The 72089-nt window shown below is 41.3% G+C and overlaps 2 protein-coding genes across 3 annotated transcripts; both read right to left on the reverse strand.

The window, feature by feature from the left end:
* Positions 1 to 3468: 3468 nt before the first annotated feature.
* TBPL1 (TATA-box binding protein like 1) lies at positions 3469 to 16039 on the reverse strand. Of its 2 annotated transcripts, none has more exons than XM_080617008.1 (7): positions 15752 to 16039; positions 8399 to 8585; positions 7677 to 7759; positions 6996 to 7059; positions 5417 to 5520; positions 5222 to 5316; positions 3469 to 3992 (listed from the first exon to the last, which is right to left on the reverse strand). In XM_080617008.1, exons 2-7 carry the CDS (start codon positions 8531 to 8533, stop codon positions 3922 to 3924), a joined length of 552 nt encoding a protein of 183 aa, XP_080473134.1. In that variant the 5' UTR covers positions 8534 to 8585; positions 15752 to 16039; the 3' UTR covers positions 3469 to 3921. The 2 variants fall into 2 exon arrangements, with proteins under 2 accessions (XP_080473134.1, XP_080473135.1); XM_080617009.1 differs by lacking the exon at positions 15752 to 16039 and adding an exon at positions 15109 to 15721.
* Positions 16040 to 25922: 9883 nt separating this feature from the next.
* Positions 25923 to 27973, reverse strand: TCF21 (transcription factor 21; the record flags this gene model as incomplete). Its single annotated transcript, XM_080616700.1, has 2 exons — positions 25923 to 26012; positions 27524 to 27973. The coding sequence occupies 2 exons, from the start codon at positions 27971 to 27973 to the stop codon at positions 25923 to 25925; spliced, it is 540 nt and encodes a 179-aa protein (XP_080472826.1).
* Between the last annotated feature and the right edge of the window lie 44116 nt (positions 27974 to 72089).

Below are 72089 nucleotides of genomic sequence, written 5' to 3' on the forward strand. Positions count from 1 at the left end.
ATCAGTTCTGAACACACGTAAAATGATCATGTACGTAGTTTTTATACTGACAAGTGCCTAAGATTAAATCAAGTAACATAATGCATTTTTAGTAAGACTGTATTGCAGAAAATGAATCCAATTCCTGATCTGTGACTTTACCAGGTAGTGGATTACCTGTGTTTCCAGTAGTATCCCCATTTGCTCTGTCTGGCAGTGTTTTCTGATAACTGGCTCTAGGTAGCAGACCTGCACATGTGATCTAAGCCCATACCAGTTTACAATTTCTATTACACCACATTTAGTGAAAAGGGCTTCTATAATATCTTTCTCACCGTTACAGCTTCCCAAACCAACCTCTGCTGTAATACATTTTGTGAGTGTTCTTACAAAAGTAAATTTACCTCAGAAAATATCATAGAAATCGCCTCCCTACCTTACAGGTTTGGGGATAATTGTGAGCTCTTCTAAGCTTCCCACATGCACACTGATTAAGTGCAGACACAAATAAGTAAACACATCATTTTCTGAAGAAGGCATTCTATGATTCTATAATAGTTACAACACTGGTTTAAATGCAGTGACCCTAATAGCTTCAGGTATCTCCAACAGATGATGACACTGTAGCCAAGGGCCTTTAAAATCATTATAAACTATAGTCTTAATTGTAATCCTATATAGCCCTATAAACGCAGTCCTAACTGCACTTGTCTTTTATAACAAAGCCTGCACATCTGAGGACATGGCAGTCACAACCTCATCACCTATGAAAATACAAGGGAAAAAAGGGACGTGTCTTGAAAATCACATCCCCAGATTTCTGAAGCACTCAAAAAAAAATGTCTCAGATCTAAAATTACTCAGTATCTTCATTAGCAGACTATATTACAGAACAGAATATGCTGATTAAATTTGCAGGCAATGTTAAACTAGGAGAGACTGGGTTGGAAGTCAGAGCTTTGCAAATCTGTGAGAAGGATCTGAATAAAGCTGACAGCCTAAGTGCAAATTTCTCTGATAATGCTAATTGCAAGTCAGAGAATGATAAAATGGTGCTAGAAAGCGCAGGGAAAGATTTAGTGGCTATGACAACTCACAAGCTAGCAATGAGTCAGTTATCATTCCACTCCAAAAAGGAGCCCTCAATTGGTTGTATAAATAGAACCAACCCTTCTCTCTAAGGAATACGAAACAAAGTTTTTATGGTGCTGCTAGCGCTATAGCTGAGCACCATGCAGAGTTTTGCATGGAATCCACCTGAAGATTCCAGGGAGAGATGAGCAGTGCTCTAGAAAACCTGGCCATTGAGGAAGAGCTGATTGAATGACAGGTACGTTTAATCCAAAGCACAGCTCCACACATGGAAGGTGAGAACCTAGCCTGCTGGGGCATGCTGTCCCATCAGGGGTCCACACCATGGCTGCAGGAGTTGGTAGCAACAGCCTAGGTGGAAGCACCGCAACAGAGTGAAGGAAACAAAGAGTAACTTATGAAGATGGGGAAGGGGTGGGTGTGTATTCACATGCGTGTAGAAACATGCAGCAGCAAGGGTTATTCCAGACTGAGGCAGGGACCTACTGCTTTAGAGCATGAATGGGAAATAAAACAATATCCCCAAGTGTAAGCATATGCTGCCTGCTTGTAACAAATGGTTTGAGGCTCCCTTGGAGCTAGGATAGGTAAGCACACATTCCAAGGAATCTTTTATTTGATATTATTCTCTTTCTCAATACTACCCTGCAAGTTTAGTAGTGTGCTTTCTGGCCCCCTTACGGATTGCTACAAAGGCCTCAAACTGCTAGCATAGATCTGAGCAGCATTTCAAAAGAAACAGTTCCCATTTTAATACATAGCAGCTTGTTATTATCTCTCATTTTTGTTCTAGCAGGCAGATTTCATACTACATGATGGTGTTAACAAAAAAACCACTTTCTCCACAGATAAATTTAGGAGACACATACGCTTCATAAAAGCTCCAGAATGTCACTGGTGGCACTCAAGTGCTTTGTAATTTGACCCAAAAGAAAAAAAGAGGCAAGCCTAATCTAAACCAGCTATTGTTGTTATAATGGCCAATTCCTCATTTATCCATTTAGGACTACATTTTTTTTCCTGGAAAACCCATTACCATTTTGTTCATTGTACAAATACCTTCTGCTTTTTCCTTTTTAAACTGTAATAATACACTAGTGTTCCCTAATGGTGGTTTGTCTGTTGTTCTGACTTTTCACAAAATCCTCATTGGTGTCAGGAGTGCTGAGGTCCACGCTATCTTCTACACAGACTGGAAAGCTTGCATACAGGAAGCATCCTTTTCCCCACTATTTACCATGAATTCTGTGACCATCAAACTCAACTTAGTAATGTTATGGTTAGAAGTCCTTTCTTTCCTACTTATACTGAGCTTTAAAAGGGCTTTTATGAACATACCACTTAAGGCTTATGGCAAATTGTTGCTTCCTTTTGTTCTGAGGGGTTTGGCTGAGCATTTCCCACACCCCTTTTTCGTTTCCGTAACTTTTGCATGAAGTCACTACAGACACCCCAACTTCTATACTATCCCCTTAAACAGATGAAATACGTTATTCTATGCCTTTGCTTCTTAATGATATTCTTCCATTTTTCTTTCACAGCTGTGGCTTCTGGTACAGTAACAGCTCATGGTTTACTGTTTTTAGCACCCACCAAGAGTGTGTGTTACCTGCAGCACACAATAGCAGCATTACATTTCTCTTCAATGAGACAGGGAAAAAAGACACACATACATTTATACATATTTATTGTATCTTTTTAAAAGTAGCATTTGCAGTTACTTTTAAGCATTCACCTCTTCTGCTTCAAATGTGCACTTACTGAGAAAAACATCTACTGGCTTCCAAGTCCAAGATTAATACCAAGAATAACACATGCCAGAATCAAGCTTCGTTGCTTCTTGGCAGCTTCTGTCATGAAAATACTATACAGTAAGAAGAGCGTAGAAAAGGTCTGTGTTAATCACTTAGCAATAGGCTGGGGCTGGATTAGCATGACCGCACCATCTTCTCATGCTGAAGAACACCACCACTTTCCTGAAAACCAAAGCTCACACAGTAACTCTTCCTTCTGCATCCAGTAGGTAGACAGGGCAGTCGGTTTTTCTGCAGTACCTCCTTTAGTTGACAAGATTTCCTCATCTATAGGAAAACACTTGCTGTAGACCTTTATATTTAGAAATGTCTTCTCTTCATGTAATAGCAAGAAAAGTACTTGAAGTCTGGCATGTAGTTAAGAGAACTGGGAACAAACCAAATTTCATCCTCGGATAAACATACGTAACTACTATAGATTTCAGTCTAACCCACGCACAAAGTTTTACACATACTACAAATAGAAACAGAAGGTATCAGCAAAAGACTATTCTTACATTTTTTCAAATTAACTTGCAACTATACAATTTTAACTGTAATAGAAAAAGGGAAAGGAATATAACAGAACAGATATAAAGAGAAATATTTTCCAAACCTTTATTTGTGCACATTCATCATGTGAAAAAGATAACTTTTACAGCTTCTTTGGTGCCCAATATTCAGCATACAAAAATGTAAAAGACTATTCACAAATAAAACACAAGCTCAAACTAAAAAAAAAAAAAAAAAAATTAAGGTAGTGCACATCGTGACAGCTTTGCTTATGAATACACAGAAATTACTGCAAAAATAAATAGAATGTCTTTTTAAAAGCAGCAATTTCATATCTTGTAAACTTCCGTTTTTATAATACAGCACTGTTAAGAGTAAAATCCGAAAGAACTGGAGTTTATACTGTGGCCACGAGCAAGTAAAAGAGTCTGTATTCTTCTGCTATGGTTGGTCCAGTTTTCCTTTTCGCTTTTAGTCCAATGTGCAGCAGTCTCTAAAGGTGCTTGGTTAGGGAACCTAACCATCAAGTGGTGAGTTATAAAACTTATTTCCTGCTTTCAAACACGAATGGGTAAATCTGTTCCACAGCACTGGCAACAGCCTTTACATTTGGCCCTGAGACATATTAAAAAAGAGAAGGCAGTAGGAAGAGAAAAATCAGGAAGCCAGAAGTTAAAATAACCATAGTACCTTGAAAATAATAGTATTTTTGGCTGTTACAACTTAATACTGTAGACAGAAATAATTTCTCCTCCATTTCTCCCAACTTAAGAAGGTGTTCCTCTGATCACTTTCATTCACAAGGAAACTGAAATCTGCAAGACGTTCTACACTGGTCAAGTTAGACTACAAATAGGTAATACTGCCATTTAATTTCATAACAACTTGGGTGCTTTTCAATTTACAGTCAGCCTAGAGAAGAAGGCAGAAGCTGATTAGCAGAGGTAAAAAATACTTTTACTTCTGCTAATCTTCTAGGAATCTGTATTACTCAAAGCCTAGCCACTTTTATCTCTTCTTTTAAAAACCTACCAACATAAGCTACTGCTAAATAATACTGGATTTAACCCACGATGTTTTAAGCAAGGTTACTTTATATTTGAAAATAGCAGACTATTGCTTTCTAGCCTGGATTTTGCTAATAGCTCCATCATTGATCTCAGACAAAACCTGCAAGCCAGGGAATGCCTACTGTCTCAGGATGAAGCATACGAAAGTTAGCTAACATCATCTATGAGCATTTGGGTAAAGAAAAGGAAGAATGAAGTAGTGATGCTTTCTAAAGGCACTAGACCATTTTACGCAATGAATAACTAAGACTGCAAATAAGCAAGCAGTAACACGCCAGAAGAAATTCATCCTGGACAGAAGTTAGGTGATGCAGATAAATGAAAACAGCAATTTCTCACATACTTTCTGACCGTGAACTCAGGGATTTTTTTACCTCACTTCAGACTATACTATGTATCCTACAGGTTTTCATAAATCTCCAGCTTGGAAACATGTATTTAGGAAAGGGACGTTAATGCTACATGCCGTATAGTTTACAGCACTATGAAAACAAGGAAGAAAATTCAAATACTTAAACAAATACCTGCATTCTCAAATCCTATGTCACTTTCGGTTTTATAAAGACCAGACTACGTACATTCAAAGCAATTTTTCAGCCTACCAACAATAACGCTTTCTCCACAACTTCCACTCAAAACCAAACCTAGCACTGGGGAACAAAATCCCTTCAACATATTTTTTGACTCTCCTAAATGTCTTCCTTTCCTAAACCTACTGGGCCTAAAATTAAGTATTCCCAACAAGGTAAATAATTATTTCTGACATCAAAATACCTGTAACTGTGATACTGCCTGTGGAAAATATCTGTAAAGTAGCTCTGAGAGTTTTTATTCTGTAACACACGGCAGGATGAAGTTCTGGTTCATAACTAGAAAACAAAATATAAAGTAAAAAAGAGAGATCTAGAGCTGAAAAATAAAAACTTAAGTAGTATATCAAGACTATTGTCCTTAAAAATCCTACTGTACCTTGCATGAGGTCTGTTATTCTTCGTAAATTCTGGCAATCTGATCTCAAAGGGCATGTTGCACACTGCTAAAACATTCACAACTTTAAAATCTGTGAAAATTACCTTTTCAAAAGAGAAGAAAAAAAACCGTTAGAAATACAGTTTTCAGTAAGGCAGATGAATGGGTCACAAAAAAAAGTTACAGGATTAGTAATTAGAATATATTTATGAGACTTCAAAATTAAAACGTTGCGATTGATGCATTTCTAATAGGGATATAAACAGTACTTAATGGACTCAAATCACTTATTTATGCTTCAGCTAAGAATAAGTAAAAAGGTGAAAATTGGTTTGTTTCAAATCTCCAGTAGCCGGTTTGGCAGGCTGTTTTTCTGCTGTTACTTTCTGAAACCCTGCTCAAACTACTGGCTTTCAGTTATTCTTCACCACAGCCATTTTAGATGACAACAAAATAGCCAGCAGACAATTCCTAAAAAAACAAATGCACTGCTGAGAAGTCACTGTTGGCAGTATCACTGAATAAAACTTTTGTTCATGTCCTGAGATTGCCTAAACTTAAAATGACTGTTCCTCAGTCAAAACTTTTTAGAAGGATGCTACCAATATAAAAAGTCAACTATTAATTTAATTTTCACTTAAACTGCTTACTTTTTAATAAAACTTGGTGCATCCATCCTTGAAGCACAGTTCACCTCACTGATTTAATGTTCCAGTCAAACTTTTAGAGGCTGGGTCTAACATGTACATTCGTAACAGTAGTGTGTCTAACTTCTGCTTGGGTCTGATGCAGTGTTACCTGGATAGCCTGTCACAACTGCTTTTACGCACTACAATCAAAGGGAGCCTCTCCCTGCCAAAGGACAGCCACTGTGTGTATTTGTCTGCCTGTAAACTGAAACTGCAGGTAAACACCACAACTGACTACCAGGAGTTTTAGAATACTAAACTATGTCATTTTAAGTCACTCACATTGCCTTTTTTCAACCTTTACTATGAAATGTAAGTGGTGGTTTTGACTGGTAATGTTAACCCAAACCCAGGAGGGGAAAAAAAAAAAAAAAAGTATTTTCATGTCCTGAATGTTTTCTTTGACTTATTTCCTCCTGTGCAACCTCATAGCACAGAAGTGCTTTTTGGCCCCTCCTCTTTAATAAAAGAGGCTCAAACTTCCCCTTAACAAGATGGACACGTATCTGCTATTCCACCAGAAACAAGGTAAAATTATGTTTAAATGACAGTTAGGCTTATACCCTTTGTCACTCCTTCCAAATAAATCTTTCAAGATATTGTAATGCTATCCAAGAAATATCTGTGGGTGGTTCGTTTCTTAAACAAATTTTGTTGTTCATTAGCTAGTGAAGAAGCACTACTGTGAGCTGCCAAACAAAACTCAAATCCACAAAATAAAACAGCTTCTCTTTAACCAGCATCTGGAAAATATATGAAAACACAAAAGGGGCATCTGAGTGAAAACATGCTCACTGCTAAATCATAATGCTCCCTCATTTTTGTTTCTTTCTAAAAAATGAACTACCAGCATTGCATGAGTCATGCAAGTCCTTTTTCATTAGATTTACCTGAAAACCTAGTTTCTGTAGACTACGAGCTAATCGTCTGGCACCAAATTTAGCTTCTTCTTCACTATAAAGGAGAAAGAAAAGAATCTAACATTAACGGAAATAGAGTATATATTTGTGTGCACACATACCACAACAGCTATTCAGACTACAAAATGAACTATTGCATCTTATCCTTACTCTACAATGCAGATGTATCTTAGAAGCAATTCAGCTGTTATGAGTTTAGCAAGTCTCAGATATATCTGAACTGACAGTCTGCTTTTGCTTCTTTCCACTTCCTCAACACTGTATAATTCAATTAAATTTTGGTGGGGTTTCATAAAAGAATAAGAGATACCCCTCAAAGAAGGTCATCCTTTCCCAAGTTTCAAGTCCTGGCTGAAAACATAGCTTGAAGAGTTCTCAAATGAGATCTCTAGGATCTTCTTCATAAAGTATTTTGCCTGCTGCTCTCCCAGAAGGCTGAAATGATGTTGCTTAAAATTCCTACTCAGTCCGAGGCAGACACTCACATAGAAGACTTCCTTCCAGATATGTATCCTGGCAAGGATCAACACGAGATCCAGTGTGAGTGAATCTTAACAGTGTCAAGTACTGTCTCTTGCTGCCACCTTCATTACAACACTATTTTAAAATGCACAAGAACTTAAGCTAGAGAAAGAATCTCCATCAACTCACCTTGTGGCTCCAGTGCAAATAACTTTTCCTGAGGACCAAATTGTGGCCGTAATCCTAGGTTTTCTAAGCTTCATTAATACCTTCTAAAAAGAAAAATAAAAGTGGAAGATTTTGGAATTAGTGTTAGTTCAATTCACACTGGAAAAAAAATTACATCAACTGTTAGAGAAATCAACAGTTACACTAATAACGTTTCCTTTATTTCTGATAGCCTTGAACTGTTCCTTCACCTCTTTCAGTAATTAAAAACAACCCTGCTCCAGAGAAGAGCAAAGTAAGTGTGGAATATCTCAGCCAGTCATTCAGTATTCACAAAACAGATTAAAGTATTTTCTTCTGAATAAAAAGCTGAAACCCACAGGCATTGTGCTTTTTTTTATTCCTTATTACAGTGACTCCCACATTGCTGACTCTTCATCAGGATATATCTTCTTGACAAAGACACCAAATTTTGGGAGGCAATTTTGGAACCCTGAAGTGCAAGACGGCTCATCACATACCTAGCACCAAGTATTCACCTCACTAGTTTCAGTCTTCTGAGACAATTTTTACCCACTCCCCTTTTGGTGTTTGATAGACTAAATGCCTATCAAGAAATAAAACTATGCTATCCATATGCTATCTATTCTATTCTATCCACCACACACATACCAGACACAAGAACGTTTAGCTTAAGGAACATTCATAAAAAAAAGATAACAGAGCTATGTTGAACCTCTTACCCCAACATCACGCTTGTATATCACATTTGCTCCCTCTAATGCAATCTTCCTCAAGTTTAAATGACATCTTGTTCTAAAAACACACACTACATTTGTGATTAAAATGTCCAGTGCAACATCACTGTCCGCATCCATTGGGGTGATTTACAACTCAGTTTTCCCACCAGCTCACCATGAAGATTACATCCTGAGAAACAAAAATGATAAAATTAAAACATATCAAAAAACCCCTGCCTATTAATGCGATTGTATACACCTGTCCCATAAATGAGACAAGAAGCAGAAGTGACTACACTCTGATTCATTTAAGTTAACTCTGTGTGGGGAGGCGGAGTGTCTGCATCCCGTATGCTAGAAAACAGAAGGTTACTTTGGAGGTTTGAAGCCATGTTGCCAGACTCAACAGAAATAAAGTGTGCATACATATATATATATATATATATATATTTAAACTTGCCACTTAATTATGTTACAACTTTTACCAACTATATTAGGACGCAATAAAGATTACTGAAACTTTTTCCATAGCTCCAGTGGATAATCTTTCCTCAGTTCACTTGAGGATGTCAATAGACACCTCAGGAAAATGCACTTCTCTGACTGCTGAAGTTGGTAATTCTGAACAGCTTGACGTTTGTGTTGGAATGGATAAGCCTGCTTAGTAACTTTGAACTAACATAGCTTACACAAACTGCAGCCTGTAGACAGCCTGCTACTACATCTTCATCCAGCACTCTTGGCCTAGCTCTCCCAACATAACAGCATAATGGGAACTGTACAAAACATCCTGGTAGCAGCAACAGTGTGGGCTGAGACTCAGTAGCCTCTCAGCCCCTCCTGCACTGCCCACAGGAACCATGCAGAATGAAAGTAAGTACTCCATGTGCCGAGTAAAATCGAGCGTTTCCAAGGAAAAGCATGAGTAACTGTGAAGGCACAGGATGGCCGCCTAGTGCACACACAGCAACCCTAAGGCAGCCAGGAAGCATCCAGTCTGCCAGTGCACGCTGAAAGTGACACTCGTAGCAAGTACTTCAACTGAGGGAGAAGGACCATAAAACAGTGAGCTTGGCTACAAGCAGCCCAGCTCCAGACTGCCCAACATCTCTTCTGCAAGTATACCAAAGCCCAGACAGCAGACCTCTCAAATCTCAGGTGAAGTATTTGGGGGAAGGAGACAGGAAAAGAACAAGAACATTCGTATATAGTGAAAAAGACTTGTATCAAAATCCTGTAGCTCATTAAGGGTTTTTTCTTTGAAGAAGAATGTAAAAACCTTAGTTTTACTCCAGGAGAAGTAGCTGAAGGTGGAGCATAGTCTAAGAGACAGAGACAATATTATCTTGATCCATTAATCTAAAATTTTAGTTATTGTGGTTTAAGCCCAGCCGGTAACTCAACCACACAGTCACTTGCTCACTCACTTCTTTGTTCCCCTCTCTCTCCAGGCAGGATGGGGAGGAGAACCAAAAGAATGTAAACCCCACAGGCTGAGATAAGAACAGTCGAATAACTAAAGCATAATATAAAACTACTACTACTACTAGTAGTAATAATAATAATCAGGCAAATTACAAGAGGAGAGAATATAAAACTAAAAAGAGAAGGGAATAAAAAAACCCCCCCACACACAAGTGATGCACAATACAATTGCTTACCACCTGCCGACCGATATTGAACCCAACCTGAGCAGCAATGTGGGCCTTCCAGGTGACTCCCCCAGTTTATATACTGGGCGTGACATGCTGTGGTAGGGAGCAGCCCTTTGGCTAGTTTGGGTCAGGTGTCCTGTCTCTGCTTCCTCCCAGTTTCTTGTGCCCCTCCTCACTGGCAGAGCATGAGAGGCTGAGAAGTCCTTGATCAGGGTAAGCGCTACTTAGCAACAACTAAAACATCGGTGTGTTATCAGCATTGTTCTCAGACTAAAGCTGAAAAACAGCACTGCACCAGCTACTAAGAAGGAGAAAAATGACTGTTACAGCTGAACCCAGGACAATATAAGGAACCCATGTCTCTCTGTGTTGCCCAGGCTACGCTGCAGAGGCTATTCACAGGCACAATCCTGCTAATGACCAGCACAGGAGCTTTGACCTGCTCCATCTCTGACATGGGCTGGTTCAGCACAATCCAAAATGAACACAACAGAAAACAAAGAAGAAAATCAAAGAAAAATAGTCAGATATACGAAATGCTTTCCATGGTTATTGCTGTGGATGAAGCAGGAGCCTATGCATCAAGAACAATATATGTAACTGCAGGTAGGATGTAAGGGAGCAGCTGTGTGGTTTCCAGTTGCTGTCTGGGTTTAAACCACAACAATATCAGACTGTAATAATGCACTTATATCACTTCAAATGTTTTGGCCTTATGTTCTATATTAGAAATATTCAAGATACAAAATTGGCATTATTAACAGTACTTTCATTTGACTATGACTTCCTAAACATCATGCCATAGTCTCTAATCAAGAACTCATTCAAGGTACATCTTTGACTACAACTCACTGACAATACAGAAGTAATAAACTACAAAGCAGATGTGCATAATATACTGGGTCAACTGCTGTGTTGGTGGCTGCTTCTACTGGGCAGCTTGTTCCCAGCTGAAAGAATTATTCTGTACTTGTCAGCTTGTCCAACAGAAGAAAAGGCAAGATGGGTGATAGCAGAAAAGAAATGAAAAAACAGCAAGAGAAAACCAGAAAAACCAAAGGCTATGTGTGGGGGTGAGGTGGGGGGGGAAGCAGCCAAGAGAACAAACAGTAACTAATTAGTATTCCTAGATCCCTTTTTAAGAAAATGAAAAAATTATATGAATCCTCAAAGTTAGAAATTACTTATCCCATCTGGTTTTGATGGACTACCACAGATTGGGTTAGTAATTTATGGCATCAGATCCAAAGATAGCACATGTGCAGATTTCAAATGGCACGCAGGCAGGGCCAGCACAGAGCAAGGAGCTGGAACCCATGGCATCTTCAGAGAGGCATTTGGATTCACACTGGCTTTAATCCTGGCTGTTGCCAAGTTCACTTACTGGAACCCAGGAATGACTGCCATGTAAGAAAACAAGATAACTCCAGTCAGCAGCGTATCCCAATTATCAGCAAGTTTCTATTGGCACCCTCAACCTCTACATTCTGAAAGAATACCATCATCATGCATAACATCCTTGAAAGGCTGATAACCTCTAAGCAAGCCATAATACTGTATGATAATGCCCCCATAAAAATCTGATGGCTTGTCTTAAACAGATCGGGGGAGAAAAGTCACATGTTCGATCAGAACAAAGGAAAAAATGGTTGACAGAGGTAAATTACAATTTAAAAGGAAAAGACCTATCATGAAAGGGGGATCTATAGGAGAAAATAACATTAAGATGCTGTGGAGCTGTCAGTAAGGATGTTTTCAGCATTATGGTGTAGCTTGGTTAGACATCCAACCTACTTGCACAGATTTTAATGGGAGAAAAATTACACATTAATGCGCTCCCATTTTCATTAGCCACGTTCTGAAAGTTAAAGACAACAGGTATTTATAGAGGAGCTTTTTAAATTGAAATTTAATTTGAGCTGTAGCTAAAATTCTAGACATGTTTTGTGACATTCAATTAAAATGAATATAATTTCTCACAGAAGCAGTATCTGAACAAAGTGTAAAAATACTGAAAACTGCCTTTATTCTACTTTAACAGCACTTGATCTAATAGAAGTATTCCTTTGTTAAGCTTTTCCCTCAAATATTGAACTATTCAAATATTAATTACCAGGTTTTCCTCATTTGTATTAAGGAAACTCTTATTTGCTCTTGCCGCTGTTCTTTAAGAATCTGAAACTGTGTCAACAATTTTGAATATACCCATTCCCATTTATTATACAAATACAATGTTAACCTCTTCCATGGTTGAGAAATATCAAGTAAACCAAAATGCTTCTAGACTTGGATACTTTCTGTCCAAGAAGTGAATGAGCATTACCTACTACAACCTCTGCCTTAAGCATTCATTTTAATGTCTCACATTGTACTACAACAAAGAAAAGATTCTAGAGAAGAGGCAGCCTGCTGCCTTTCTTTGGGAAGTCTCATAGATATCCAAATTCATAGGAGACATGTGAACTGAAACAAGCTAAACCTTTTCTGAAAATAGTAATACATGCACTATATAAAAATAACTTCTGAAGAATATGTTTATAAAAAAGGTGTAACAATGTTATCTTAAAAAGAAAAGTTATTCTTTATACATATGTGCAGCAGCATAGATAGGTGGATCACAGGAGTCCTAAACAATACTCTGATCCTCCTCTTCCCCAGTTTTCTCATCTTCTCTGCTACTGATATACACTACTGTATCCCTACTGTGCAGCCCTGACCCATCATGTTATTTCCCAAAACCTGCATTTCTGTCTCTTATCTGCAAAATGGGGAAAATAATGCTTTCATGCTTTTACAAATACATTTTGAGATCAAGCAACAGTGTTACATATCAGCCTGTTACTATTCGATATTCACGCAGTTACACTTGCAGAGCAGAGTGCCAGAGAAGAAACCAAACATCTGGTTCTTTCCTGTTCCAGATTTGCAAACACCTAAGTTGATTTTATTGAGCTTAGGTTTTCTTGATTAATTTTGCCCAAAGGTTCGCTCATCTGAACCTTAGATTTTTGGCAGCTTAAATCTCATTTCTAAAATTATGTTTTGTCATTTAATGCTAATTTAATAATAGCCTAAAATTGAAAACAACATCATCTACTTCTCTGTATATACAGAATTTGTATTAAATTATGTACTTCACCGAGCTTTCTCCAGCAAAAGAAACTAGGCAACTTTGATTTTGAGTTCTCTTGCACCAGCCTAATACAACATACCCCAACAGAGAAAAAAAAAAAAGCTTTAATATATCTCTGCAGAAGTTTTTATTATTAAACATTTACAAAGATGGACATTTAAAAATACTGCTCTTTCTTTTCAACATAGACTTTGGGGAGACATCTGGAATATTACCCTAATGAAAAAAAAAAAAAAAAATGAGGAAGGGGAAGAAAAAAAAAGTAGATGAGCAAAGCATGAATACAAAAATAAAAACAACAACAAAAGCTAACTCAAGGACACTTGACACTGTAAAGTAACATATTCTACAGAGAAACTAGAGAAACTTCCCAGAATAATAAACAGGAGGAGGAACGAACACTCAAGTGCTTAAACAAAGCATTACCCATACATCCCCTGTAAGGACCATGGCCATACTATTTTAGGTATTATATAAACACACATGAAGACAAACACCCTGCATTGAAATCTTGCAATCTAGCAAAAGCCAGTGCTGCCTTCAAAACATTCCAAACCAGACCAACCACACCATCATCATCAAAGAGAGAGGAAAGGCACTTGGGATGGAGTATATAAACAAAGTATTATTTTAAGCTCTTGGCTACCTTTGATCCAAGAAACTCTGACCATGAAGGTAGATAGGGGGTAACTAACAATGGTTACTTTAGTGTCAGAATGGTTTAATAAACACCTTTTCCACAAGCAGCCCAAGTATAAGCAACTTCTACTGGTTATTTTTAACCCTGCTCCAAAGCAGTTCAGAAACTCACCAATCTCACAAACAGTTCCAACAGTCCAGCTGAAAAGATACCTATCACTACTGCGCCAGTAGGCATTCATCAAACTAATGCTTGAAAAAACATTTTTAAGACGTTAGCAGGAACCTCCATATGAAGTTTCCATATCAGAACAGAGAACACACAAAAAGCCCTTCAGGAATGAGGAGAGTCAATTACAACATTCCACTGCAGATGCATTTTTGTATTCAGTCCCTCAGGAAACAGGTCTGTATCAAATGCTCAAGGTGACAGACCTCTGAAATCTGCTTGAATTCCTAGATTTGATACAGTCACGGTGGCAGATGAACCAAGAACAACACAGATACTACTGTCTGTACAGAAAATACTCTGGTCCAAACAACTCTCTTATAGCCACTTAGCTAGTGGGGCATGCATTTACTTTTCTGTTGTCTCTAATGGCAAATTAAATTCTCCCTGAAGCAAAAGGCCATCTTGAAGCTAATGTTCTCACTTTACAGGATTTGCAGTCATGACTATTTCCTACCGAATTAAACAAATATATTTTGGAGAGGGAGAAAATTTCCAAATACACATAAAACCAGCATCAAAGTAGAGATTTATCCAATTAGACCAATGCATAGAATGATGACGCTAGCTATGATATAAGCATGTAGGGCACAAATGCTCAATCCCACTGCAAAAATTCTCTTGGCTAAGCCTATTTGCATCCACATGGATCTGGGGTCTTGCAACACAAACCCAGTTGCAGGAATAAAGACAAACAGTTCACAGAACAAGACCAGGAAGTGTGTTCATAACATCCATAACAGGCCATTTTCCTCAAATCTGTCTCATCAAAAAGCTCCGCTCATATTCAAAGCAAGACCCACTTGACTCGAATTTAGTGTCACCTTTCCCTTATCACATCCAGTAACAGTCGAATGCCAAGCATTAAGAGCATTCCATTAGATCGATATGACACATAGAAAACTGTCATGATCATGATGAAAGTTCGAACCGAGAGGATAAATGGCCACTTCAATTTGATTAGACATTGTAGGAAAAATAAAAATCCATTTCGCCGCTACAAAGTATTTTAACACAACAGGTAAGCCTCTCATCCCCCTCCCAGCCCAACATTTACCATCCGCACATCCAGACTGAGGAAACAGATGTACGCTTCCTATTCACATTGCTGGGCACCTCACTGCAAGTCCTGCATGTACCAGCGTCACGACTCGTGCTAACAATTATTTTTCTCTCCTCCAACCCCAACCGAAAACTTCTCCGGCCAGCGCAGCGGAAACAAAGCGGCGGCAGCAGGCGGCCTAGCCATGCCGCTCTCCGCCGCCTAGCAGCGTCAGGCGATTCCTCTGCGCTTCGCTACCCGGAGCGGCGCCGACCGCGGGGCCGCTACAAAGCCTCCAGGGCCCAGCACGCTGTTTCTGGAACTCGGGCACAGAGCAGCCGGTGACCTCCGGGGAAGTCCCGTCGGTTGCAGGGGAACGGGCAGTTTTCCCTGGAGAACGTTTTAACTCCTTCCTCTCCCTGACTGCGCCCGCCCGCCTCAGGGGCGAACCATGGTACCGCGGCGGGAGGAGCCGCCAGGGCCGGAAGGGGAGCGGGGGAGACCCACACCGCCCCCTTCACCTCAGCCGGGAATGGGGGAAAGTAAGAGAGAGGCCGCATTCCCTCCCCCGGGCAGGGGCGGCCGGGACCGCCGGCCTGCGGCCCCTCGAGGCGGTGGCTAAGAGAAGAGGGGCCCGTCGGCGTGCGGCAGTCTTTACCGTGCGGGCGGACGGTGGGCGGCTGGCGGTCGGGTCGGGGCGGAGCAGGGTGCCGGCTGCTGCTAGGCGCCCCGCCGCTGGCGCCCAGCGGCGTTCCGGGTCGTGGGCCCACTCCCCACGACAATAAACATCCCCCAGCGCCGCGGGCATAGACGCGGCGCCGGCTAGAGCGGCCGCCGGAAGTCACGGCAGCGGGAGGGGAGGAAGGGGGCTGCGCTGGCAGCGTACTTCCGCTTTCGTCTGCCGCCCCCTGAGGTACTGGGGAGTTGTGGTACCGCCCGGGGCGATGGAGGTAGTGGGGTGGAGTGCGGCTCCGGCCTGCCCCTCTGCGGCCTGCTCGGGTAGCCAGCGGCACGGCGCTCGTTCTTGTTTGCCGTGGTAATGGTGCTGCCTCCCGCCCCAGGCCTGGCGCAGCGAGGCCGCTCTCGCTAAGACGCTGCGGAGGCCGCGCAGTAGGCGGGGAGTTTCCGGTTGTGCACTTGGCTGTGGGCCGCCCTGGGAGCCCCGGCCCGCAGGGCTGCTGCCAGTGACCCTGTGGTACGCGGGTGCTGGCCCACTGATAGTTGCTTGGTCACAGCCACATTGTCTGAGGTAGCATCTTTGCCAGCAAACAGGCAGGAGGTCAGATCCGGTTGGCAGATTGGATGGTGTGAACCCTCATGGCATACAGCTTGCATTGCTGGGAGCGTACTTGCTCACAGACCTCTTCAGCTTCCTACGCATACCTCAGTCGCTGGCTTGGCTGCTCCATGTGTGCTTACTCACCAAACCAAGTGGTCAGCGCTGGGCCTGGCACAGCAATCCTTAGTTAGGATTCACAGCAACAAGATGTTGCTGCTGTTGCTACTGCAGCAGTATTCTGGTCACTGACTCTTGTCTTACAAATGCTTTAAAGAAATTTTTTTTTATTTGAAGCAATATTGATTGCTACTGAAGGGATAGTCCATGCCAGTAAACTGTGGTACCTTTTTGTGTGAGTAGACTACTGACCCCAAGTGGAACAGAGATAGAAAACATACGGAACAGGATGCCCAGAGAAGCTTTGCCTGCCCCATCCCTGGCAGTGTTCGAGGCCAGGCTGGATGGGGCTTGGAGCAACCTGGTCTAGTGACAGGTGTCCCTGCCCATGGCAGGGAGTTGGAACTTTTCTTTAAAGTCCCTTCCAACCCAAACCAGTCTGTGATTCTATGAGCAGGTGACTGTGTGTGGCACACTGAGGAGGGCTGAAATGGGAACACGAGGACACTGGTTGTGGTTGGGATGGTACTGGTTCTCTGTGCAGGACAGTCCTCCAAATTTGGTACTGTGCCACCTGTGCTGTCTGTAGGGAGTAGAGCGTGTGCTGAGCTGCCTTTCCACTATGCTTGCATTTTCTCTTGGAAGATCCATTTGTTGTGCTTCACTTGAGAGCCCAGGAACAAATGATTTGTCTGCAGTGTAGCCATTTAAGAACTCACCACCCAGACTGATGAATTAAGATAAAGTTAGGTTGTCTTTAGGATTATAAAGACACATCAGTTTTTAGTGAAAAGTATATATTTGTATATTTATATGTGTGTAGTGCAGAGTATTCATTGTATTGAAAATTTTCTGAAATCAAGGTTCTGTAATTACGTACTTCCGTGTGTGAAGTGATAGCAGAATATCTTTGATTAGAGGAAACAATATGAAATAGAAATTTGGAAGCCTTCAGAGTTGGGATGTTTTCCTCTACTAGATTCAGTTCAATCCTTGAAAATACCAGGTTCAATTGTCAAAAATAACTTCCAGATTTTCCAAATCAGCTCCAAGTGTACCAGTGACAGTGTTGCTTGTTAATGCCGGCTTGTTAATGCTTCCCCGTTAGGAGGAGGGACCCGTGCGCGGCAGCGCTGCCACCCCGCGGCCTGTTATGGAAACGGATCCGCCACCTTCAGGTGGAGATGGTCAAAAGATGCGTGCTGCTAGAGACGGGGATTCTGAATTTAGAGCAACTGTTACCGCAGTTCTGTAACTTCGCACGGGATTTCCAGCATTTCTATGGAGTGCCTTAAGGCTGTTTCAATTCTTTATGGGCTTCAGCCTAAAAGCTCTGAGTCATTATAATTAAAATTGCTATTGTGGGATAGATTGTTGCAATGTTGTCTTCTCCCTGACAGTTCTTTCAAGGTTCTGTATAGCTGTGTCACTACAGATGCTGATTTTTTTTTTTTTTTTTTTTTCTGAATAGCTGATTGCATAGGCAAGTTATGAAGAAAAGCTTTATAAACCCTGATTTTGCTTGAATTCTAAGCTTCTATTTTTTTAGCACACTCGTAAAGGTCTGCATGAATTGAACATAAAATGCCTTCTAGCAAATACACATCCATTTTCTGTCTCCACGTGCTTGCTCATTTCAGGATATAACTTTTTTCTAGCAAGTGTTCCACAGGAATGTGCAGTCATCACGGGATGTAAAGAATCATGGTGGGCTTTTTTACTGATGTAGAGATGAACCCATACATACAATTTCAAAGTTTTGACTGCTTTTCAGCCTGAGCTTTTCCTGTTTAGACTAGGACATGTACTGAAGATTGCATCTTTAAATATGTATCTAGAAAACGTGCACATGCATGCAAGTTGCTGTGATCACATTAACATGGAATGCAAATAAGGTGATTGAGCAGCTGCCTAATTTGACATGTAAGCCTATCAGCTGTGCCTGCAATTTTTTTCCACACCTATATAGTTGCAAAACTGGCTATCCTGTCCTTATGTTCTCCCCCTCCTGGTCTCCGTTCCTCCGTACAACCCTAATGTACCCCCATGGCTTCCTTCAGTAGTATGACCAAGATGCTAAGGATTTCCCACGTGCAGGAACTCTGTCTTCATCTTCCTCTTGCTATTCCTTGTTTTAACTTACCAGATGCTGTACTGACATCAAACAGGGAAGGCACAGAGACCATTTCTGACACTGCCACTTCCTTACTATGTGATTTCATTTTCCTGTGCCTCTGGTTCTCAGTCCTTTGTTTGAGAAATGAAGAGGAGATGGAGGTGTGGGAGGGCAGTTTCCTGTGCTGGACATTATGCAGCATGGAATCGTGTGCTCCTTGGGGCCATCAGTACGAGAATACTAGCAAAGTATAAATAAGGATCACTGAACTTTAGGACACTGCACATATTTTTGTTCTGTAATTACAGCAGTGAGAGTGAGCAAAGATGCGATTTCATTATGTTTTATGTTGTTATTCAGCTGTAACTGCAGGTTTCTGTAAAAAAAAAAATCACGCATGAAACTAAAGCAAATGCTTGGTTATCTGGATTTGTCTATTTTTACAGGATTAATTTTCAATCAGATAACACCCAGTGCAAGGTAGGCTATGGGAAAGTGTAGGGGGAGAGAAAAAAGCTGGATGGCCCCTTGAAGCAGACCACAGGGAAGGCTAGGAGAGAGTTTCATATAGCTGCATCTTAAATCCTGCAGGCTCTGTGCAAAAGACTGTATTGAAGTATTTGTGTTTGGCAAGGACGTACCCCTGAGCAACCTGTGTCTCACACGTTCCATAGAAGTGACACTGTGGAATGGTAGTCAGCTATGCACTTATGATACTGCAGGCTAATTACAAGACATCTCCCAAGCTGGCAGCCAGCAGCGAATGAGCTTAAACCTTTGGCAGGAGATCAGTCAGGGAGGGAATCCTTTGCTGTAGGGCTTAGTTTATCAGCTGAAACTGTAAACTCAACTGTGCCTTCTCACACTTCTCTGATGATGTGCAGCATGGTACCTCATGCCAGCACTGTTAAAACTGTTACCTCCCTGCCACAAGTGGTACGTAAGCCAGCTCCCTGATATTCAGACATTCTGTATAATTTTATATATTATTTTATATATTTTTGTATAAAAAATAGTTATCATACAGTAAATATGCCATATTTTATATAGTGTAGATATATTATGTAGTGCTTGTATGTATATATTGTGTAATACATATAGTAAGATATATTATTTAATATAATACAAGCATATGAAGAAAATGGCAGCGAAGTACCCCAGAATAAAGTCAAATGATCAGGGTGAGGCTTTTTTTTTTAGTAAAATTTACAATAATTTAATACATGTCTGTAGTTTCGGCCCCTCCAACTGAATGGTATTTACAGACTATGTGTGCTGAGCTTTGTTGGCAGTAATAGAGAGCCACAGCCAGACCCTGGCCACAGCGCTGGCTGTTGAATCCAGAGAATGGTCCATAGACCGTTTTATCAACACTAGCAAGTGTAGATATAGATAGAGATGTACAGCCTGAGAGAGAGGATCCTTTCCTACACCCTTCTCAGTCCTATCTTTATACTGAATCAAAGAGCAAAGATCCCTGATGATTTCATCATTCCTAGGAGAAGAGTTCATAAGTTTGTGAACCAGAAGAGCGGGTGTCCTAAGCCCATACCAAGCTTATGTGTGAACCTTCAGCCAGTCACTTATCAGCTCTGTACCTCTTTTTCTTCCCATCAGAATGATAGCAACCTCCTATGAGAAAACATTTGGTCACGAGGTGATTGCAAATGCTCCAGAGTAACTGCCATCTTCTATTTAATTTGTACATTGACTCAGAGGTGCCAGCTCTGTGGAAGTCTTACAAACGTCAGAGCAAAACAACATGGTACCGCTGAGGAAGAACTGTTCCCATTTTGGTCAGCTTGGCCATCAAAAAACATCACAGGATGCTGAAGCAAGAGGCCACGCTGACACTTGGTTTGCTTGTTGCGCTCAATGGTCTTTGCCTAGTCCCTGATGGGGGAGGGACGTGCTGCTGCAGCAGTCTGGGAAGCCATCCAGCAGGACAGTTATCTTTGTGAGCGCATCCCTGGGAATACTCACTGTCTGTGCCCGCTCCTCCTCCCCTGCTGCTGCTGTGCAGGATTTTGCAGATGTTCCTCCCAGAGGAGGCAGCTGCAGCTCTCAACCTCGCAGTTTCCAACTCTGCCATGGGCTGGCTCTACCCAGCTCTGATGGAGCTGCTGATAGTTGCTCCCTTCCCCAGCCTGTCCCTTCACAAGCACTAAGCAGTAGTAGTCAGAGGAAGAGGGGTTATTCTATGCCTTTTGCCCCCCTTGTCTCGAGGCTGTGTAGCTGTACCCTTCCCTGTTTTCCCTAGTGTGTCTGATCCCCATTTCTTAAAGAGCATGTAAACAAGAGAGAAGACTCGTGTGTGTAGATAATCCATATTTACAGTTGGATATGGTCTTCTAGTTTACACAGCAGCCTGAGATGTAAATAAGGGTTGGGGTTTTTTTCCTCGCTTAAGGAAAACAGGCTCTAAGAATTTAAAGTGAAGAAAGGATTTGCATCAGTTTTTATTCTCCCACTTTTGTTATGATCTTTTATTTTTTGCCTTACAAGAAGGTTTTCATCTTTCCACTCCCCATGCAAGGATGGTGTAGCTGTGTGCACGCGTGCGCACTGGCTTGAAAACCCATCTCATCTGTTTACAAGTTTCAGTTAAGGGCAAAACCCTAAGGCAAGAAAATGCGTCATCTCAGAACTGTTGTGACCTTAGGGTATGTCCATGCCGTGTCTGGGAAATGCAATGACTGCATGCCTAGGCCTACTCAAAGTTGTTTTTATACAGCTAGCTCAGATACACCAGCGTCTGAAGTGAACTGAAGAAAAATCAGTTACTTGCAGAACTTTGCTGGGTTTGGAATCTGCCAGCAGCAGTCCTCCCAAATGTAACACTTTTTTTCCCCATCCACCCTGGAGCATAAGTTTTAGGTCAGACCTATGACATCCTCTCAGGGTTGCAGAAGTTCACCAAGCTGTAACACACCAGTAGCTTTACTGCACTAGGGATAAAAAAGCACCATTATTACTCGTTGTGCCACTTCCCATCATAAAGCATGCTGGGCTGAGGAGCACGAAGCAATGCGCAGCATAGTGAGCACAAAGTTATATTTACCCTGTGGGCCTGCATTTGGCAGCACAGCCTTAACACCGGAATAGTCAGTGCAACACGGACCAGCAGTGGACATGGACAATTTGAATTGCTTCCTGATGGGAGAATCTCTGTATGGAGGTTTTACTAGGTGTGTACATACATGGAAATTACAAAATGCTCTGTTGCTTGCTGCCACAAATTTCAGTTTCATTGAAACTGAATTTCATTTCAATGTCATTGAAATTTCTTTTGAAAAACTGTTCTTTTAGGGAGACTATGAGAGAAAATCTACATTCAGATATCCAGACAGAAATTAGAAATATCCTGCAGTTTTATTAGATTATACCCTCCACTTGTACACCTGATGTATCTGAGGGTTTTTTCATTTTCAGATATCTTTTCTGCAGACATAATTTCCTGCAATTAGCTAAGATCTTTTGCTTTGGGTTGGTTTTTTTTTTGTTTTTTTTTTTTTTTGTTTTTTTTTTGTTTTAACTACAAATACAAATGAACGGCAATGACAATGAGGTTTCAGGAAAGATTACCTTTTGAAAAACATACATGGTTCATTTTCAAGAGAAGCATGTTTTTCGGGGCAGATATGACTGTGAGGTTACCTATACAAATGCTTCAAACAAACCTGTGCTTGTGATCTGGTAATTATATCCAGAATTCAAACCAGCTTCCTTACAGAGGGAACCACACAGAGTTTCTGTCTCTTAATTTTTGACATAAGCTGGGAATTTTGATGTTGGAGGCACTTAAAGAATAAGCTATTAGCGTATGTTCTTGTGCACCTCGCAGCTCGGGGGCACAACCTTCCCTGTGACCTCGCTGCCTCAGGCAGCGCCCGGGACAAGAAGGCATTGTGCAGGTGTCTGCGAAGTGCAGTTCTTGCTCTGCTGATAGTTCAGGCTGGCGGATTTCTATCCCAGTGAGAGGATAAGATAAGCCTAAAATCTTCTGTAAGGGATGGAAAAATGCTTGCTCCTAAAGACCTTATGGACTGTGAAAACTTATAAGCAGTACAAGAGGAGCACCAAACCCAGGAGCCCAACCACTGAGTGTAGCTCTGCAAGTAAAATGTTTTTTCTGTCTCTAGCTGACCTGAAAAATGGTTGCGAAGTAGCTGGGTGGAACTGGATTTCCTTCCAAAAAAAGAAAAAAAAAGTATTAAAATCAGATGGGACTGAACTATTTTTACAGAATTCTTATCTTAAGGCCCATAAGCAGGTTTTCCATGAACTTGTGAACTGGCACTGAAGCTGGCATTTGAAGCTTCATCTACAGCTGGCACCCTGCTCTGTATGCTCAGGTGTCTGATAAGGGCTGAGTTCATGTTGAAACCTTCCCTTTAGTTGCAGAATTTAAAGATTTTGGTTTTTATTTTCTCTATTTAGCTCACCAGAAAAAAAAAAAAAAAAAAAAAGGTCGATTTAGTTACCTTTGAGACCTCTGTCAAATTCAGTTGAAATCAGGCAGTGAGTTCAAACCTTATTAGAAGGGAATGTATACAGACACTCATGCAGCTGCATCTACATCCACGTAGATACAGAAAGATAAGTCAGTTTTGTTTCCACATGAAGAAGGGATAGAGGTATATTTTGGTAAATACTGAAATGCATCACTTTGTACAGAAAAGCAAGAAAACAACATATTTTCTTTAAAATCATTGATATTTAAACTGTTTTCCCTTAGCACATTTCCTTTCAAAATCATCATTTGCTTCATGCAGACTAAACACACATTTTCTGTTTGCAAATATTTTTCTCTAAAATTGCACTAAACAGCAGGAATGAACGATTCTCCTGAGATACGTGGCAGGGCTCTTGATTCATCTAAGAAATTTGGCCATTGAAGTCAGCTGCCAACACCATGAGTGCTGCGCCCGTACACATGAAGTCAGTGGACCAGGAGTTCCCAGCCACACAAACACCTCCGGAAAATACATTGGTTGTTTTCAAAATGGAGATAAAGCCACTGATCATTTTATCATCAGACTAAACCCATCATATTTACCTTTCTGTGTACTGCTGGTTGCTTTTATTTGTTGCTTGTTGCTTTTTGCCTATTTATTTGTTGCTGAACCATTGCTCAGAAGCAAGGACTCAGGAAAGTGGAGGATGCTTGAGGAATAGTTTAGTCCCCAAGAAGCTTGCAAGCTAGACCGCTAGATAAAGTGAAGAGCAGCACAAGGAATAACAGTGTCTACAGCCTCCTCTTACAGTCCGCTTACATGGCAGCTCCTGGCACGTGGTTGCAGCTGTGCTCCTCACATTTCATGGGGGACTGTTGCATTTCTTCCTTCTCTTCCTCCGTGCTGGGTTTCAGGTGGCAAATGAACATTGACTGTGGCTAACTCAAAAGGGTGGGAAGGATGCTGAGTGCAGTTAGTAAACATCGCAAAGCAGGGTGGCAAAAGAAGCACCTGTGAGAATATTAAGAGTTTAACTCTGAATTTTATGCGTATCTCAGATTCCCGTCAGCTTCTAGAAAGGGAACAGCACCTTGCTGTGAGTCTCAAGCAGGCATTAGTTAGTATGGATTTAAGTCGAGATTTTTAGTGGTTAAATCCAACAAATAATTTCAATTTAGTGGTTAAAATGGTATTTGTGCATGTGATGAATCTTTCATTTGCATTTAGCTTAAGGTCGGCGGGCTCTATTTTAAGAGAACAGCGATTCCCACTGAATTTCCCAATGCCTGTGGCGAAAAGACCAGCCCTTTCAGCTGTGCTTACCGGAGTTGCTCATCTCTTCAGCCAGAGCCGTGGCTGTTCAAGGTGATGTTTTTGTCAGTAAAGTCAGCCAAACTGCGTGTCTCAGCTGGCACACCCCGCTCACGGCAGTAGTGTGCCCGTGGCCAGCCCAGGCGAGGAGGTCCGCTTTTAGTTATGCGGGGTGAGATAAGGCTGCGAAACAGTGAAATTAAACGTCTCTCCCCCTCAAAACCATTAGGACCATACAGCAGGCCCTGGCCCTTTCTGTAACGAGGGCCGAAGTGCTTGCACATCCCCCTCCTCACGGCAAGCTGCTTTAATTAAGCCTAGCCCACGCGTGAACCCGGCTGGTGAATTCGGGTCGCCTGAAGGACACTCTGCCTCACCCGGTTATCTCAGGGGGTAAAGCGGATGGGAGAATCAACATAACCCAGCCCTCGCCCGCCGTCGGGGTCCCGGGGGGCGGCAGCTCCTGGGAGGGTCCGATCCCCCTGCAACCCCCGCCGCCCCCCGGCAGTGCGCTGCCTCTCGCCGGCTTTCGGCCCAAAGGGACCCAGATATCAAACGGAACCGAGGGACGGTATTGAGAGAGCAAGTGAAACGGAAATTTAAAGCCCCTCTGCTAATAATAACAGTATAAATAACCGAAGACGTCTTGTAAACAGTGCGGTCATAACCCTGAAACATTAAACAGCGCGGTGGGATCTGGCGCATCAGCTGCCGGCGGCCGCTGCCGGTGCAGGGGGAGCGCACCGCTCTCCTGTTTATCTCGGCCTCATCTCTCACGCGCGCGCTGATCGATAGCGGGAAGATGTTTAACTTAAGACTTCCCAGGACCCAGGACAAACTGTACTTCATCCATAGATAGCTGTGCCCGTCCCCGCGGAGCGGCGCGGAGTGGCGGGGTGGGGGCTGTCGGGCTCCAGGGCTCGGCCGGGCTCCCGCGGCGAGGACGGGCTGCGGGCCCATCTCCCCCAGGCTCCCTCCAGGGATTTGCTCCAAATCTTTAGCCTCGGGGTAGCAGCCCGGCCGGGTCCCGGTGCGGAGAGGCGGGCTCCCTGCAGCGCGGTCTTTCCCTGCCGAGACGAGAGTCAGAAACGAACATTACACTGCTCTGTGTTCAGTGGAAAGGAAGGTTTATTCACAGAAATAGAGCAGAACCTGCTTGAAGAAAATATATCTATATATCTTTAGGGTGAATTACTCCATAGAGATGACTGTCAAAGTCAGTTTTTCTAGGCATCCACGTATCTCACAGGTCTCAGACTAAAGATACACGCGTGGTAGGTTTTGTTTGATCTATGTCTTTAGTAGCACTTGAACCAGCAAGGCTGTTGGTGCAGGACACTCGACTGTACACGCATTTAATAAAGTTAAATAAAGTCGGCATATCTCGGGTTGGAGTCTTTGCACATTCGGTTTCCTCTGCGCCGGGGAGCGGCGCTCCCCGTCGTCCTGCGCGGGACCCGGGGCAGCGGCGGGGCCACGGCCTGTTCCCGCCCTTCCCGCCGCCCGTTCCGCGGCCGCGCCGGGTCGCTTCTGGCCCGGCCGCCGGGGCTCAGGATGCCGTCGGGCCGCACAAGCGGTTTGTGTTCACCACTTCTTTCAGGTCACTCTCGGGTTTGCCGGCTACCATAAAAGGCCAAGTCTGTAGCCAGGAAAAGATACGGGTGGGAAGGGGGTTACACGCGGAAAAATGGACATTGCAACGCCTGTGTCCAGCCCTGGAGCGCCCCGGGGAACCGAGCCTGGCATCCACCGCTTGGGCCCGCATCTGGCAGCGCTCCGCGGGGCTAGGGCCGGGGCACTCGCCGCCGGCTTCGGCGAGAGCCCTTCCACCTCTCCCCGGCGGCTGCTGCCGCTTCGCCTCCCGGCCCCGGCGGGCTCCCCGCGGGCATCCTCGGGGCGGCGGAGCACGTCTGATCCGCGGCCGGAGGGCAGAAGGAGCCGCGCCGGCTGCGTCAGGCAGGTCCGCGTCCCCTCGGCTGGTGTGGGGGCTCTTCCCCGCAGGAGCCGCCATGCATCCCCCGGCCGCCCTCCCTGGCCTCCCGCCCCTTGGGGGGCTTGCTTTGGTGTGCCTCTGTGCAGGGATGTATGTGTGTGTGTTATATATGAACTGGGTGTTGTTTTTGTTTTACTTTATTTTTTCCCGGTGGTGTTGTGCTGATGATATTGTTTCTAGCAAAAAAAAAAAAAAAAAAAAAAAAAAAAAAAAAAAAGCTTCCAGGCCCTTATCAGATGACACAGCGGGTAATGTACTTTCCCCTAGAGTCCAGAGCTCAAAAAGCAGAGCCGGACCCCAGTGAAACATCCCCAGATTCTCTCTGTGGTCCCTTTATCTGGCGGGGTCCACATGTGTGGGCAATGTAAAGGCTTTATGTCTAAAAAGAGCCCAGGCAGATCTTGCCCACTCTCGGTTTGCATCATTTGCATGTACTTTTAGAGCTGGAAACTGGATGTTTCTGGTGGCTGGGTACGGTGGGGAGACCCCGGGCTGTTCAGGGAAACTCTGGGTGGTGGGAGCAGCAGGAGGGACACTGCACAGCCCGGGGAGGTTTTGCGGAGTCTGGGCCGGACACCCCTCCTTGGTCTTTATTTCTCCTTTGCCAGTTTACAGGGGTAGAAGAAACATCCTGGACCCAGCAAATCTGAGTGGCTGAGTGCAGAGCCCCAAAAACTGAGTCTTTTGCTAGGGCTTGGGAGAACTGTTATGGGAGGAAATGCTAGGGTAGAGAGAAGATATAAGAATAAATGTAGGTCCTTGGCTTGGGTCCTTCCTAAAACATGCCTTTCTCTAGCCAAATTCCTACACCAGCCCACTTGCAGGTAGAAATCTGCCATCAACCTGTTGAGGTTTTCCAGGCATTTCTGGGGTAGGTAAAGCCTGTCCCTGCCTTAGCTGTGGCCAGCGTGGCCCCTGCCTGCCTCAGGAGGGGATTGCTAGGAGCAGCAGATAGGGCCAGAGCGATTCAATTCTCAGGGCACAGGGTGTGAGGGCAGCTGTAAGCCTGTCCCCTTGCACAGTGCCCCTTGCCACCACACTGGCACCAGACTTTCTGTGAGAAGGCCAGGGTAGGTTTCTCCCCGCACATGCTCCATCCCTCTCCCCAGGCACACACATGCATAGAGAGTGCCCGTTCCCGACGGGCTGTGACTTACCAGGTTGACTGGGTGGATGTAGCCGTTTTCATACTTGTCATTGGCCAGGATCTGCCTCAGGTGAGCAATGTAGCTGGAGGCCAACCTCAAGGTATCCAGTTTGGAAAGCTTGGTGTCTGGAGGTACCCAGGGCAGGGTGGTCTTAAGCCTGGAGAAGGCTTTGCTAAGGACCCTCATCCTTGCCCTCTCCCTGGCGTTGGCAGCATTTCTCTGGACCTGCTTTCCCTCCTGGCTCACTCCATTTAAAGGGCTCTTCTTGAGGGGAGCTTTCTTCCTCTTGCCCGAGGCCCCTCTCCCTTTCTGAGGGGAGCCATTCTCGCCATTGGATCCCTCCTCGTTGCTCTCGGTGGACGCCCCAAACTCTTTGTTAGTATCCATTTTCAGGCCATTGCACTCCAGCATCTCCACCTCCTGCAGATCTTCCACATCACTGAGGGACCCAGTGGACATGGTCTGGAAGATGCCAAAGGACCAGCGGGATGGGGGAAGGGGGGGGGGGGAGGAGGAAGGGCAGCTCCTCAAATCTACTTCAAGGCAGTGGAGGAGAGAAGGGGCGCCAGTATTTTCCTCCTCTTCCCGCCCCCCCGGCTCTAAGGCACGATACCGCCCCCCAGCCCCGCTTTGCCCGTGTTTGAGGGAGGGAGTGAGTGTATGTGAGAGAGGGGGAGAGAGAGCTAGAAAGCCGAGGAATTTAGTGAGGACACTAGTAATTTATCTAGGGGATGAGAGGCGGATCCAGCCCAGGGGAGGGGCCCTGCCCGCCGAGCACACCACGTCCCCAATCACAGACCTTTGCACAGGACAGGGGATGAGGTATCCCGGCAAGCCTTTGCCGAGAGCTCAGAGCTGGGATTCAAATCTTCACAACTAGAGCAAAGCAACTCACTCTGTTCCGCTGCTCTTTCTATCCTCCCCTTTCCTCCTCCTTCTCCTCCTCCTCCTCCTCTTCTCCTTCCCCACTTCCCTTTCCAGCCCAGGGTTGCTCTCCCCCTCCCTGCCTCCTAGATGACCCAGGAGGCTGGTGTCATGATTCTTGATGAAAGCCAAAATGGGTCATGAGCAGAGAGAGCAGCAGATCCACCAGCCAAGCCTTCCAGGGAGCTTTGTAATGCGTGCCGTCAAAACGCTGTCCTGTAACCTAATCTGGGGGAGATTTGTGGATGATTATATTTGCAAATGCATCCTGTCCAGCTACTAGTGTATTCCAGGAAGAGAGCGCTCTACTGGCTGGCCAGCAGCGTGGACCTCAGCATCACAGCCCAGGGGCTGGAGGCAGGAGGATCTGGCTTCTTCCAGCCTTCCTGGGTGATGTTTGACAAGTTCCGGATCCCTCTCACTCTTTGAGTCCTCCCAGCTGTAAGCATCCTGGATGCTGCCCATTCCACAGGTGTGCCAGGTGGCTGGGATCCCGGCAGTCCGTGGAGTCCCACCGAGCCAAGAGAGAACACTGCATGGCTGGAGAGGGTCTGTGTGGGAGCGAATGGGACAGAAAGGGATTATGCTGAAACAAAGGAAAAGGGGGGGTTTATTGGATATCAGAGATTGTGCAGAAAAATCCACATTTCTCAGTGTGTTGTTGCAGAGCAGACGTCAGTGGTTCATTCTGCTGTACCTGTGGAGTGTTTTGTCTGCTGATTCGTGCATGCTCCTTGACTCCAAGTCAGGGAGTTTGGGCTGAATCAAGAGGCAAGATAAGGCCCTTTCTGTGGGAGTGGTGGGAATGAGGGCGTTAGGCCGTACTGTGCAACCACTGGATCCAGACATTCCCAATCGTTTTACCACTAATGCCAAGGAGTGGGTTGCTGTATAGTCTGAATGAGTAGACATATGCAGCAGTTACGATCTTTATACAGATATGTATTCAGTCTCTGCAGAGCAGGCTTTTAGAAGCAGTTGACCTTGGCCTGGGTCTTCTTCTTCTCTGTGTAAAATCTTCTCCTAAATCCCCATGTGGAGCCTAAAGAGGCTGGTAAAGCATGACTTTGCTCCTGTAGCTCCTTCCCTCCTCACACATTTCCTGAAACCTCACAGATCCCTGAGCAGCCTGGGCTTTGAACACAGGGGACACAGGGGACTAAAGAACTGAGCATGATTTGCACATGGGGCCTTTCTAGATACAGTGACTGGTCTGATTGCAGGATTGACTCCACTTATTCAGCTGCTTACCTGAGGATTCACATAGCTCTGGACAAAAATGTACAGCCGGGTAGTACATTTTTGTCCATGGCACGCAGTGCCTTTAGAGTTAGTCCAAGGTCACTGGAGCCACAGGACAATCTCTTACTGATCTGTGTGAGCATCACATCAGGTTTTCTGCATACGCTAAACAAAACCCAATCAAGTAAACAAAAATTGTGGAGGGCCAAAATGGTGTGTCTGACAAGCGCTGTGGGCTGTCTGCAGAGTAACGTTTCAGTAGAAGGCAGAGTGTCATTTTTGATAGCTAGCAAGGAAGCTATCTCTTGATCCATCTTGGTTCCTTGACTCATGTAAGCCAGAAGAAAAAGGGCAGATCTAAACTTTAAACCACCTATTTAGCGTTTGGCTGGAAGATAACACCTTCCTACTCACGATAGGATAAGTACATTAAGATATCATATCTCTAAGCCTGAGCTCTTGGGAATTCATGAACTTCTAACATCATGTTGTGTTAAATGTGCCCTGTTTGTGTTTTCTCTGTGTAGAAAGTAAACAAATTGTCAGCATATCAGTCCTAATTAATGGGTTGGCTTTGTTTTGTTGTGGGTTTTTTTTTTCCTTCTTTTTGTCTTTATAACATCCTCTTTGCAGATCCAAAATATTACTAATTACCAGCACAGAGATTTATGAGCCTCCTTGTTTTCTAGGCCTGATTGCTGTTTGTGCAGGTGGAGATTTAAATGGCCATATCCATTGCAGAGATTTATAGTCCAAGTGATTGATGTTAGAAATGAGCTACAGGACTCTTACTTGAGAAAGGATGACAAAAAACCAAGTTGAAGTTGCTCATATCTCTAGGCATGAATGACCATGGAGTACAAAATCCCATCAAAATTTCAGCATCAGAAGTTCCCAGAAGAGCAAAACAACAAAATAGGTATATACTCACATCTTTTCTATTTCTTATTTTTACTTCACTACAGTAATTTCTAAATTTAGGGTAAAAATCAGGAGGAATGAAAATGCCCTTAGTATGCTGCTACATGTGCATTCTGAAAATCAAGGAATGCATACATGCGTGTTATGAGCCTTTGCTATTGCCACACATTTGTAGCATTTACTGATTTGCATATATTTTGAGTCCTCAGAGACAGTAAAATTGATCTAATACAGACTACACAATTTGATGGAGACACAGGACACATTTTTGAATTCATATTGTGGAGATTATTTTGTGTGTACAGTGTATACACATGTATACACATACATGTAGCATAATGTACTTTGAGTCCTTTATGCATACAGACTATTAGACACTCTTTTAACAACATAATCATCCCTTTTTCTATCTCCAAAGGGGCCATCTCATAGACAGACCTAAAAAGAATGCATCCTTTCATCTCCAAGTAACTCTTGGTTCCTTATTTGTTTGTTACACAAATTGAACCTCTCCTTTTCTAACCTTCCTGCTCCTTATGTCCCTAGTGGCAAGCCCAGGGCTAATATGGCTCCTGGTTTCAGTCCTTCTCCCCTCACCTCTGTTGCCTTATCCAGTCCTTCTGGCTCTCATTCTGAATTGTAACCCTGGTTTGGGGTAGAGACCAACGAGGTGGAGACCAGCCCAGTGCTGTGGGAAGGCTGAAGCTAGGATGGCTGCAGTTACCAGGGTGATGGCCACTTCTCCAATTAAATGACTGGGACCACAGATCAGACACTGGGTCAATAACTGGCTGGGAAAGACAGATGGAGCTAAAGTCTTTTTGGCCTTTCCAGTACATTCACTTCTTCATTCATGTTTTAAAGAGGAAGTTGAAATACTGGCATGGAGAACGTAAATACAAATCTGTGTATTTCCCTGTAGTTGACTTAGTCGTCTGCATGGCTCTGGCTACACAAGAAAGAAAGTGCGTCTCACTTTTACTTCTAACTGAGACCCGATAAGCCATAAAGTTGTTTAGGACATCCCAGGTGTGCTGGGGTCAGAGATTCAGGATTCCTGGTCTGAAGGGTGTCAGATGAGGGACATGTCACACATAGGCTTATGCTGGTCTGTGGCAGGCCACAGATTTTCCCTGAGAAAGAAAAGCCCCACTTTTTATGCCTCTGACCTTCTCTCCTTTGGGCTGGAATAACACAGTAGTTTGAGAAAAGCTTTGGAACTTCAGGCCAAGATTTCTGCAAGTGTCTCATGGCACCTCATGCGTGGCATGGATTGCTTTTGTTTTATTTTTAATGTTCTGTGTCATTTATCAAGGCACCACTTTCACAACAACAGTTGTCACCTCAGATCACCCATAGCTCAGGAAAACACAATTAGTAACTGGTTTTAAAACTCTTCATCCAAGTATAATACAGGTGTTTTCCTGTGTTTGGAGAGTAACCAAGGAAGTCACCCACAGGCAGACAGCTGATCATGGGTCGTGTTCCGTCAGGTTCGGGAATAATCAGGAATAAAAGTACAGCCAGGTTAGTGTTTTCAAATTGCAATAAAAAAAAAATAATATCTGGTTGTGCTGAGATTTCTCCTGCTCACTCTTGGTGTCGCCTGTAAGCTAAGTAAAATGGTGGAGGGACTTCAGAAGCATATTTTACAAACCTGAAATGAAATAATACTAGTAATATACTACTATATACAAGTAATACTGATGATATAACATAGCATAACATAACGTAACGTAACATAACATAACGTAACGTAACATAACATAACATAACATAAACAACTAATATGATAATCCTGTGATATTTTTGTGATTGGATTCTGTCTTGTATATTCTAGAGGATGAACAGTGCTGAGGAAATAGATCAAAGTTTGTAAGAGTGGGATAGGTTAGAAGGGCCAGGGCACTGAAACCCTCCCACGGTTCCTTTCCATTGCTGAGTATCTGTTTCTGGTCACAGTTATGGTTTGAAAAGTAAAAGACATTGTGATAAATAACAGAAAGCACAAAGAGAAAAAATAATGCCATTGCTAAGACAATAAAAAGGCTGTTCTGGAGAACTGGCCCGAGAGGACTAATGTGATACCAGCATTATTACCCTTCTCTAAGAAATCCCAATGTCTTGCTTCAAAGCCCCAAGAAATCAGAGCTTTTTCAGAATCTGTTCTCTAGAATAGGTCATTGTGGTGAAAAACCCAGCAATATTTCCTTCTATTGTAATTTAGAAATATATGAAGGTTTTGCTGATACCTAGAATGGAAAATATTCAGTCTTACTGATTACAGCTTTGAAAATTTAAAAGGAAATATACTGCAGTTTCGAGAAATTTATGTATAAAGTTATAATGCAGCCACAATTCTATTTCACATGACTTTTTAAACCCTGAAATATCACAAACCCCAAAACACAGAAACTCTGGGAAATGGAGTTCCAAAAAAAATTCTTTGAAAAAATATTTTTTGAAAGTAAAACTATTTGATTCCAGATTTTATGTTTTAACCCTTTTTGTCACATTGATGACAAAATCTGTGACACATATAAATAGTGCCCTTGTCTACCTGTAATAACTAGATGTCTTCTGCCACGCGGAGTTATGCCATCTGGTACCTTTTCCTTTGCATAACTTCACAAAAATCAGCAGGGCTGTTCACAGAGTAAACCAGACTGTATGAATAAGAATGGCAAAAGCTGCCTCTGCAGAAACAAAGTAATGATTAAGTATCCTAACACCTAAGAGAGATACTGACAAAGTGGTCAGTGTCCCAATCATGAAGAATGCATCAAATCCTAGTGTGACTCACTTCTCCCTCCTATACCAGATCTCAGATGAGGGTTTCTGGTGCTGCTGCTGTGTTAAGCAATGTCTTGCGAAGGATATGTCAGCTACAAGCTGAGTACACAAGAAACACGAAGCACGTAAACTGTAGAAGTTATCAAAGCAGAAACAAGAGAACTAATCCTTGACATGAGTGCTGAGCCCAAGCTTTCAGTTAACTTTTAAAAGAAATGTAAGGGGATCTTCTTTTGCTGGATGCTTGTAGGAAGCAAACCTAAGTGGCTGAGTCATATTTGTTTTATAATGCACATTTATTCCTATACAAAAGGAAACTCACAGACAGTGAGGAGAGATAGCCTCCTCCTCTCTCGTGCAGGCACTATTGCTATCCACTGTTTCCAGGATGCATCTCTGAAATATTGCTAAATAGTTGACACTGTAAACTGCAGACTCTTTTATGAAGTGGTCAAAAGAGAAATATGCAAAAAAGCCAATATATCTTGTGCAAAATTATCACTGAAGGATTCAAGTGCAGACATAACTGTTTTATTTCGAATATCTCTTTCTGTGCTGTTCCTTTGTTGGCTAATCCTTTGCATTTTTGTGGCTTTAAGACATGATGAAATTTGTCGATAAGAAATAAGTTCTCTTTTGCCTTCCAATAATTAGCACATTGAACAAAGTTTTGGAAAAGAAAAGATTTTTGCTTCAGAGGGAAGTTTGGAAAAGAACACCACTTTGTAGGGGAGTGGCAGGAAGAATGTCAACTATTCTGGTGAGCCTTTATTATTTCTATGGTTTATGGCATGATATGCGTGCATGTAGACACAGATTTTCTGAGATTCCTGTACACTTGAAGTGCTCACAGCTTCTGAAAGTCAGGTTCCCACAGCATCCATCACTAAATGCAGTAGGTTGGCCTATGTCCTCTGTTCCCATCCAAATAAAACATCATGTGCTGGGACCCAGTCTCTTTGTGGACTGCTTTACGCTATTACAGATTGAATTTGACTCAGTTTGTGCCATTGGACTCCCTGCACTGCCATTTGTCATGGGGATTTTGCATTATACCTGCTCTGATAGGTGGCTCCATTAAACCTTTAAATACACATGCCTAACTGCAGTGACATCAAAAGGAGAGCCTGTACATAGATAATATTTGGTCTGAAAATACTGGTAAAATACAGGTAAAATAAAAACTGGTAAAATAAAACAGCGAACTGGTAATATTCAGCTATAAGTGTGTGCAGTTGTACATAGGGATTCACCTAACATGGTAGTTGGCTGAAGATAATATATGTTGTGGATGAGCCTTAAATGGAAACTTTAGCTGGCAAGTCAACGGAGAAGGCCGATTACACATGCTACTCAAGTGACATAGAAAGACCACAACCATTGTGCATTTCTTTTGACTCTGACAAGCCTTATACGTGCTTCCCAAACTGTGACTCTCAGAGCTTCTGGAACATCCCCAAAGTGGGGTCATGGCACTTTGCCACAGTGCAGTCCTCTGGTTTTATGGTGCATATCATAGTTCATACTACATGTAGAAAATGGTGTTGTTTTAGAAAGTAGTATGGCAAAGGCACATAATAAAAGTCTATTTAAGTAATTTGGAGGAAATAAACAGCTTTAAAAATGAACCAGGGGATAACATATAAAGACCATAAATGTGGGTTGCAGTGCAGTCCCATGAGACTGAGAAAGGACCAAAGAACTGTATGTACAGAGGAGAGGGGAGAAAAAGCCCCAAGCACAGACTGTGAAGGCAGTCTTGCTCTCTTTCCCTTCCCTGCTTTTTTCCTCTGTGTGTACAGATCCGGGGTGATGCCTTACTACCTAGTATTTCGTTCTTAACTGGAGGTGTGACTAACCCTGAAGGAAAGCTAGTTAAAGGAGGTAAAGAGAGAGATGAGCCATCAGAACTTCTACCAGCCAGGACTAGCAGGCCCTTCATGCTTGTGCAGTCCAGTGAGGGGAAATAGAAAACAGCGCCTAATAGCTGTTCTTAGTCCGTCCAAAGCAGAAAGGCCAAGTTTTTAAGAACTGCTGGCAAGATCTCTGTTCCAAGATATCAACCCAATATAGCATCCTGTTTCTTAGAAAGAATGGTGTGGGACTCAGATATGTATCTGCTTATGTTTTAAGATTAAATGGGATGATGGCTGAGCATGGTGTGAAGAGAGATATGTTACCTAGAACCTCCTGATTTAAAGCATTAAGGAAAAATTTTGTGGCTAGCTGAAGGATTTTCATTTTGATGAGCCATGTTCTGTTCTGAAGAGCAAGCAATTCCAGGGAAAGCCTGTATGAACTACCGGATGCAGCACCCATAGCAATGCACCAAGTCATCTTTCTTTTTCTCCTCCCCATTCCTGACTCACTGTAGTCTTTCACCTGTCATTGGCAGTGTGTTGCCAGAGCCCTTTTTGGGATGCAAACCTTGGGCTGTTCCTGTGTTTCCAAGTGTCAGTAGAATTAGCCATTTATCTAGTGGCTCAAGAGATATGTTTAACACAGCCTTGCTTCTACAATTTATGGTGTAAATTAACGAGGTGCAAACCAGGCTGATTTAAAAGAAACATACTTTTATTAAGCTAACTTAATATCTGGGGTATATGAGTTAATTTTCTGCTATGCTACACGTAGAAAATCTGCTCTGATTTTTTAGGTAACCAGAAAAAGGGGATCCTTTCTTCTCCAGTTCCTCAGTGGTAAAAAAGGGGTGAGAACTCTTCCCTGCACTACAGAAACATTATGAGGGGCTTAGGCACGATGGTAATGGATACCAAGGGTAGCTAAGATAAATAACCTGATAGCTAGTTGCAAGAAAGTGATTGATGTTAGAATTCTACAAATATGTTGAAAGCCTAAAATACCTTTGTGATGTCTCCCCATTTCTTGAAATGCCAATTAACATTTTTCACTCAGATACCTGATGTTTACGTTGGCACATTTTTATGCTCGTATGTCTTGCAAAATGGATACTTGCCTGACTGATTTTAGATGAAAGCACTCATCCCTCAACCTTGTAGTAATTCTGAAAGATAGAAAAGTTGCTTTTATAGGAAGAAAACCAATGAGTTTTGATCCTGTTAGTGGTGAGTGACGAGCCAAAAGTTTAATAAACAGACCATGAGTACCATCATTGGTAACACTATAGCACAAGTAGCAAATCACCATTGACTAAATTACTCCAAAGTCCCCAAGCTCTCTGTGAAGAAAAATAAAGTGTTACTTTGGTTTCCTGTAATCCTTCCTCAGTAAAAACACAGGATTCCCTTAGGAGAGTTAAAATCCATTACTAGGCTTCTTTATGCCTTTTTGTAACTAATTGTCTCTTCCATGAAGGGTCTTACTTCCTTGAATCACAAGCTAATGCAGACTCTCAGGGTGCAATGGGGCTGCAGAGAAGTCAGCTTTCAGATCCACCTCCTTTCAGTGTCCTCTTTTTGAGTTCCTACACTCCACCTCGCTGTTTTCTAAGACTCCCTTGGTACTTACCTCTGTGGTAGTCATGTGCAGGATAGTGTGTTCTGAAGCATCTCTTCTTAGAGCTGTGGGAAGCAGCCAGGCAGGCTCAGCACTTGAAGCAGTGTACTTTGTACAACAAGCAGCATGAAGCTGGATTTGTTAAAGGAGGAATACAGCTTCGTTCGCTTCCCTGGTAGCAGAGAAGACACTCAGCTCATCAGAGCAAGACTATGTTTCTTCTCCCCTGAGGTCCTGCTTTTTTCTGTGGCCATATATACCCCGGCTGCTTTTGTTTCCCATCTTTGTATGCCACCCTTCCCCCTTTCAGTCTGTTTGTCTCACAGCAGATTTATAATTTTTGTAGCATGTTACATTTGCCGCTGTTTCTCAACAATTTAAATAGTTGATTCAACTCAAGCTGCTAAAAAACTCAAATAGTATCTGCTTTCCACAGCTAAACGGTAAAAGCACACAGTTTTAAGTCCATAAATTACATCTGAGCTGAGTTTGAGTTCCTCAATACACGAAAATGAATGCAAATTTTTATTAACAGGTAAATGTATTTATGAGCACAATTGTAGAGGCAGAGCTAAAAAAGGAGGTCCTCTAGTACTAAACTTCAGCGTAAGTGGTATGTGGTGATAAAAGTGTTGAATACAGCAACTATATCAATAGCTAAGTAATTTCTTTATTGATCTGTCCCTTCCAATTCTGAACTATTTTTATTACAGGAAAATTGTAAAATACATATCTTGCTACTTGAATATTTTGTTTTATTTTTAAGAAATGGATGAGGAAAGCTAAGGAGCTCCAGGATGTACAACCCTAAACAAGGTGTTGGGGAGGGGGGAGGGTGGCTCAGTGATGAATGACCAGTCGTTCAATTGTTTTCTTTCTTGCAGAAATCAGAGACAGAGTACAGTTTATCTTACCCTGACTTTTAGCAAGACAGATTGCCAGGCAAAACCCCCAGGTTGAAGTCATCCAACCACCAAGTAGAGTAAAGAGACCATTGCTGTTACCTTTCCAGGACTCACCCCCACCCCCAGTGCCTTTTAAAAGTTCCTGGTGTTTCTTTCTGAGATTGTAATATGAACTTTAGCTACTTTCACACTGATTTTATGCTGAACACAATCTGGAATGATTCATTCAGGCCCTGAATCCTCCGCTGTTAGACAGGCTGAGAACAAACAGTTCATCCATGTGCATCCCGTGCAAGCGACAGTCACTGCTGCAGAATTCCCTCTCATGCTGTGTTTAATTCTCCCCTATACTTTCTTTCAGCTGCCACAGAACTTGGGTTCCTCTAGTTTGAAAAATTCAGGCCTGTGCTACTATACTGACATCAACCAAACCTCTCCATCACCTCATAGGTGTGAATGGAGAGGAGAGCTCTTTGCCAAGACATAAAAATCTCTAAGGAACGGCAAGCTAACTCCAAGGCAGGCTGCCATTCTTCCAGATTTTTCTTGCAGTTCCATTTTTTTCAGTTGCCTTTTATTTATCACCTTCGTTCCAGTCATCTGGTGCAACACTTCTGGCCATGGCATCCTGAATTTATTCCACCTGCATCTGAGAGGCGATGTAGATCATAAGGGGCCTTAGTCATGCCCTGAAGGTGCTTATTACACTATGACAACTATAAATGGATCAGTAGCTGAAGTCAGCTATGAAGAAACTGGGCCAAAGTGCCCATTATTGAACTGCTTGATAAAATTCAGAAGACCACAAAAGGCAGGACAGACAGAAAGAGTTAAAGGGAAAGATAGATGCAGTTGCAGTATCTATTACTTGCAAGTGACTGTAATGTGTTTATACAACTCTCAGCCAGGCTAGCGGATAATTAAAGGAAAGAACTGACACTAGACACTACACCACTTTATACACTACAGCACAGGGAAAGTCACACAAGTGGGATCATAAGAAAACAGCAGCAGATTACCTCCTCCTCTTTTTGCCATGCTAAATCTCTTCTCTCTTGCAGCCTGACTAGTGCTCATTGCTGGGCGTTAAAATACACTGGTAAAGTTAGGGTCCAAATTGATCCTACAGCATTACAGTCAAATATTTTATTAATTCAGACTGCAGCAGGAAAAACAACTTTACCAGGCTCCAATTCAGCAGGACGTACTCTTGTCACTATAAATCCGTCCCATGAGCTCTTCATTACCTGCCTATTGCTATAGCTATAGATTATACTTTCATCTCAGACTTGCCTTTCAGTGAGATCAAACACAGATTTGAGTCCCTGTCTAACAAACAGATAACCAGCTTCTGGGTGGGTAGAGAAGTCTTGGCAATGATGTGATATCTGTACATGTTTGTGATCAGGGGAGTGATTACCTGTTCTCTGGCCATGAGGGGTCAGAGAAGACCATCCTCCCTCTGGACTGCACAGACCACTCCGCCAATTTGTCAAGAATCCCATAGGATAAATAGCTGCCTTCAGAGACCTTTATAGTGACAAATCCAAATAAATCAGAGTCACTTTTACTGAGCACTTCAGCAGACAGCTCAGATTTAATGAATTGGCCTTCAGACCCCCAAGGAAGATTTTCTTTCCCAAGCCCGAAGGGAACAAATAAGTGCCAAAATTTGTTTCCAGAGTATAACTCTATCAATCCAGCCTGTGATATTTTGCAATTTTTCAGTTTCCAATACCACTAATAGTGTTTTAAAAAGCTCTGGAGATGCAGCAAAGAGCTCTTAGGATCAGCTGTATAATCAGTGTGTCCAGTGCAGAGAAAATGAGGTTGCTATGGATAAGATGATTTTTCACATCGGTGATTGGGGACAGACTCTGCATCCTTTACGAGTGCACTTCTGCACTTTTTGTTTTTGGCTGGAACTCCTCACCAACACATAAAAAAAAGAAGAAAAAAAAAAAAAAGAAAAAAAAGAAATCAACCTTAACATCCCTCCCCCAAAGTCACCACACTGATAAAACCTTGCAGGTTAGTCATTGTGGGTCATTCAAACAGTTATAAGGCTTAACATCTTGATCCCCTCTAAAAACTTCCATCTCCGTTTCCTTCCCCCCTTTGGGATCCATCTAGATGCCTACTCAAATACCTGCTGGCGCCAGAGGAAATTCTCCTGTAATGGATACCCTGCGATGTAAAACCAATATTTTGTTTCCAGGGTCATCCCTTTCGCACCCCCACAGATCCTCTTGCTTCATCAACCTGCCTCTTGGCCAAGCCAAAACACGAGAAATTGTGAATCTGAAGGGTGGGATTTCAGAGCACTTTAATAGGCTTGGTGATTGCTAACCCACACATTTCTTCAGCCTCCTCATCTCGTTGTGGTAGCCTTGTCCGATAATTTATGTCAGGTTAACAGGCTGCTGGGCAGGCACCTATGCTCACAGTTCAGCAAAGAGAGAGAAAGAGAGTAATTTAACGCAAACCAAAGTGTTCACGATGGCCAGATTGGTGACACCTTTCCAGATAGGCTAATACTTAATACAAAGACCTAATAAAGTTAGGAAGCATCTTCCAGTAGTAGCCTGTGAGTGCATCAGGATCCAGTCCTAGGCAAACCAGTTAATTAAAGAGCAAGTTTCAGTATCATGTGCAAATATAAAGTCAGAAACATTTCATTTGTGATGGTTCCTCATCACTTGTTTAGGGAATCATGTTGGCAATAAGAAGTGGAGCAGTGCTTGGAATTTAGTCAGGAACTTCTTGGTTTGACATTTTATGCTTTTCTACTTTTGTTTTTTATTTTTTTATATTAATGTATTGCAATATAATGTACTTGCTAATGAGCTTTGTTAATGGTCATATAGGACACATGCGAAGGAGTTCTTCAAAAAGGACTGAAAATAGGCACTCTTTTAATGACATTTTACATGCTCATTTCCTCGTTTAGTCTTGCAGTACGTAATATGGGCAATACCCCCAGGATGATAATTGAAGAAAACAGTAAAGATTATTTACTTATCTAAACCAGATAATCCTACCTTTTAGGTAAGTTAAATGAAGCTAAGTGCAAGGATAAAATAACAAGGATTCATTTCAGGTCGCTATAACTGGACTGCAACTGAATTTTGTTTAAGAAACTTTGTCTTAATTTTTTCTCATGAAGGAAATGAATAGGTGACTTCTTCCTTTCAATCTTTTAAATAAAAAATAATATACTGAGAATATCAGGAAACGAATATTTATTTTTTTTTGTCTACGACTGAAAAAAGGAACCCATAAAATACATTTTTACAAAATGGCTGCATGTGAGGCTTTGCTATAGAGTGGGCAATTTATTGCACTAGAAATTTGTCATCCAAAATCCTGCAGAATATGCCAGAGTGCTTGTTCACTTCTTAAAAAAGTCTCTTCCATACCGAGATAATATATTGCAGAAAGTGCAGAAGAACAAGAGTAAAAATGTGTTTTTTTAATGATTAAGGACTGATCTTGTTCCAGTTGAGTCAATGGCAAAACTCCATGGAATTGAGCTGAATATATGGGTATAGATAAGATGTTGTTTACTGTGCTCTTGCTTTTTCTGAGAGCAAAATGTAAATGAAATATATTCTTTTCACAAATTAGGTTATCCCAAGTCATCTGCTGACTCCTACTTAAAACAGAGCACAGGGATCTCCATGTTCTCCAGGAGCTGCAAGCCCTCATGGACATAAGCCCCATGCAGCCTTAAGGACACTCTTGCCACTGTGTGAATTGGTGCTTGCACAGGAGAAGGAATTAATGCTATTAAGGAATGAGAGTTCATGAGATTTTGCTTGTATGTATGTCTATAAATGAGTGTAACATTAATAAGTTTTCCTAGCCCAGCCCTCTTCCAGATGCAGTTCCATTTTTTATTAAACAATACGTATCTTTGTGCGGTGTCCTGCCCAGTTTTAGCACAGCCATGAGCAGGGAGAGTCTGGTTTTCCTATACGTGGCAGTTTCAATTAGGAGATGAGCAGAGGGAGCACAAGCTGCATCATTTGCGCTGCAGCTCACCCCTCAACAACTAGGTGGGCACTGGCCGAAAAAGAGAAGTAAATAGCCTCGAGTTAGGTTCTGCCAGCATCAGCTAGGTAATGCATGTGGTACAGATGGATGGAGATTGTGCCAGTGGTAGAAAGTATTCCTTTCAAAGAAGAAAATGGGAGGAGAGGAAGCACCATGTCTCTGCAAGTTCTCGATTTTCCCAAAACACCTCTTCGGGAGGTAAAACTCCCAGTTTGCACATCTTAGAGTTGAGACTCAACCGGTCCCTTATAAGATGAGAAAGAAGAATTTGCCAAGAGAGCTTTCATTTTTGTTAACAAAACCTTTGGAAGACAAACAAGCAATCTGATAAACTCCACCTAATTTCTTCAGTGGCAAAAAACATTAATCAGCTTGTATAAGGCCTTACCAGCAGTGATGAAACTGCATGAAAAAAATGATTACGTCTGAAAAAGGAGGTAGGGAACAATGCTGCAGCTGCTGTAGAGCAATGTTATTAGGAAGTGTGAAGGAGTGGAAGGGAGTTGTTTACGATAAACTGACCAACTGATTCCTAAGTTGTTGGTTGTACAATTCATTAGCCCATCAGGTAAAAAGTGCAAGGCAAAGTGAATCAACAAAGTTGCCCCCTTCCCTGTCTGGCTCATCCTGGTGGGTGATAGAGCATAACGGTGTTGGTTTTGACATTATTAGGTTATCCTGAAAATAAATCACTTTTGAAAAGGTGAATAATTGGACAGAGCTTAGTGCTGACAAGCAAATGGTTGGAGGCAGGGTGGAGGTGGTGAGGGGGAGTGGGAAGGGGGGCTGTGGTGTTGGACACACGAACCCATTCCAGGAGGCCACAAGCATGTGAGGAGCTGTAAGTTTCATTCTGGTTTATGCTTTGGTAAATGAGTGCAGTTTTTGGTCTGATAAATATCAATCTGACTTTACGGTTTCTAAAATTATTTGTGATCCAGCAGAGAAATAAGACATACCTTTCCATGTAATCTGAACTGTGAGAGGTATACCCCTGCCCAATAAAATTAAAAGGTAGTAAATTTTGTCCCTATAAAAAGAAATCCTCACTTTTCCCAACATTTAGCTAATCTGTGGAGTTCTCTGCCATAAGTGGTTATCAAGATAATATATTGTAGCTGGACTCTTAGATAATTTTATGACCATCAGCAACATCTGTAACCATGCAAAGAAGATCACGATAATGGTAATCCAACCTCGCATTTTACAGCATAGAATAAACTCCCTTTGGGACACAGGAAAGACTGAATAATTGACTAGTTGTCTGATAGGTGATTTTAATCCTTCTTCTGGCACCTAAGAGAAAGGGCACCATTAGACACAGCGTACAAAACTATATGCTTGTGTTTACTCCCGCCAAAGACTGTGGAAATATTTCAAGTGTTTGATGTGAACTCAATCTTCAAGTAGACATGTCTGAAGGTTTGGTGCCAATAGCAGGTGTTAATTTGTCATTTTTGCATTGAAAATGTAATGGGCTCAAGCTACTCTTCCTGGAAAGTTTTATATTAGTGCTGTGGTTCTAGCACTATGTTGGCATTTAAGGAATACAGATTCACATCCTAATGCCCAGACATTTGCAATATGATCATGAGTAAATCATGTATAGCTTTTGTTACACATTGGTTTACCCTTTCAAAGTAAGAATAGGGTTTTTTTCATCCTGTGTCTTTCTGTCCCATCCATTCCATATTAGCTTGTCTAGATGAGAACAGTTATAGTAATTTTATACAGTATCTGACAGAAAGACACAGCTTACAACCTGAATTTCTTTGGGGTTTACTCATGCAAAACTCTCTGTTGTAATAAATTGATTTTATTTTGATCTTTATCAGATCTTTAGAGGTATGCCAATCCTGTTTGTGGCACCAGTCTACTAAATGTCCTCACTGCTTAAGACACTATGTTTGGGTTGAAATAGTGAAAAGGATCCTGAAAATGCAGTTTCAAGTAGTGTAAAATTCCATTTCCTTCTTCCTTCTGGTCTTCTAGCAGGTACTTAAGAGGCGTTCAGAAAAATCCAAGGATTCCCCTCTCAAACATCCCCATAAATGTCACGTTCCTCACTGTGCATGCTGGTGGTGTGGAGATGGGAACAGAAGAAGCAGAATAACAGGGATTGTCGGGGAGCTGGGTAAAACATCCATGTCTTCTCCTGACCTTTTTAACATTTGTGAGCAAGTCCTTCTCATTCAGAAAATGCATGATGGGAAATTTATGACAAGAAAACGCCAATAAACGAATCAGGCCATGAGCCATCAGCTTTTAAGGCTCCACAAGAATCTAAAATGAGCCCTTCTCTAAGAGAATACTTATAGCACAGTGCATCTTGCAGCCCCAGACATGGATCTTTCACATGCCAAACCCTGTAAGTGGGTGGCAGACCCACTTAAAGAGATCCTCCTACCCTCTTTGCCTTCACTTCTTCCCATCCTCCACCCTGCAGTGCTGGAGTTCACATTCTGCTCCGCTGTGATAAGTCAACTGTTTGGGTGGCTGTGCTCCCAACCAGATTTGTCATAGCTCCTGCTTTCAAAACAACAGAGAAAGATGTCTCTTTTCTTGCTTTTTTAAAAAAAAACTAGGCTGTTGCCTGGATCTGGTTTGGAGTTCAGCCATCGAATTGGAATGACAAAGGAGGTAACCCTATCAAGCAAAGAAGGAATCTCTTAACACTTCTCTGCTTTTAAAGAATTTGTGCCCTGGAAAAACACCCTCCTGTTAGATGAGGGACAACCCAGAAAAGCCACCATCCATGAGAAAGGGATATTTCAGGTCATACTGCCCTTCTAATAGAGCTATTGAAGTTCATTATCACTGCATGATACAATCACTCCTATATAATTATCAAGATTTGGGCTGTTTTCTTTTTCTGCTACTGACATATAGGCCAAAGTAAACCAGATCACTGATAAGACAGACCCCTGGGAAGATCATCTGCCACACTTGATGCATAGATAGGGTTTTCTGTTCATCACTCAGATGATTTTGTCTTGCAGCATCTGTTTATTTTCCCTCTTCTTTCATTGCCTAAGTTTGAAAGCAGCCTGAAATAGAGTAGGATTTATGCTGCGATTTGCAATCCCTGAACTTTTTATTTAGGAGACTCAAAGATTATAAGGCCGAGACAGGCCTTTGGTATCCTCTTGTCTGACCTTTGCTACAACCCAGGCCATTAGCTTTCTCTGACTTAATTCTTGTTTGGTCTATCTAGCGGAAAAACATCCAGTCCTGAATTAGGAATTGTGAGTGGTGGAGAAAATTCATCACAACTCTCCACAAACTGTTCTTATGGTCAGTTACCTCATCTGTTTGTTAGAAAATTTCCATCATGCTTCAGTTTAGATTTGATGACCTTCAATTCCCAGCCACTAGCACTTGTCCCTGCTGCGCCTTTGTAACCCTAGATTTCCATCAAGGGTCAGCTCAGAGAAAGGGGTGGTAATTAGGCACGTATATATCACTTAGAGATGTTTTCAGTCGTCTTGTCTCCTGAGCAGAAATGTGTTCTGAACAGAGTTACATAAAGGTTTTCTGAGAAATAGATTATAATTTCTTATCATTCCAAATGCAAGAGTTTTTGTTTGCTCCATTTGAATTATGGGCATATAATTTTCCTATACCTGTGGAAACATAACTCCCACTGGATGCGTCTAAGAATCACTGGGTAAATTTTTAAATGAGAAGTGGCCTGATACCCCAAACTGCAGAAGACCCACATTTGCCATTGTTGTCAACTGTATTAAACCAAAATACTTTATTTGCAAAGAGAAATCAGTATGTATGAGAGGCCAAAGGGAATTCATGTTATCATACTTTCTGGTGTTACAAACTTATGAATTACAGTTGATAAATGGATTTGAGATCTGTTTCTGAAAGATGCTATCATGATATTACAAGATATTTCTCTGATGTGATGGCCACTTTCTTGAGGATGCTCTGTCAAACACTGTCTAGACCCAGAGAAGCCAAAAAGAAAGGCAAATAGTTTGGAATGACAGAGGACAGCCTAGTATCCACAATTTGCTTTATTAATTGTTCTCCCTGGCGTTATTATATAACTTTTCCTTTTGCAGGAGAACATCCATTGGCACTGAAGCACATTTACTTCAGATGATGCTTTCTAATCTGATTACATGTAATATTCTTATTTTCTGGTTACATATAATATTTTCATTGCCTAGTTATTGTTATGCTCCCCGGCCTCTGCCCCTCAGCTATGGACTTGGCTACTGCCAGCATCTTGTACACCAGTAACTTCTCCCCTGAGCTTTATCCAATTTGATAATATTGACAAATTTGATAATTTTTGACAAATATTCTGCCCTTTTTTCCTCTAATCTGACAAATCTGTGATTTATCTAGCTCTCCACTGCCTTAAGACTGAGCTGGCTAATTTCCTCTGTGGGAAGGCTCCTTTCCTTCTGTCCTCAGATGACATGAATGCAAGACCAGAGAGTTTTGAGCCCAGTATGCCATTCTTGTAACAGAAACTGAATTGGCATTGAGAAGTTTCCTGAGTAGTTCTTGAGACTTAATTCGTTAAGAGTCTTTGGATGGGAAGATCTTGACAAATCTGAAAAAATAGAATCGAAGATCAAAGACAATGAGAAAAAAACAAAGCACGTGTGCTTGATCCCTAAACTGTTTTCTGCTGCAAGCACTGGTGCACCTTCCAGTGGGAGAGGTGAGTCTGGAAATTGAAGACAGGTTTTCAAAAGACTGGGTGAGAAGCAATAGTGAGAGTATTAAAATGGTGAAACATAGCTATATAACTGCTATGGCAGTACTTTTTCTCCTGGTCTATTTTCTTAATAAAAACCCCAGTCTTGACAGGGCCAGAGTGGGGACAAAAGAACTGTCAGGGATCAGTTGCCTTACCGTGGTTGCTAGACCTCTGGGTACCTAGTGTGCAAGGTAGATAGGATTTGTAACAGATGCAGAAGTAGGCATTCAGACCTCTTTCTCCCATGCATAGCTGTCCCCAGGCATCAAGAGATGCTTAAAAACATAGAATTGAATTCTTGCTGCATTGCTGTCTTGTGTTGCTTAGTCCTGTTAAACATGCTCATGAGGCCAGGACAAACAGTGAGTTGGATCAGGAAAGTTTTCCCCAGTGGTTTATGCCACAAGCCAGTGAAGAATTGGCAAGGCATAAGGTGTATTACCCTGTGCTCTCCCACACAGAGCAAGGAAAGTAACTGGCTTAAGAGGGAGCTGTGCTGGGTTGATGCCAACTGGGAGTTTTCTTTTGTGGATGATGAATTCTTGGTAGCTATTCAAGATCAGCCCAGATGTGGGGTGGGAAGGGGAGAAACTGGCCCATAGGTGGATCATGCTGACACTTCCATGAAGATAAACCGGCTACACAGAAGCCAATCCACCAGATAGACTAGTGAAAAGAACTAAATGAACAGCCAGCTGAAGACAGCAATAAAAAGTCTACTGTCACCTTTGGGGATCAAGTCCCACCACTGTAATCACTAGCACAGATTTTTTTTTTTCAGTGCCACTTGACAACAGGTTGCTGCTGGGGTTGGAGGGCATTTAAATAACAAGCAAATTTAAGTTTAACTAATTTGCAATGAAACACTCTAGATGTTCTAACTAATGATGCTAGATTATTCACTGAGAAGTGTTGTGTTGCTACCCATGTAATGGGGGTGCCAGGACAACTTCCATTTTGAAGTTACAATAGGATGATTTGGGTTTTTTTGTCAGTCGTGTTCATGCAGTAGGAATTAATACTACATGTGAATGAACAATAATAATTACTATGCTCTGCAGTTAGAAGTTCCAGGTTTTTTGTTTATTTAATAATTTTCTGGAATAGCTCACAGACATTGGCTCCTGTTGTCCAAATATTTCATTTATATTCAACTTTATAGCTGTCCTGAAATGTAGCTGGTCATCTGGCCGAAACCAGAAGGCAGCCAATTAAATTCACAGGAAAACATTAATCTGAGCAGAAGAATTCACAGCACATGTGTGCAATCATTCCTCCTTTTACGTATGTTTTCTGTTCTTTGCCTGCTCCCCCAGCTCCCACCCCTTGCTTCTTGTTTCACCAGTCAAAAAAGAATGTGCCAACTCTAACAGCACTGTCTGAGGGAACGGAAAATTAACACCAGCTTTGCTTTTGTGCATTCAGGACCCGGTCCAGGAAGGCCACTAGAGTGATTGTGAATTTTACTCCTGCTTTTACCAGGCCTGGGATCTGGCCCAAGCGTTGTATTGCTAACACATCACAGTGCAGGGTATGAGGACGGAGGAGGCAGGAGCTGGGATGTGGGTGGCAATGAGTGAGCCATGGGCTGGAACAGAGGAATGAAATGAAGAGGGAGGGCTTGCAGGAACTGGGAGGAGGAGAGGGGATGGTGGGCATGCTGGGAGCAGAGGTCTGGGATCACGAGGATGTACTCTCTCTTGAGCTGAGAGCTCAGGCTGGTTTCCTTAGTCCTCTGCTGTCAGTAAACATCTGTGAACAGCCACTGAAGATGTGTGGTTTTTGTCTCCTTCTGCCTTCCGTTTCATTCTGCAAAAAGTTTCCTGTCTCTGCTGTGAACTTCAGCCTGGAAGAAGGGTGCTGTGGCTGTAAGGAGGTCACGCTCTTCCAGTGAGCCAAGCTGGGGTCACCTCCTGGCATCTCAGGACAAAAAGGGAGGGGATGTTTTTCCAAGGAAGGGATTACATCAAAAAACAAACAGGCTTATGTCAAAAAGGCATTCAGGTGACAAAGTTAAGCACTTACCAGCTGGGTAATAATGGAAAGGATTGTACTTACATTCTCACACTGAATGATAGTTGTGCAGTGCAGGAGGAAGTAGTCTCCAGGACTACTGCTTTAGGTGTAGAAGAAGGTGGCAAATGGGTGATAAATAAAGTGGAATATTAGGGTTAAAGTGCCTACTTAATGTTCATGGCAAGAATAATTCCACCCATTGCCTGTGCCACAGTGCTCCTAAATAATGCTGAATCCTACATTTAAGAAATCAAGAATCTAGCAGTTAAATAGATAATTGTGTATTCCCCCATTTTCTGGGATGCCACACATGGTTCGTAGGCTGCACTTCCACAAGTGCACAGGTCTTAGAGTCTTGGCGTGGTCTGAGTTTAAAAGACATTATAAAAATGCTTCATGTACTGGAGAATCAGATCCTGACTACTGTAATGCTTGTCTCTGGGCATTCAGTCTCTGATCTTTAACTGTGAATAGTTAAATAGTTGCTAACTTGTGGGTGATAAGTTTCACAATATGGCTTTTGGTGTCTCTCAGAGTTAGAAGTGGTCTATACATGCATGGAAAGCTGAGTGTAATAAAGTGCATAAATATAAAGTGCACACATATATGTGTGTGTGTGTATCCATATGCCATATGTAATATTCATGAACGCTGGTTGAGAGGTAATAGAAAAGCTATACTATCCCATCAGTAAGGGTCTATGTGAAATAAGGGATTCTGCCATAATAACACCATGATTACTTCTGGCCAGGATTACTTCTGGCACTTCTTAACACCCTTATTGATGGATGCAAAGAAATTAAGGGGGAAATATGTTATCTTCTCAACACCAGAGGGAGCCCATCTGGGATATCATCCACTTACTGGCAAAGGGCGCATGCTGTATGCTGAATAGTCCTTCAAGTATTTTTTTCCTCTCTGCACACACACACTGAGGTTATATCAATCATCACAGATCCACATCACTTACACGCATGTGTATATAACCAAAGTTGTATGATATAGTGTGCTTTATGCTTTTTGTTTTGATTTGGTTATTTAATTCATAATTCAGTTGAGATCTGATACAAATGCTAAGTAGTTTTTTGGCTTGATGTCATACAAAGTTTTAACACAATGCTTTTGCTTATGGCCTCCAGCCAATGTGTATGCCTTGCACGTCATTTGTGGATGCTCTCAGAGAAGAATGTGCAGAATTGCATTTATTTTTTGGCATTATGAGTTGTATGAAAGCTACTTTAATGCTTATTCTAGGCCAGATATTCAAAAAAATGTAATACTACTTAAATGTTATAAACAGGAGTTTAAACAGGACTGGTTTATGTTATTGTTACATTTTTCAATGAAGAGGCAACATACTGACCATCAGCAGTCAAAACTCATTTTTGCTTCCTAACAGATGTGTTAGTTACAGATACGTTGAAAGCTTTTCTTAGTGTTGAGCCCAGTTGTTTCTGACAAAAAGCACACACAGGTTATAAACAGTATGCAACTTAGTTAGAAGTTTCAGTGTTGGTTTCAAAGGATGCAGAAGGAAATACAAATATGAAGGACCATTCATAGGGTAAAATCTACCTAGAGTGTAATAAGCATTTTGTGGGCATGTGTTCCATTTTCTTTCTACAGATGTGAAATGCCTGTCCGTAAAAGCTTTCTGACTGGTCCTATCTGCCGTATCACGTGAAAATAAGGTTTTAGCAACCGCTCTTTCTATGTACAAAATTGAATGCTCCAGCAGTTCAAAAGAGAGATGGCTGGAGGTGTAAATGCCTTGGCTGCCTGGAGTGTAAACAAAATTGATCCATGTTCAACACCTGACAACTAATGTTTAGGATCTGAGATGTGGACTTCAGTCTGGACATACCTTTTCCATTTCAGAAGCTTTCCCCAAGACTGCATGGCAGCTGCTGACTTGTTCCCACAGTCCTAGTTCCTGTCACAATTAGTGGCACCACGAGTGCAAAAATTTCTGAGAAATGCCATAGCAGATGGTAGAAACGGAGGGACTTTCAGGTTGAAAAGTGTAAATTTTTGACCATTCAGACCTCACAGTTTTGCCTTGGCAATCGCTTGTCTAGAAAGAAAGGAGAAAAAAAATTGCTCAGGATCTCTGGGTTAAAGCTGTGTGATGCCCCTCTCTTCACAACCCAAAGTGAGCAGCACCTTCTCATCTTTGGGTTTTGACTTGCTCAAAGGAGCATTGGCTGTAAAACGTAGCACAGAGGCTGCTCTAATTTACAGCTGTCTGCAGGCTTCTTAGCAACCAGCAGGCAGGATTGCTAGCTTTCCCATGTGTTTCTTCCTCCTTCCAATCCAGCCCTTGGCAGAAATTAAGGCTTAAAGGAAAGAAAGGGAATGGCTTGAGGTGATCCTATTCAGAGTCAGTTTGTCCTCCCCCTCACCCCAGCAGCCTAGAGAGCCCACGGCAGAAAGAAAAGCTAATAAAGTATCAATTTAATCTGGTGACATCAGTATGATAAATAGCTGCAAAATTGCAATAAATGTTGAGAGACAAGAAATACAGTGGGTGATGCTGTGTGAAATGAGTCCTTCAGACACAGAAAGTGATGAAAAGCACTGGAGCAGTGTGTACCATTTGGTCTGGAGAGGAACAGATCATGTACTAAAATATCTATTAAACACAAGCTCCAGCAAAAGCTTTAAAATGTCATCTATTCAATTGACTTTCATTAGTTCTGTAAGAAAAGAAAATGAGGTACAGCTTTCAATGATTATGGGGCTGAATAGCTGTGCTAACTCAAGGTTATTGATTTGGAAACAAATGCTGACTTCGGATATTCCTGGGAACAGATGAAAATACCAGCTAGAATAATGTCATGTATACATTAAGTCATAGCACAGCATGTTTAGTTATACCAGTTGAAGAAATTATTAGAATATTTTTGCATAGTGTGAAAATGATCAAGAATTAGTTTTTTTTACTTTAAAATATACCTGAATTCAGGAAATTTAGCTTGGATTACTTCAGCTGAAGTATTTTTTATTATAATTGAACGCGAAAATTGCTGAAAGAAATCTTATGGGAATGCTTGTTATTATTTGATCACCTAAGTGCTTTTAATCAAAGAGGTCAAATGAACAGCTAGACATTTGAGTGCTTCCTCTGGATTTCCAAGCTAGATACGCCTGACATTTTGTAGAATACTATTACCTTGATTTTTCAATGTTTGATGGGTTTAGAGTTTCCTAGCTTCCTGTCCTCCAGATTTCTTCTCTGAACAGCTATTGCTGCTCTCTGTCTACCTCTGCTTCTTGGGGGAAATAGCATGAACTCTCTATTGAATGCAGTGCTAGCCACTTTGCAATCTATTTCAAGAAAAGGAGAGAATTCTGTCAAGACTGGGCGACCTTCATCAGTGGTGGTTTTTAGGGCCTTGTTGAGCAAGTGTCCAGAATGAAACAGATTGAACCGAGTATGTGCTTAGGCAGAGGTGTTGCAGAAGATCTCTGGAGAACCCTTTAATTCTTGAAACACTTCCTCTATTATTCTAAAAGATAAATAAAGAATTAAGTAAGTTCCATATTTATTTTTCTTTTAAGTATCATAATTTCTAGAGTTTGGTAGCACAGCTAAGTGTTTGGAGTGGTATCATGCTGCTACATTGCAATTTTTTCTTTTTTTTTTTCTTAATATCTGCCGAAGAAAATTTTTCACTTAATGTTTTTATATAAGGATGCTGTTGCCACCTTCATTAAACCCTCTGGTACATTGCCAAAGGGTTAACCTTTGCTAATCAAACATGAAACAGCAAAAGTCTTGCTCTCACTCAGGCTTTGCTACTCCTTACCAGATGCTTGCAAGATGAGCAGCATGGCAGCACAGCCAGAGAAAGTCTGAAAGGCCCTCAGTTCTGGATACCAAAGCAGTGCTAAACCACAGCTTCAGAGATCTTCATACGCCATTGTAGCAATTAAGCATATAAACAGATTTGAAGACTTTCTGCATGAGTGTTCAAGTCATATCAAATCAGAGGTGGCCAGTGAGAGAGGATGCAGTGGCCATTAGCAAAAGGGAGTTAACAAGTGATGAGGTCAGGAATGTGCTGATGTCTTTAAGGTGAATGAGGGGGATAAAGTGTGGGAAGTCACAGCTTTTTAGAGATGAAGCCACTGTTGGGTTAATTAATTTGGGTGGGATGCCTGCACATTGAGGGGAGGAAAGGAGCTTCATTTGGTACATGTATATTTTTTGATCAGGAGTTACAAAGGATTGTGGAGCTAGGGGAAGGACAGAAGTGTTGGGTACAGCTCAAACTGTCAGGGAGTGAAAGAAACTTGTCAAATATTTTTGAAAATAGGCTGCAGCTGCTAGTGCTAGGAGTGCTTTACTGTAAGTAGCACAATGGGCCTGAGTGAGACTCCACACTGACTGTCCCTACAATATCTGACAAGGCTCTGTCTGCCATAGGTCAGATTTCACATGTGGGAACTGATTTTGATAACATGAAATGCCACATAGCAGGCTTCCCACAGCATAGTACTTCCCCCTGGCCTGACAATGTCAAGGACTTGGTGAGATTTCTCTGCGGGACAAACCCTATGTGAATGTTCCTCCATGCTTGCAAAATGTCTCTTCTCCCTGATCTTTTGCTTTACAGCAATATCCAAGTAAGCTGCTTCCAATTAATGGCAAAGGAGTTAATTTCACCATAAGCTATGTGCCCTGATATCAAGGAGTAGAGAAGGCTGGTTTGTTTGACCAAGAAGCAGTGTCCATTGATCTTACACTCTAGCAATTTTAAAAGACTTGATTGCTTGTTTTTCTTTCAGTCCCATACTCTTTCTTCTTCCTCCTCTTGCCTTTTTCCTTCATAAAACATTGTAAACTTTACACTGATAAACTTCATCCCAGAGCTTAATTTTCCTGCCAAGTTTGGGGAAGGGGTAAGAGAGTATTTTCAAAAACTATTTCTCTGACTGCCTAAATACAGATTTCAAAATTAACCAGTCCACAGGATTGCTCAGCTTAACCATCCTCAATATGTTACACCCTATCCACCTCCAGAAAGTATAATCTGATGTCTTGGGGAAAAGGGTAATTTTGGGACATAAGTGAAAAAGTCATCAAGATTGTAATTTTGGGGGGGGGGTGTTGTGTTCAGCTTGCATAATAATATCTGGAAAGCAAAAGACTTACAGAAGGCATGACTTTGACTTTCAACAATTTTATACTGTAATAGTATTAATTAAAACTATTGATGCCAAATCTTCTATAATTTCAGGTGCTTTAAGATGAAAATAGTATTTTGGGGAAGTTCCAGTGTGCTGGCATGGCCTCAGCTAAGCACTGCAAAGCACAAGGTTTATCCTTTCTTCTCTCAGAAATGCCTGTTGCTTTTCAAAGGGAGAAGAAAAGTAAAGGAAGAGAGATCGGTTGCCTTGGTTGTTGTTTTACCCCTTAGTTTAGTCCAAAATATAAAGGTAAAGCAGCATCAAGACTTATAAAAACTTGGCATCCGCATGCAACATTCATATTGTGCAAGGCTGGAGACAGCAGGCATTCACTATGGATGGCCATGCCCATTCTAAGGATTTCCATCTCTCAGTTGCCCCGGTGAACAATTTTATAGCTACTCATCCTGTTGGTGAAAGAGCAAAGTGTGCTGAAGGTAAAGAAAAAGATCCCTTTTTCTTGTTTTAAAATACAAAGCAAGCACAAAATAAATCAAAGGGACAGTTGCATTTCACTGTTAATCAGTGCTCACATATTTCAGCTATTTATGAACATTTTATAATATCCTAAATATAAGCCAGGATCTTTACAGACTGTGGAGAAGAATCCTGGCACTGAGGCCTCGGATAGGATTCATCATGTTATCTGATTTACACCACCTCAAGGTCCCTAGTTTTGGATGAGGTTCAGATGTTTCACCTCAACCCTATGTCTCGCCCTGAGAGCTACTTTGTACATTTGTAAGCTTATCTAAGTGTGACTAATAACTTTTCCACATGCCCATCATTGAACATGTTCCTTCTCTCTTTCAAACCTGCTGATGGTGGAGGAGGGGAAAATCCAGGAGAAAGTCTGCCTGCCTTTTTTTGTCTAGCCTGACAAGGGGCACAGTCAGGAAAATGTGGCTGGTGCTTCTCTCCCCAACTTCAAAATGGAAAATAAAGAAGGCTCTGGTTGCAGAAGCGTAAGAAGATGAAAAACTTGTTTGCTTGCTTGCTTGCTTGAACTGAAGGATTGATGTTTTTGTCTCCATTTTTTCCTCCACTCCATCATGCAAAGAGTTATTCCAAAATCACTTGGCAGCTGCAAGAAAGCTTTTTCCTAACCCTCGAAATAACTTTTCTTTTGAATAGTTCCCACCTCCTTAAAAATGCATCCACATGTATGTATATTTTGCACAGGAAAGAAAACTTATGGTAGAAATACTCATGGTTAATGACAATTAAAAGTCTGTTACAATCATTATTAAATTCAGACTCAGTTCTGTGTTTAGAGTTCTAGGCGTTAATGAACATATATTTATGATATTAACTGTGCAAGCACTAAGGTAATGGGCAGTCCTAATCCCAAACTTCTGCCATCTAAGCAGAAAGGGTGAGTCTGCTTAGACCCCCAAGTTCAACAAAGGAAGGGAATATTTTAACTTGCTCCAGTCTGAAAAGGCTTTTTAAACACTTTTGGCTGGCAGCCACATAAACAGAAATACCAAGGCTGACCTGCACAATACAAAATAAAATGATAGGAGTGCAGTTTGCCCAGTTTTGCTTGACAGCCTTGCTTCACTAGCTAGCTGAGGGTCCATGTATGTTGTTGAATACTTCTGGTACCTTTCATTTGCCTGTGGACTGACCGAGCACAGACCTGCTGGGAGATTTCATCCTAGCATTGGTCAATAGTGAGCTCAGGAAATTCATTTACACTACATTTGTACCTGTTCCCTGCTACTTTCATGAAAATGGAAACAAATTCGTATTCATCTCTGAAAGCTCAGCAGAGGCAGGACAGCAGAAGAAAAGATAGCAGGAAAGCGGGCCTTGGAAAATCAAAGACATGGATACTTGGTGAAAACCAGGCATTAGCAAATAGGGCTGGATTGTTTTTATTCTATATATAGCTGTTTCTGTCTTTTCCAAAGAACAAAATTTGTGAATAACCCTACCAGCATTTCCATAGCACAAAATGTCTCCCCTCTTCAGGGCAGTAAGTGGACAGATTCATTGCTAAAGAATGATGGCATGATAAAAACATTTGGAAACTGCATATTTCTCAACCAGTTATCGTCTACTTCTTCTTAACCTAACTCTTTCTACTTGAAGAGACCCTGGGGATTTCCAGCCTTCCCTCCCTTTCAAACTGGAGCTGTGAAAAGCTGTTGTTGCTCTTCTTCAGCTGGCCTTGTTACTGTATGAGCCCTACCACCCTCCTCCCCTCTGTGAATGCTGAAGAATTTGCAAAACTCCATACTGCTCAGGGAGAGAGAGGCTTCCACATATTTTAGGGTCCCCTTCACAAACACATCTAAAAAAATTAGTCTTATTGCTCTATTTCAGCAGATCTCAAGCCTACAGATTTATTGTTTTTAATGAGCTGCTTCCAATTCACTGATAAATAAAATGTATTCCTGTTATGCAAATAATAACGACTAGCAAAAGCCACTTCAAATTAAAAAGTGAGAGAAAGTAGAGTTAACTAAGAAAACAAAAGGCCAGGAAAAGAAGTAAGTGATAAGCAAGTATTTGACTGTGATGCATCACTGGACAGGAAAAGTTAAACCATTTGACCTCTGGAAGTCTGTTCCAACCTGAATCATCCCATGATCCTAAAAATATTCAGCCTTCTCATCCTGCAGGATTGTCTCCAAAATAAAATGCCCATTTAATATCTTCTTTTTCCTGTAGTTCTCAGAAGCCAGCACCTCTGCTTGCTCCTTTCTTGTCGTGCTTTCCAGCACTGCAAGTACAGCAGTTAAACCATTCCTTTCTCTGAACATAACTTGGGCAAGGATTGGATACTTAAGGAAGATAACAGATTTGATGAAGAAATTCAGAAACACAAAACTGACAAATAAAATAAACAAGTTTATCATGTTTCCTGCATGAAAGCATAAAAGGAAAGTTTCAAAGGAAGCAACTTTAAAGCAACAGAACATGTAAGAACATGTGATTTAAAAGAGTTTACGAAGTAAGATTTAAATATAGGCTTTTAAGTTGGCTGGATGATAGCTATTCAGTTCTTTAAAGGTTCTGGATTGTTTTGTTCAATGGCAGAAATGATTTAACTTTATTAATAACTTTATTATGTTAGTTTAACAAACTAAAACATAACAAAATAGATAAAAAGAACAAAAAGAAAACCCCAACAACTTAAATCCATCAACACCCTGCAAAGAAGCCCCAGACTATCACTCAGTCTGAGCTATTAAAACTAACATCAAAATAAATTAGGAATTAAGCAATGCAGCTATCAAATCAAGACTAGGCCAATTATCAGCCTCCCTTCTTTGAACTCTGTTCTGGTTATGATGATTTTGCCTTCTGGAACCGCATCAAGAAGTGGTATTACACAACAGACACTAGGAGAGCACTCCTGATGAGCAGAATGGGATATCTTTTCTTTCCCCAAAGCTGTCTTTTCAGACCTCCATGAACTGTTAACACAAACCATAAACCAGGTCTTATTTCAGTCTTTCTTGTGAAGTATATCTTACAGATAGAGGACCAAGGATCCCAACAGCATCATTCTGAGGCATGAGAAGGTAACAGCATGTTTTGAGTGAGGGGCAGGATGAGCTATCCCTGCCTCTAGTGAATGCTTAAGATTGTTTCAAAACACAGGCACAATTCAGTTGTGGACATAGGTCCTTGCCAATTCCAGCTGTGTTGAAGGAGGTGGGATCTGCCCTTGCTGTCCCCCAGCTGCTCATTATTATTCTTCTGTTAGACAGTATGCTTCTTTCAGGTCTTCTGGTGGCCCATCTTGTGTGGGTGCTTTCCGTGAAATGGACTAAGTTAGCAATGACATATATGTGAAACTACCAGTTTTATTTTGCCCATCCTAAGTAGTTCTGGGTGAGAAGAGTTCACTGGACAGTCTGCCACCTCCTGTGTAGGACTGAGCACTGGTAGCAGTGGGGTGATGGCAAGGAATTAGGACTAGGTTGGAACTGTCATCTCTGTAGGGAACAGCTGAAGCTGTTCAGAGTCTGACAGAGGAGTGTCTGCAGCATTATCTGTTGTGATAGGGACTTTGACTGACCCTCATACAGACCTGCAGCAATTCCACAACAAAAATTTAAGTATTTAGAAAGACTGGGAGATTTCCCAGTTAGAGATAAATCAACAGCTAAAAAGAAATCCAGAAGACAAAACAAAAAGGAAGGAAAAATATGCAGTTCATGAACTCTAGCTTTCACAACAGCTGACATTCTCTTAGAACGTATCTTGGAGCTCTGTTCAAAAAAGACACAATGCTGGCGAGTTCCTTCTACTACATGAGTGAAGAAAGACTGGGCAGCTGTTGGTACAGTTTCTTCAGTGACATCTTGAACTTCTTTTTCCCAGAAGGCCCATGGAGAGATTGAGTGACAGATGTGTTCCTCAGCTGAGGGGCTTCTTGGCCTTTCCCTGGTTTCTTACAAATACTTCTCAGTGTGCTTAGTCAGATCTTCCTCCAGACCTATGGACAAATCAGTTCCAATGGGACAAAGTGGGAGATATGCAAATTTATCTAGTTGAGTTCAAATATGAATTCCTCGGTTATCATAGAATAGTTAGGGTTGGAAAGGACCCTAAGATCATCTAGTTCCAACCCCCTTGCCATGGGCAGGGACACCCCACACTAAACCATGTCACCCAAGGCCTCATCCAACCTGGCCTTGAACACCGCCAAGGATGGAGCATTCACAGCTTCCCTGGGCAACCCATTCCAGTGCCTCACCACCCTTACAGTAAAGAATTTCTTCCTTAGATCCAATCTAAACTTCCCTTGTTTAAGTTTTAACCTATTTTGGGCAAATTTCTACTGAAACAAATCTTTAAAATATTTTCTGTCTTTATATCAGAGCATATATGCCTGTGATCTTCCCCTCCCAATAGCAAAAATGTAGACACTGAACACCCACGTTCCTGAGGAAGCAAAGATGGTTTTATCTAAGTGACAAGGTCCAGGGGTGATAGTACATTGCCAGGTTATGTAAGGTCCAGTTCACATATCCAATTAAAAAGAGGGCTTTTGTCAACAACTGACTGCTTAACGTTCATTTATCAGCAAAGATAAAAGTTAGTGAACCAGAGAGCTGACAATCATCTTTCCATTTGGAAGGCAGCATTGCATTGGGCAGCTGATCTTCTGGCATCTCTCTCAGTCCAGAAAAGCTACTTCAAAATTTCTAAGATGAAATGCAGTTAAGAAGTAAATTTATCTCACCCTGGTGTATTACTGTTCTCACCATGTGCAATGTTCATTTCCTCTGCTGGAATCCTGATGTGCAGCAGCAGGTTACACAGCCCTGGCTTCTGTGAACCCATTGGCTTCACTTAGGATACACATCTTCATTTTCAACAATGTTGTCATGTTTCTTCCTAATCCAGGCCACTGTGTCTGCTTATTAACTAATAGGAGGTATTTCGTCAGGACAGTTCTTGTCTTCATTAGTATGTTTGCTGGTTTATTTCAGACCTGCCAAAATAAAGAATGCATAATAAATTTCAGAATAAAAGCCCTGGACTTTTTAAAACTTCATTCTTATAATGAAGAAGTAATGCCTAGGTTTTTGACCTCTTACATTCTCTTTTGGAGGCACAGTTTGAACATGCCAAGAACTGAAACCAAAACAGTCATTAACTCATTAAGATTTAGTAACTTCAGACCATGAATGAGCTCAAAATATTACATGCCTTTTTGCCACTCTTCTGTCTGTCTTTCCTTCCAGATGCCATGCTTCTGTTGTGAGCCCAGCACCTGAATAAGTCAGCCCAAAATTTACCCCTTAGCAATCTCAATAAAGGGTCCAGTGCAAAGACTCTTGTGAATAACACAATAGACAGTACTCAATCTTTTGAACTCTAAAGCTGGTACAGTTATACCATATAAGAAAAGAGCACTGCTAAGATAAACTAAAAACCATCAGTGGGAAAACTGATAGTAACTGGGACATACGGAGTCTTGAGGAGAAAACTCTATAATAAAGCTGTGACAGCTCAGTCCTGTAGTCCTTTTCGAAAAGCCACACATCTCAAAGCCAGTGGAAATGTTACCTGATGAAGGCCTGCACACTCTAGTATGACATCAGCAGTGTTCTTCATATTTATAGTCCTGTAAATTATGGATATGCAGCCATTTATCTTTCCTGGAGCAGATTCAAACCTGGCGTAAGCTCGCTAGGCTTGCAGCTGGGTAGACTTGGCCCTTTTTCTCTTATACAGATCTTGCTCCAGAAAAGCACTTAACTTTTAAGGACAAGAATAATCTGATTACTTTTTGCTGGAACCTGTGCATTTGACTTTAGGCATGTATCAGACTTAAAGTGCCCACAACAGGGATGTGATCATTCAGTTTACTCTTACTGATAAATAAAAATATAATTATTCCTAATTGCATCTGAAACTGTCAGCTTTGGATGCAACCATTTTCCTTCTGCTTCACAGTGATACTAGCACACAAAAGCAGCTAGATGTCTCACTAGAACAAACTCTGAAAAACTTTTCCTTTCCCAACTAAGATCCTCCAACTCACAGCTTCAAGTTTCAGAACATAAAAAAAACCCCAAAAAGGTCACAGAGCACAGAGAGAGCTTCTTGGATAGGTTCAAAAATAAGTGGTACTGCTCCACTTCAGTGTATGTTGTTCTGAAAAAAAATACATATGAAAAATCACCTATTGTCATTTGGATTGTTTGACTGCTTCAGTCCATTTTGTAACACATGTAACTCAAGCAAGTAACACAAGGAAGCTCTGAAAAAAAGAGCAGTTGCTATTTTATGTATGTGCAGCCGAATGAACTTATGATTGTTCTTAGAATATCTTCACTGAAAGAGAACTTTTTTATCATATTCCATCTTTCTATTGACTGCAATCACTATTGCATCAGGTTTTAAACAATGGGTGCAATTATGTAACTTCTTTACAAGCCAGCCAGCTTGCTTTCATTGACCTTTAAGAAATAAATATGTGAGCATTAAACAACCTAACAACCTTGAGAAGTGGTTTCACTCCTGGAGAGTCACTCTTTAGGATAGGTAATGAATAAAGAGCTTATCAGAATCTTTGCAATATATTAGAAACATTCTCCAGAATACCTATAAAATTCATTAGAGGCTAATAACCTGCACTGAAGCCTGATAAGACAGAAGCTCAAGAAAGAGCTGAAAAAACCCACGATCCGTTAGAGTAATGGAAATCAAGTGTTTGGAGTAGAAGAGTACTAAGTACGTAGATAGGGAGCATTTCTATTTGGAAAAAATAGTGAAAGAAAAAAAATGGTTTTCTCACAAGCTACAGGAAAAAAATCTTAGCTCTTAACGCTGCAGATATCCAAGCTTCAGCACTGAGTTGGGCAGTTTGTAAGCTGTATCTATGTTGCTAAGTAAAAGAGGGTCAGGAATCCAGACTTGTGTCTGCCCTACTTAGGGATCACTCGCTCTGGAGTGGACCGACAGCGTAACAGTCCTGTGGGTCCCCTATGGCCAAAAAATACAAATGTCTTTTTGTATATGCTTTTTAATTTCAGATGTCTAAAGTATTGTAATGGCCACCTAACTGGTGCTTCAGAGCAAGAAGGGGAAAGCAGGCAGGGTATATCCTTGAAGCATTTAGGCATGATCCCTGGAATGAAGAGCTGATACAACTGCACCAGGGCACAGCCCAGGAGAAAGCTTGCTGAAACAGTCTGAAACAAAAACTAGGGATGATCAGGGGCCTGACCTGACCTCATGTCCCTGCCATTGATTAGTTCATAGCGTAGTCATTCTTTCAGAGACCTCTCATAGCTAAGTGGCCCACAGTCCTTTTTGCACACACTATAAGTGTAGATCCAAATGTTAGGCAGAGGGTCAAGGCAGAAGGGGAGATCACATAACCAATAAACCTTCCTTAAAATAAAGGAACAGAGGTGGTTCGTAGGTCTTGGGATGGCCCTCTTTAAAGGAATTCACTAGCTCTCTGTGGTGTCAGTGGAAGAAGGAAGATTTATTAGCATTGGTAATAGGAGTGTATGTCTGGAAGCAGACGGAAATGCCAGAAAGGAAAACTTATAATTGTAAAAAGTGTGAAAATATAGAAACTGCAAAAAGATCATTAAAAGCATAAAGCAGTAGTGTTTATATATAACTGTAAAATAAACATTAAAATGCCTAATTAATAGGATTTAAGAGGGTAAACTGCAAAATGAAGAGTAATTTTCCTACTCCACTTTTAAATTAGGAAGAAAATCCAGCTTGGAATCATTAGTAACTATTTGACTTTGTATTTTGTAGAGAGTTACTGGCTGTGATAACTAGATGCCATTGTCTTATATGCTTTGAAATCTTTGAGCCTCAAAGATACATTTGGCTTAAAAACAATTCTTTGCCACTGCAAGAATCATTTTGGTTAACATTACTGAAAGCTGTTCTTATTGCAAGCCATCTCTAGAACTGGGGTTTTGATATCAATGCCAAACTTCACAATACAGGTTGTGAAAACACAAGGTGGGTACCATTAAGAAGTGATGAAATTACACAAAACTGAGATCCAGATGCAATTTCAAAGCCAAGTGTGGGTCATGGTTTTGGAAAACAGAAACTAAACAAAGCCTCAACTGATCAAGGTTTTAAGTGCACCCAGTTCCCACTGCTGTTTGCTATGTTTCTATCAGTGGTGCTGACTAGACACAGAAATGCAGTGACTTCCCTTTGACATCCATGTCCATCAGCAGTGTTGCTACTATCAGCCCAAATGATCCCTTTTTATTTCTCAGTTTCCCACTTTCCTTGCAGAGAGTAACCCCTTTAGGCACTAATAAATTTATTAATTTATAGCGGTATTTCTTTTACCCTAAGTAGAACGTTTTGCACAGAAAATACCAATTTTACGAAGCAGGCATCCACTCCTGAAATAGGAGGGATCATTACAAGAATATGCAGCAAATGAGAGTACCCTGCAAGCACATCAAGATATTTCAAGCTCTAGCTGCATGTACACTGAGCCAAAATAAACTAGAACTACCACAGAAGCCAACAGTCCTGTGCTGCCTGCTCCTGCTGCTGTTTGGGGAAAAAAAAAAAAAAAAAGGCAAACCAAACCAAAAAAAAACCCAAATTAAAAATTTTTATTTTTGTTTATATTTCTGTTGCGCCTTTGGTTCAAAAACCGAAGATGTTCTTGGAGCATGAAGAAGTAGAACATGACTGGTTTATTTTCAGCTGTGATCTCAACTAATGTTGACTCAAAATGTTAAAGTGAGTGTAAAACAAAGGCTTCAGTATAGGTTTTAGCCTGCTCTATTAGAAACCAAGTCCATAATATGCTTGATTATAAAGGGAATTAAAAACATTCACTTGTGCTGGTTGGGCTCTTTTTTTTACCCTTCCTTTCTTTTTCCCATGACAAATACATTTACTTATTGAAAGGGCACACTTTTACTGCCAATTTTCACAGTTATGGTTAAGTCTTCACACAGCCTCCAGTGGACCTGTTTCTGAAGTAAACAATGTTTGCCCCAGTGTGTTGCAAAGATAAGTGCCTAATGCATCAAAGCAATGATTTTGGGGGTTGAATTAATTCTGACTTTCTTCTCCACAAACAGATATCTGTAATACAGTATAGGCCCTGCCAGTAATTGCAGAGGCGCCTTTGATGAGATCTATGGTGCAGTGCTCTTTTTTGTAAGGGAAAAGTAAGACATGAGTAGGAGTTCTTGACAACCAGCATTTGAAGAGGTGATCAATTCTTATGCAGTAAAGTTCTCTACTATGTCACATGCTATTTCATTTATATTATCAGCTTGAGAAAAGCTATTTGGCTAAATTCATGCCTCTAACAGCTATGACATCAGAATAGATATTGGCTCATTGATTTTATATTCCTTAGGCTGCTCAGGATTTGGTTTGGAAATATGAATAATACGTAATATGTTTTCTGATGTTGAAAGAAATAAAATGCAGAAGTTTTGGTTCCTAACTATCTGATTCCTGTTCTGGCATAAACAACACTAAGAAAAAGAGTATACACTGGCCAAGCCATGTGACTGATTTTCTTAAGCTGAAATGAGTTCCTTGTGTGAATCTCTATCTACTAATACAAACGGTAATAATCTTTTGACTAGAAGAGAGCCAAAATTTATTCCTGACCGTTTTAGATTATTATTGCTATAAATAGATTAAATGTGACCTTTTTCATATGTTAATTATCAGGATATTGAAACTGCAGTTTTTGAATCTGCTTAGTGTCCAGATGCCTGGAACAGTCTGAATCCCGTTAAAACTTCCTGGCCCTGCGCATACAGATAGCAAAAGGCCAGGACCCAACCCCTCGGTTCAATTTGTGTAGCAGCTTGTCCCACACACAGCTGCACTGTCACCAGCAGTAAGGGTTGCAGAACCTTATCCAAATGAGATTTCTAGATATTTTATGGGTATTAATTAACTCCATCCTCCAATTTCTTTCATTGTTTTTGATTTTCGATAATTACTATTGTGCTCATTTCACTCCCAAAATCTGTGTTGTGTGAATTCAGTTTATATTTGAAGTCTTTTAAAAACCTGCCAGAACCTTAAACTTTAGCTTCTTTCATGCCACAGCTGTGAAAGGTACAGTAACTATACTGTACTGTAAAGGTACAGTGACTTTATAGTGATACAGCCTGTTTCTAGGCTGAGGGTGTAATGACAAAATACATTTTGCTAGAAGATAACCTCTTTCCCTGGTACCTTTGTTATTCATTCAAGATGACAGAGAGGTGCAAACCAGCTTCAAACACATTTTATTCTCACTTACTGGAGCATGTGTGCAAATCTCAGTATTTGCACAGATGATCTGTGGGTATGACTTTATTGAGCATATCTGAAGTCCAAAACCACTGGGAGAATCAAGCATATGCTTTTAGCACATCGCTGAAGACTCCTGAGTACTTTTCAGGACACCTTAAAACCAAGTGCTGCAAATCCTCTAGCTGCCTACAAAAGAACTGTTACATTACCTAAAGCAGTACAACCATCTATTATCACACTAGGTGAGGTCCCTGAAGAGTATGTTTGCCAAGATGGCATGACCTATTTAATTGAGCTTTGAAAGATGTGTCTGTAGAGCTTGCAATTCTGGAATTAGTACAGTCAGCTCTAGAACATCTCTGTATTGTCTGCATGGGTGGGATAGCTCCTTAGCTTTGATTTTTTATTAAATATAGAGAAATTATAAACAGTAAAGAGACACTGAAATGCCTTCATAAGTGAGAAATTCAGTAGTCTCAAGAGCAGAGTCGATGTAGAATCACCAAGTCCTGATATGTACATGCATCATAACCTGCAACCTAGAGCCCCTGCAGCATGGCTGCTTGGTCAAGCCTATCACAAGTATGTGCTTAAGACAGAAAGAGCAAAGGCTGGATTGTGTATTGTTCTGGTGCTTGTTGCAAGGAGTTGCAAGCTAATGATTTAATAGAATAACTCTGGCTATTCTTTTGTGGTCTCTAAAAAGGCTTTTCCTAGCCTCTGATCCTTGAAGAGCACAACCTTACCTGAGCCTAATGTCATGCATGTTCTGTCATGTGAGAATTACCAATTTATTGGTAAGCCCAGCTCAAAAGGCAAACAAAAAGCATTACCCTTTTTGAAAAATATATTCATATCTTTTCTAGTAAGTGAGGGCAATTGCAAGCGTGAGATTGGCATCAGAAATTTGACTGAGGTCCCAGACACATGTAAAGGTTTCTGGCAGTTCTTTCCAATAGGTCATGAGCTATCCTCTTCTTTTATTACATATACTCATTTACATTTGGGTACAGCACAGGCCTGTATACCAATGCAAGTAATTTAAAATTAAGACTCTAAGTCTTTTCTGGCTCTATCGTATAAGTTCCAATGCAAAACGTACAGAACACCCACGTAACCCATGGCTTTTAGATCTCAAAGTAAATGTTTTCGCATAATCATGGATTGCATCCAAGCAAATGTCTGTAAGATGACATTTCTGGAAGCTTTTGCATCTTTACATTATATTTAGTTTACACAATATACTGTACAACTGGAAAAAATGGCCATATGAGCCAGACCAACATTTGACCTCTTGTAGAGTGCCTTTCAGAACAGGCTATTTCTCTGCCCTCCTCTACGCTAACACCTTTTACATCAGACAATTTCCAAATCAGGAATTTCTTTGAAGTTTCTAGTCTTTCTTCCATAGTTTACTTTTCAAAACATCACAAGGCCAGTGGAATTCTTGTATTCATGTGCTGGGGGCCCCCATGCAAGCCAGCCAGGATCTGAATTTCCCTCTCTTCTTGTCGTGGTTTACACTTCTTTACATCCACCTTATTTTCCTCTCTCTCTGAGGCAGTCCTGTTCCAGTCTGAGTCACTGGGGGTCCCCAGGGTTTCTGGGTGGAGTTGAAATTTGGACCTCCTGGCCCTACCATCATGCAGCCTTTGTTCCAGAGGCATCATCTACCTTGTTCCTCAGCAGAGCTCAGCAGAGCCAAAGTGCTGGAACACCTTTGGTGTTAAGGGAGTGGGGCTACTTGTCTCTGTAAAGGCCCTCAAATCTACGTGAAATTGATCCAAAATCATTTAGGGTAAGGGAACTAACACATTCGTACTGGAAATGTATCAAAAGACAAAATCCAGCGCCTTCTATCATCTGGCTTTCTAATACTATGCATGCTGTTTCCAGGGCTTCTGTCAAAACAGGCAGTGAGCTGTTCTCTTTGTGGGAACTGCTGCGAGGAGGGCATGATGGGGAAATAATTTCCTTTTGAGTGCTTTTGAGTATCCTATGGAGCCAAAACCCACTGCAGGCATTGAAAGTTGTGTCAGAGGGACTGTAATGTTCTTTGTATTAAGCTTCAGCCTAGTCACACATCAGTAATTATTATTATTTTTCTGTCACTAGTTTTACAGAAACTGCTGCAGTGCCATGCAAGAATAGGAGAAGAAATATCTCTATTTCCTGGGCATAGGTGAAAGATTTTTTTCCTGTTTGTTTTAAGATGCTGTGAAGTCCAAAGTTGCAAGAAGAGCCAGTTGTTTCTGTTCAGATATCTGAAAACACAGCTAATCTTTAATTTTATTTAACTTCTATTTTTCGTTTTTCCTGTATTTCTCAACTACATTGTTTAGTGAGAATAATCAGACAGATGCGGCAGAGATCTCTGTCATTTTCAGCTTTTTACCTTTTTTTTCGCTATGCAATACTCTCTAGCTTGCAGAAGATGATGTCTTTCTGATGGGAACTGTGACTTCTTTTGGTCAAAGGAAGAAAAGCAAGAAGTAGAAAAGCTGGATGAGACAACAGGTAGAAGATATGAGAAGCTGAGTGACAAGTAAAGAAGTTAGTTTTCTAAGAAATAAATTGCCTGTGGTGCTCCTCAGAGGAGAACGGCAAATGCTGAATGTAAAATATGGGGTTTTTACTTGGTTTACTTGTTCATGCCTGCAAATCGATACTTCTTGAAATGAATGTTGCCTTCCAGTTTCAGTCATTATTTTGTCCTCTGTCTGCCAATCACTAGACTCAGCTACTCCTTACAGAGTGGCTTTTGGAACAAGGTCCCAGGAAGAGAGGTGTCAGTTGTCCACATCCCCACCTGAGACACATCAGGACAGCTGATCCTGATGCATAATCCTGAGCATATGTTCAAGTATTTCATGCCTCAGGACAAGGGATGGCTTGGTGAAGATCTGCTTCTTGCACAGTGCAGAAGCGTAGCCTGGATGCTGACACCATCCAGGCTTAAACTGGTCTAACGCCACAGCATGGATGTAGGTACCTGTGACCCACTTGTGCAGTTGACTGGTACTGATGTAGTAAACAGTACTGAAATACACCTCTTTGTCCCCAGCAGCATAAACCAGAACAGAACTCTTGTGCTGCTTCTTTACACGCTCCAGCTGTGCAGATAGAGAAGCTTCAGGAGCAGCCGAGAGGAAGATTTGTGGGTTTGTGCTGCGAAGTGGGTTCTTCAGTGTCCCATGAGAGACAAGGTCATTTATCAGCTTTCTCCTCAGGACCAGCATAACACAACTTTTCTTTACCTAATCAACTATTTCCATGGAACTTGAATGATTTTTATGTATCTATTTATTTATCTGTGAGGCTGCTGCTGCTCAGTCTATTTTTGTTAAAATTGATCAAAATGTTGAACAGCTAAGGGCTTGTGCAGAAGCACATTTGCATGCCTACACACATACATGCAAAAGCAATATGTGGTGTTGTAAACCTTTTCTTCTTGAAAGACTGGCAAAAAATGGACTGACTTTCTCTACAGCTAGAGATTTAGCATTGCTCACAGCAAGTAAGTTCACCTTAGTAAGGAGGCCAGAGTAAAACATTCATTATGCTGTGTTTCCTCACCACAATTAAAAAATTGATAGAAACTTTTGAAAAAACAAAACCAGCAAGTCTTTAAAAGGGAACACCACTGAGATACGATGTTAGTGAAACCAGTTGTAGTCAAGACAGAGCTTTTAAGAAGATGGAGTATTTATAAACTGCCCTATAAACTGATAAGGCTGTATGATTTTATGCACCATAATTGCTCTTTGCTACATCGCAGGACCAGCAAGAGGAACGTGAAGCTTCCCATCAAGCTATTTGTCAGGGTAAGAGATGTTTAACAGGAAAATAAAATAGTTAACAACCTTTAAAATAGGCTCAAAAACTTTAAAGTAATGGGTGTCTTTAAAAACTTCAGGAGTGGGTTCTTTATGGGAAACTCAGAATTTAAAAACATGTTTGGAGTAGAGTCAAAATATTATGAGCAGTGCTCTGCAGTAATGACACATATCAGCAGTTTCTGTAACCAGAAGAACAATGTGATAAATTTTAATCGCAAGGGACCGGGCTTTGTGGGAAGTGCCTAATACACAAACATCCTTTATAGGTTTCCAGTTATGACCTATGTCTAAAAGACATTTTAATGATAACTAAGGAAAGTAGATGGATTGTCTTCCCAGAGTGTTGAAGGTCCTGTTTGTTGTCATCCGCAGCTTCTATAAAGACCAGAGATTTTCAAAGGTACTCTTCTGTCCTGCTATCAGCACGCAATACCGCAAGGATGGGACTATCTAAGATAAAACATGCCAGACACATGTACTCCTCAGGATTTCCTGTGGGAGTCTGACCAAGAGAAGGCAATATTAATAAATATAAATTCTGGAACATTATTATCACCAGAACTGTGTCATGTAGTTTACCCTTGAATTCTTATAACTCCTCTAGTTTTCTCAGGCAGTTCAAGCATTTAACTGCAACTGGTCAGAGTGTTAGACCTCCCCACTGGGACAATTGTTTTCAGTTACATTAAAGACTCAAAGACTTTGATAGACATGCCAAAGCAAGGAGTTTCGCTTGCTGAATGCTTTAACTCTTTGAACTAATGTGGGATCTGGGGGTCCCCCTACTCTTGGACCTTGAAAAAGCTTAAAAAATAGATGTAATCTGGAAGCAGATTAGTGCCAAAAATATGTAATAGTCCTCCCTTTGAGGATGCTGTTGCCCTTTTTTTTTAATTTATTTTCACTTTCTTGGAAGTGGTAGTTAGAGGGAGTATAACAGACACATTGTTTTTCTAGAGGACGATGAATTAGGCCATTGAATGAAGTAGCAGTAACCACAGCCTTCTTTAAAAAGCAAATTCACTTACTTTTTAGATCTTCAGAGCTATCTTTTGTTTCCAAGGTCCTCATCAGGGGTTTTCTTGGTGGCAAAGTGAAAATACCAATGCTTGGTGGTTGGCTTACTCCTCCTAGAAGAAGAAAGAAACAAGGAGCAAGGAAAAATCCTTAAAATAAGCTGATCCTGTGGGATTTTTTGACCAAAGCCTGGTACACTATGCAGCATAGCATATAATGTCATTTGGGCTTACAGGAATCTCCAGGACACCCCTTCAAGGTTTATTTTCAGAAATTGCTCTAAGTTGTTCACATTACACAACAGTTTGGATACTCTCTGCCTTTACGGGCTAACACTCAGGTTTGTCTAAATAGATGGTTGTCTCAGAAACTTAATAAAACAGTTCTGTAACAGTCTTGCCTTATAGTGAGTTCATATTAACATACAGGCAGTGGTAGTACTGCATGAGTGCTTCAGGGTAGTTTCCACTGACTCCTGCTATCCCCACTTCCTTTCTAATGCAAGACAAATCACAAAAGTCAAATAACAAAAGGTAGTCCACTTCATGTCATGCTAACTCAGTGGAACAGTAGCTTCTAGACAGGAAACGTGGTTTAAGAGACAGCTGTGAGTGGGTAGATCACACTCTATATTGTATCACAGCTTTGTTGAGAATATCTTTCTTCATAATTTTCTAGGAGAGCTGATTAAATCTCTGCACAAATATAATTTATAAAAGACTTTGTCCTACTCATTCCAAACAGAAAACTGGAGTCTGCCTTTCAAACAACATGATATTTTTGCTGTTCAAATCAGAACACGCTATTCTCTTTGATGAAAAGAACAGCATAAAGCAACTAAAAGCTTAGCTCTAAATAAATATAATACACGTAAATGCTTTCAAAAAGGAGCTTTCATGATTTTTGCTTTCACAAAAGATCCTATGAACTCTATAAGACATAAACAATACCTCATAATGAAACACTGTTATTTCAAAGTTGACATCACATCTGACTCAAAGCGTGGCTTTTTGATTGGGATTAAATTCAGTTTATTTAAAGGTTTTAGTATAACTCCTTAGTTATCTAGAGCACAAGATAAACATAACAAACATAACATTTATCTTACAACTAAAAATGCTGATAAGTATAATTTAGATAGTTAAGACACATATTTCTTTCTTAAATTCTTTTATTACACATTTGAGAGCATTTTGTATATGGAAAGGTCACCATTATACATGTTAAGATGGTCAGCACTCTCTTGTTTATATGAGGGTTTGTACAGTTCAGAGGGAAAAATAATGTAAAAAAATCACACCCAGATGCCTAAAAATCAGCAAGTCAGGACCTATACATGAAAAACACATCTTTGCACTGACTTGCTTTCAGAATAATTTGAGAATGTTCAACTTAGATTACTGAGAACATTGCTGAAGCCTCATGAAAATAAAGCCTGGCTTCAAGTACTCCGATGGTTAAAAATATGCAAATCTCCAAGCAGCAGTTTTTAGTTAAAGCTCAGTCCAGCTGGTAGCTCTGGCTATCTTCTGCGAGCCCTGCTTCTATTTATACCTGGATTTACCCTGCATGTTAGGAGAAGTGTTGTGGTGGGCAAAAATTACCTTTCATAACCCACGTATTAAGCAAATGAATGAATCTTTACAGAATGAGAAGCAAAAGCTAACACCCTCAGGGCCAGTATCATATTTCTGGGTTTGTTGAAGGTTTCTTAAACTGTACTATGGAATCCTAGCATTGTCAAAATACAAACATAGAGAGACAGCGTGACATAATAATAAACCCCAGAAAATTAATGCTGCACCCCAGAATGAATCACTTTCAGGTGTGGAGTGACTTGGTGGTGAAAATTTCCAAGTTACATAACTACCCAAGACTTCCCTCAAGTATCTGGGGTCAGTTTTAATACTCATATCCCAGGGAAAAATCCTCTCATCTCACCTCATCTAATTACTCAATTGTTAGTTTAACCAAATAATGTGTTTGCTAACCAAATCTAATGTGTTTGCTATAGTATCTCTTGCTGAATTACTAAGAAAATCCTTACAATAAAGTGAAAATGGTGTGAAAAGAAGTCAATGCTTTATAGCAGTATGTGAAATGTTTACTTCCCTGCTAGTGTGAACAGGCTACAGTACAATTAAAATACAGGGCTACTTCAAACAACCACTCACATGGTTCCTCCCAGGAAAAAGCCTATCTGGACCTAAATTTCCTAGAGAATTCTCACAACATAAGAAAAGCTCTGAAATCCATTGTCCAAGTGTATTCTAATAACTGGTTATGATTATTTTCTACATGTTAAATCTGTAACATAAGCGAAGAAAGCAAGAATTTTGTAAGTAAATAACACATTGAGACTAACAAACTGAATTCGTTATAACCTCAAGCAGCCAAATCTGTGATTAAGTTCCCCTGTTTTGAGGGCATCATTAGCTTGTGAGTAAGCATTGGCTAGCTTGCCACCCAGATCTTATGCTCATAGTTCAGATCTAAGGTCATTTACTATCAATCCAAAACCACTGTCTGAGATTTTTTTGTTTATTCTCTTCTTATAAATACTAAAAAAATGAGAGAAAATAGTCTGTATTTCAGGATTTTTTTTTTTTAAATGGCAATTCAGAGAAAACTACCTATAGCAAACCATAGGTCTTTGCTTCTGTCATCTGCTATACATACGCAAGTATAGAGTCAGACAATAAGGGGTTAAGTAGTAGTGA

This window comes from Psittacula echo (genome assembly GCF_963264785.1).
Source record: "Psittacula echo genome assembly, chromosome: 4".
Lineage (NCBI taxonomy): Eukaryota > Metazoa > Chordata > Aves > Psittaciformes > Psittacidae > Psittacula > Psittacula echo.

What these genes read in the sequence shown, in the direction of transcription:
- TBPL1 (XM_080617008.1), bottom strand. Translation starts at nt 8,533, where the DNA reads ATGGATGCGGACAGTGATGTTGCACTGGACATTTTAATCACAAATGTA. An exon ending in ATTTGCACTGGAGCCACAAG is followed by an intron (nt 7,060 to 7,676) that starts GTGAGTTGATGG and finishes TCTCCTTTATAG; the next exon opens with TGAAGAAGAAGCTAAATTTG. An exon ending in AATAACAGACCTCATGCAAG is followed by an intron (nt 5,317 to 5,416) that starts GTACAGTAGGAT and finishes TTTGTTTTCTAG; the next exon opens with TTATGAACCAGAACTTCATC.